The following is a 60,378-nucleotide window of genomic DNA, read 5'->3' as shown; positions in this document are numbered from 1 at the left end:
AATAATTATGAAAATAATTTTATAGATTAATTGTGAAAAAGATTTTAGCATCTTTAAAATTTAAGTTATTATTCAAATTCTTTTTAATTTGATATATTCTCACATGTAGATTTTATTTTAATTTCATATTCTTTAATCTATAACCTTTTGGGATATTATGATTTTTTTTTCTTTTTGTTTAATTTTTAGAAGGTTTCTATATATCATTGTTTTTAAAATTATAGTTTAACTTCTAAAATTGCTTTTCATGCTATTTGAACGGTTAGATGCAAGTCATATATCTTATTGATTTATATTTTTCAACAAGTGAATCATTGATTTGTTTATAATAATTTATGCTATCTTGTTTATACTTTATAAAATTTACATTAAAGTTATCTGGTCGGTTTTGTTCACATATACATTATTGATCACATATACAGAGAGTTAGTGCGGTGAATAGATATTATCTAGGAAGTTAAGTCTAAGAAGATTGAGCTTTAAATAAAATCTTTTGTGTTCCCTCAAATCTTTCATTAAAACTTATTCAATGAGAGTATTATTCATAATATACTTTTTGAAGTAGGATAACTGTATATATAGACTTCATCCACATAAAATGTTTTTTAACTTTTTGATTGATGTGAGATAATTATATATAACCCACATACAAATGAAATATTTTTAAAATTTTCACATGCGGGGTAATTATATATACAGCCCACATCCCATATTATTTCTTAACTTTTTAACGTGAAATGTCTATATATAACTTATTTTTACATGATTTTTTTTTAACTTTTCAATGTAAAATATTATAATCTCAATTAATTTTTTTTTAAATTTTCTTGGAATTCTTGGCTGGATCAACTCCAAGACTGGATTAAATAATCTAATATATTTATACGCTAATCTAATATATTTATAAACTTTGGTTTTACAAAAGAAGTTTGCTTGGTCAAAACTGCTAGCTAGCTTATTGGAGATGTGATGTGCAATATTGCACCGTTGAAAAATATCCCGTGAGATACATTTCCCCCCTTCCTCGTTTTTCTAGTGCGTTTCGCCGAGGTCACCTAAAACGAGGGCTGCTCAAGCCAACGAAAAGCAACTAAAATGCTTTGCTTGACAATGAAATGTTCTTTTGGAATTAATAGAGGGAAAGCACTGTAAATTGCAAACACTTTCCTTTCCTCTCCTTTTTTGTTTTTTGCTTGAAGATATGATGTTTTTTATTGTTATAATTTTTTGTTATTTTTATTTTTTAATATTAGAATGATTGAGAATTTAACTTTGTGATTTATTTTTTATTATTTTATCTTTCTATAAAGTTAGCATGGTTTGCAAGTTTGTTAAAATAATTAGAGTTGTACTTGTTTATGAGTTTGATCATGTTTTTTTCTTCTAATTTAGTTTATTGAACTTAATATTTTTATAGTGTATTTTTTCTTATATAGTTAAAAAAAATAGTTTTAGAGAAAAACCATGTTATTAAACTTTATAAAGTGAAAAAAATTAAAGGGTGTAGAGAAACCATTGTTCACCTACACCTATTGGCAATATGGATTACAACAGTAATCGACAATGTTTTTCTTTTTTTTTCTTTTTTATTATGATTTTTTTTCAATTTTGTTTTGTCGGTTTCATCTTTTAAAATTAAAATAATTGAAAATCTAACTTCATAATTTTATCCTTATACGAGGTTATCATAGTTTGCGAGTTTGTCAAGATAACCCTTGTTGCCTTGGTTTATGGGTTTAATGGGTTGCCTTTTTTCTTCTTTTTTCCTAAATTAAATTCAACTTTTTTATAGTCTATTTTTTTCTCATATAGTTAAAAATAATTTCAGAGAAAAATCATGTTATTAAACTTCCTCACAAAACACTATAGATTGTTACAATGTTTCCTCACATTGGCTTTTTTTCCTCTTTTGTATTGCTTGAACAGATGGTTTTTTTTCCTTTTCCTTTTGTTTTTTTTTGTAATGATTTTTTTCAAAATTATTTTTGTCGATTTTATTTTTTAATATTGGGATGATTAAACATTTAGATTTGTAATTTGTTTCTTTTTATTTTGTCTTTCTATGATGTTATCGTAATTTGCGGGTTTGTCAAGGTAGGTTGCCCCGGTTTATGGGTCTGGTGGGGTATTTGTTTTTAATTGAACTTGAATTTTTTATAGTGTATTTTTTTCTCATATTATTAAAAAAAGCATTTTAGAGAAAAATCATATTATTGAATTTTATAAAGTAACAACAATTAAATGGTGTAAGGCAATTAATGTTCACTTACACACATTGCACTGTTGATTACAATAGTAATTTACATTGTTTTGCCTTTTGTTTTGTTTTTGATTTTTTTTAATGATTTTTTTAATTTGTTTTTGTCGATTTTATCTTTTAGTACTGAGATGGTTGAGAATTTAATTTCATAATTTATTTCTGTTTATTTTGTCTTTCTATAAAGTTAGCATGATTTGTGGATTTGTTATGGTAAATTCAGGTTGTCCTGATTTACAGGTTTGGTAGGGTGTTTTTTTTAATTATTTTTTTTCAACATTAGATATTATGTTAATTGATAATTCAGGTTCGTAACTGGTTTTATTTTATTTTGTATGAGGTTATCACAGTTTTAAAAAAAATCTCAGTATTGGATTGATGTTTTATTTCATAATCGTTTATTTTTGTTATTATATAGTTAAAAAAAATAGTTAAAAAAATTATAATTCTAATGGAGTCCATAACCCGGTTTACAGGTTTGACGTGCTAGCTCGTGTTATCTAATTTATAGGTTTAACGAGTTTATCCATCAACCAAATATGTTTTTTTTTGTTTTTGGTATTTTAATTTTTTTTTCAATTTCATCATTCAATATTAGATAGGTTGTAAATTGACTATATGATTGATTTTTATTTGTTTTTTATAGGGATAATTGTCTTGAATAAATATCTATTTTTAGATTAATGTTTAATTTTGTAAGCATTTAAATAAAATCAAAATAAACTATTATTTGTTTAAGTAAAATGTTGATATGAAATAACATCATTACTGAAAGAAAAAACAGAGTCATGGGTTACTATCATATCATATCATATCATTTATTGTTTGTTTTCTTTGATTGGATCTCAATTTATATTGAATATGTCTGGGAGTGGGGGTGCTAACTTTTGCTTTTCAGTGCTTTTAAAAAGTACACCGGTCTCTAAAAGCATTAAATTAATTATTTTTTAATTTATTTTTAATAATTTTGATTTGTGAATATTTAAAATAAAAAATATATTTCATATATTTATAAACGAAAAGAGCTATTAAAAACCACCTTATATTATAATATCAAACACGCAATTAATATAATATCAAACTATTTTACTTGATTTTTTTTGGAATACAAATTAAGAAGAGAGATTCAAGTCAATATTTTTCTGAAGAGGGGAACATGAATACCCTGATTATATTACATCATTTTCCTACGTCTTTGAAAACTAGAGTTGTTTGGTGGATGTAATATATAGCTAGTTTAAGAAAGAGTGATAAAAAAAAAAACTAGAGTTTGGTTGGGGCTTGAAGTCGTGGCCTAGCGATGGTAGGAGTTTGTTTATTTTCTCCGTATCTGGGTTTGAATCTCATTGTGTATGCCTGTTATCTTCATGGTGCCTTACATGTTTACTGGGTTTGCAGGATGTTCAGTGAGCCATAAAATTAATCATGATACATGCAAGCTGGCCCAAACACGCACATAAAAAAAAAAAAATAGACCAGGCATTGTCGATCGAATACTCCCTCCATTTTGTGATGGGTTTGGTCCGTCATATTATCATTGACTTATTCAATGAAAGATACCCTGATTGGTCCTTTATATATATATATATATATATATATATATATATATATATATATAAAATAAGGTTGATTGCAAATTAATAATAATAAAATTAATATATTTTATCTTTTAATTTCATACCCTCATTATTGCTAATAATGGCAAATATAGTCCTTTACGTTAATCCAAAATCTTTATTATAATTTACATGACGTATATGGAATTTGTCAGTGAATAAGTTTTTTTTAGTTAGTATTTATAATTAATATAATATCAGCTCAAGTTTGAGACTTTGAATAGGTGGTCAAAGACAGCTCAAGTCCCCTTTACTCCTATGTTTTTTTTTTAATTTGTAGTGATGACTATTTTAAAAAACATTTTTTTTATAAATATATTAAAATAATATTTTATAAATTTATTTTTATATCTACATATTAAAACAATTTTAATAAAACAAACTTTTTTTAAAAACTCTAATACGACCATGAACTTTAACCTTTTAAATCCTGTTTGTTTTTGCGTTTTAAAAATGATTTTGAAAAAAAATTAATTTTTTTTTATTTTTTCTACTTGAAATTAATTTTTTTTGGTTTTTTCATATCATTTTGATGTGTTAACATCAAAAATAATTTTTAAAAAATAAAAAAATATTATTTTAATATATTTTCAAACAAAAAATATCTTTAAAAATTAACTTCATCACAGTCCTAAAATCGCTATTAGAAAGATGCTTTTAGACTTTAAAACGTAGTTCAAGATTTCGGCTTCCTTTTTGGCAGCCTGTTCTAGCATTTTTAGTGATTTAGGTGATTAATCCACAAGTTAATTCAATGGATTATGCAAATCACTTTTTTAAGTCGGTTCCTAACATCTCTAATTTTTTTTTAAAAAAGTAGTCAATTGTTTGGCCACGCACCTAGCTCTGCCCTGGAATAATTAATTTTCGAGACAGGGTGTGGGGCCCGGAGATCTAAAAATATATTCTGAAATACTGGTCAATTATGTATGGCACCGAAGGCATTCCAACGTACCAAAATATTCGAGCAGCCCAACTACCTTTGAAAAATTAAAAAAGTTAATCCCTTAATTTTATTTTTTTTAAAAATAATCAAAATATTATTATTTCATTTTTTTTCAAAAATAGATTGATGGACTTTTTTGATCCAATTTCACTGGGTCAATCTACATCATAAATCAACCAATATTTTTAACTGAATAATTTAAATTTTTATTTATTTTTATTTTTTTATAAAACTCGGATAGATTTAGACTCGAAAACAATTTTTTTAGCCGATGAATGTTTTATAATAATAGTTTATACACATATTTACTTGAATATTTGAATTTTGGATGACCTTGAAAACCTTTGAAGAGAATGGTTAATTGAAAGAGTTGATACAAATTTCAAAATTTCTCAATTGAATCAAATATTACTATAAATCACACAATTTTGGGCATAAAAAACATGAACATGTATTGTAGCGTTCTTGTTGATGGTGCACTTAGGCTTAAATGCACCCTACACTTTTTTCCTTTTTGTGTAAGCACATTTCAACATACGTAGTCCCCAAAGGGTGTAGCATAGTGGTAAAGAGCTTGAGATCTGCACAGCAGGTCTCGAGTTCGAGTCAGGACGTGCACCTCTTATAAGAACCTGGGACAGCCGGGGTTTTACTCACTCATCTAGGCCCACAAAGTGCGCTTTCTGAGAGGTAGAGTTTCCTCAAATCCAAAAAAAAAAAAAAATTTCAACATACGTAGTTTAAAGGCGTTCCGAATAATGTTTTATTAAATTGTTATTTTTTATTTAATTTTTTATATTTTTAATTTTTTTGATGTGTGAATGTCAAAAATAATTTTAAAAAATAAAAAAATATAATTTTAATATATTTCTAAATTAAAAATATTTTAAAAAATAATCACTGTTAGTTATATTTCAATCTTGAGGAATTAGAGTGTGAGTTAATGCACACAGTATTTTTTATAATTAAATAATATATTTTAAAAATTTGTTGGCAAGTGCAAAATTTATGCAGCATGAAATTTTAGCCAATGATTAACATTGCAAACATAAACCATTTTTTATTCAATTTAGACATCTCTTTCAAGACCAATGCCAATTTCTCGTTAATATATCACTAGCATTCACCCTGACTCAAGCAATAATAATGTCAGACACTGTAATCAAGTATCGATATTTTCACCAGTAATTAAGATCTATAAATATTTTAGATTATCAGGTAAATGAACAAGTTCTCAACTCAATATTTTTCCCACAACTATTTACTCTACATATTTTTTCTCGCATATATTTATTGACTTGACTTGAGTATTAAAGAGTTTCTCGGCTTGTTTTTTAAGGAAACTTTCATCATTGTTGAAGCCCAGCAATCAAGCCCACATACGTTTCAATTCCGTACCCAGCTCCACAAACCATGGAAGCCCACATTATGTGGGAAGTTTCTCCCCTCTTCATCACTTGTAATGACACAACCTTTGCGGCACCTATGTATATGCAATGTTTTAATGGGTACATCAGGATCAACGGTGAAGAAAGTTTCCTAAAAAAGAAACAAGAAGCAGAGGTTTTGTTTTCTCGGAAAGTGCTTGCTTGCAGGAAAAACTAACGAATGCCAAAAACTATGGTGAGAAGATAATTTTGACGAGCACAAGGATAATTATCGGATTTTTTTTTAAAAAAATTATATGTAAACTGCATATCCTCCCTGTTTCTTTTTTTCTTTTCTTTTAGAAGGCCCGCTGAACATTTTAGCTCTTGACTTGTTGGTTCTTGGCTTGCAGTTTTTTTTCTCCCTTGATACCATCAAAACCTCTGCTGCTGGCGCTCGAATGGACTGCACTTCAAGAGCCAGCACCGCTTCCATCTCCTTTGACGGAGCCAGTGAGGTCCCCATCTTCTTGCTCTTGGTCTAGCATTTTGAAGAATTAATCACTCCATTAAATTAAAAAAAATATATGTATTACATGAAAAATTACTGAATAAAAAAAAACATATAATAGGTGTAAAATTATATCCAGCCATCTACATGCATGAAGTATATAGCTGGACACTATGACTACATTTTTGTCATGTAACAAATCATTCTATGAAAATAATCTTGTTTAGGAAATTGTCTAGTAAAATCAATTATATATATTTGCAAGATAATATAAAATATAAACAAATTATTAAATAAATGATAAGTATAAATATAAAGTATTTACTTGTAGAATTGTAGAATTTCAAATCAAATCATTGCTAAGGTTGATGTCCCTGCAAATTTAAACGGCTTCTTGTTCCTTGATTACCCCCTTTATCTACAAGTTGTCTTCCCTTTTCCAAGTTCTAAACTTTCACCTCCTACATTGCTTTCATCCTTCAAAATTCCATAGCTGCGACTGACTTCTTTCCACTCTGCCTCGTAAGACAAGTATATCGTTTCAGCTCAACACGAAGGTTCCTTGTGGGCTAACAAATAAACATTATTCAAATTTTAGTACAATAAAATCAAGCAAGGCAGTAGAAATTAATGAAGTTCGAAGAAGAAAATGATTGGGAGGGGGGGGGGGATAACTGCGAACCTCAGCATTGGAATCGAAGGCAAGACGAAAGAGGGCAACAGAAACGAATGTTTGCCGACTGATTCAGCCAACATTGGAATCGAAGGCAAGACGAAAGAAGGCAACAGAAACGAGATGTTTGCCGACTGATTCAGCCAACATTGGAATCGAAGGCAAACGAATTAAGGCAATAGGGACGAAATGTTTGCCGACTGATTCAGCCAACTTGATCTGACCAAGCCAACAAGAAGCAGTTTCGAGCTTATCAAACCTGCATTTGCTACAATACTTTGCACTATGATAAGGGGTGCCTGCTGCAACTTTGTTCTCAATCATAGAATGTGAAGCCACCGGAGTCCTAGGCTCCAAAAGACTCGGCCGAACCTTTTCTCGGGCTTCCGTACTTTTCTTCTTGAATCTTTCTGGTTTCTTGGCAACTTGATCGGTTGTGAAATTTATGCTAGGATTTCCTCTTCTTGTTATAGATTTGGGTTGTTTGTTAATTGGATTTTCGGTTGCTGTTTTGACATGAATGTTTGTGCTTCGAATGGTACCAAACACTCGCTTCTGCCTGGAAAAAAAGAAAGAAGGAAAACGAAGAAAACTGCAATGAAACTCAAGATATTTGAAGGTGGAGATAGAAGTGATTCGGTTCATAATAAGCATTGATTTACTTGGGAATTGGAGGCTCCTTTTCGGCCGCAGTTCTTGTCGATGCATCAGTAATTTTGCGGGTAGTCTTGGGTTTCAAAGCCAGTGTTTTCGCCGCGAGCATCCCAAGAAGCATGCCTGGGATTCAATGGAAAAAAGAATTATTTACAGCAAATTGTTTTTTGCAAAATAATAAAAAAGTTACAATTACCTGGAAATGGGATTGGATGATGATCCATTGCACGCGCATGGAATAATAAAGTGAGATATATATATATATATATATCTGATTTTTTTTTAATTTTTCTTTGCCTATGTTTGCCAAAGCCAGAGGATTAAGCACGGTTTTCCTTTCAAATTATTCAATAATTTGAAAGGAAAACTGTGCATAATTTGATGCTTAAATTACAGAAACGGGCGGCAACAGTTCAGGATCATGATCATGGCAGTTGGATTAAGGAAGTCGTTTACATGGGCTAGGGTTTTGTTTCCCAAATAAGGCCTAGCATGGTATAGTTTGGGGGCAATGAAGCTTTTAGCCATCCTATATAATAAATACTCTTGACAATTTTTATGGTTACTCGAAGATATAATTAATTATATTATATTTAGGTTACAAACTATTAAATATTATTATTTATTATAGCATAAAAATTTGTTTCTATCAAAACAAAAATAAATAATATCCATTTTATACCAAGTAAATCATTATGAGTTCTTAATTAGATTAGCTCAATAAAAATAAAATTTAATTTAAAATTTTAAAATTAGCGAAAATACTGTAGATGTTACTGTGGATTATATCACATTTTCTGTAGACTTCAACAGTAAATAAGATCTCTTCATTGATTTTTCATTTATTTTCTTTTTAATCCTTTTTTTACATTTTCTTTTCGAGTGGAGAAGAAAACTCAGCCATTGCCTCAAGAACCATGACCTCTTATTAATCCAGCCCTCAACATCCCCCATCCTCTTCCTTTCCCTTACCTCTCTCTCTGCACAAGGAAACAGGAGAATGAGGGGAAGGAACTTGCAAAAAAATTAGTTTCTCGAGAGAGAAGACAACACAACAACCAGCGGCAGCTATTGATGAGAAGGAATTGATGGTGAATCCGTTCTTGGTTCGGGCTCTGCAGAACAACATCACCATCGCACCAGTTAGTGCTTGCTTCCTTTTTTCCAGTTTTTTTGATGTGGTTTTTAAGTTTGTTCAATTTTTTTGTTTCTATTTTATTTTCACCATGTTCTCCAACAAATTTTTATTTTATTTTTTATTATATAATTAAATAAAAATTATTTTATAAAAATAAAATTATTAAACACAATTAATTCTATAAACTAGATTACGAGACAACGGTATTATTTAATATGTTATTATCTTAATGTTTTAAAAATAATTTTTATCTTAAAGTTTTTTTATAAGTTAATCCATAAACCTATAAAATCAATCTATTGATAGTAACATTAAATCAGCTATGATATAGTTTAATTGAAAACTGACACCAAATAAAAAACAATCTAGGACACAAGAAATATAGTTTAATTGACTTTATTAGCGGGCTAACAAACCTAAAAGGCCCAGCTCTTAGGGCCATGGTATTGCTGCTCTTTGTTGTCCACGTACACATACAGTGGGCGTTGTCTTAATCGTGGATGGTGGAATTACCGACGCAAGAAATAAAAAATTAAAAAGAACGTCAGAATACAATTTTAATTTTCAAAGCCGATGGAATGGATCTCAGGGAAGTCCTACAGCTTCTTCCATTACGTAGCTTGCAAAATCCATTACGCCATGCATTTTCATCTTCCTCCACCATTCTCTCTCGCCTGGTAGTGGCGTCCTGCTGTGATCATTTTGCCTTGGTCGTCTTCGACTTGCCTTGCTCACCTCATTAGACCTAGCTTTAAAGAATTACTGCAGGAAAGTACAAGGTTGGTAAGCACATATTTATATTGACAAGGACTTTGCAGTTAAATTCCATAAAGAGGATTTGATGTGTCCATTGATTCCACCATACGTGTCAACTCATATGCTTCTATTATCTTGCTCAGTTTTTCCCTTTTAATTTCTTTTTTTTGGTCAACTTTTTGCCAACTCTTGCCACTTGCACTAGCTACCTGCTTTTATCTTAGTCTCCAAACATTTGTCAGTCATATCCCCGGCCCATGTAGCACATTCCTCTAGTAGTAGCGAAGGGAATTTTAACTTTGTCCAAGTGCAAAGGGGAAAGAAAGACTCAATCCTGCTAACTAGAAGATAGCAATGGACAATATGGGTTCATCACTAGAGAGTGATCCTTCAAGAAGGCCCATGAGAAGGAGGTCTCATACTAGAAAGACTAACACCCAAGATCGTGTCATCAACATGGCTGAAGCAAGAAGAGAGATTGCTCATGCTTTGCACCTTCATAGATCATCATCAGCCTCATCCCCGTCCTCATCCTCATCCGGTGCTTCAAGAAGGGATCCTACCATTTTGTTAGGTAATAATTACAGTAACTATGGCATCAATAATAAGTCTTGTTTTGCTAGAAATTCTCAGTACCTTTGCTATTCATTGACGGATACTTTGCCAACCCCTGAGCCTGTCTGGTCTACTACTACTACAACAACAGCTCTGACAACACCACCCCCAATGGAAAGTACAGAATTTGAGTGGGGAGAAAATCAAGCTGCTTCGTATAGTTGGTGGCTAGGGTTCTTAAAGACCTTGGATGGTAATAGTAATACCCCATGTCTTAATGATGAAGCAGAAATGATCAGTAATCCTAGAGTGTTTCGTGACTTTCGTCAGTGTGAGATTAATGTTTCAGGGCTTGAAGAATCAAGTCATGACCAGCTTGCCTCAATATCTACAGATGAATGGTTGACGTTTCCAAACAATGAAGATCAAGACGAGAGGCAAGTCCCTTAAGTAAGTTTTTGGGAGAGATGAACTTTGGCTAGCTAGTTTAAGCTGATTAAATTAAACCTATATATGTTAGAAAGTAAAGGCATGCTCTAATCTGCGAGTTCTGGAATAAGGATGTTTATAGCTAGAGTCGTTCGTTTCTTGGGCTGTTAAACCTTGAAAGAAGTCGTCCAGTGTAAAATTTTCTCAATCAAAGCATGCCTGGTGCTATAATCTTGATGCCTGAGTGGGTCTTTTTATGGAATTAGACACATTTGCACCATGCCATGCCCACGCGAATGCGTTGCTACACCAAAGATAGAATTCTAAGTGCGTCTTTATGTGGAATATATTGACACATTTGCACTATGCATATGAATGTGTCTCCACATGAAAACATTGGTGAGGTCAGAATGCCCGCTGTACTTCAACGATGTTTGGTATAATACCATTGATTAAAAAAACTTGTATGTTTCAAAATCCAATAATGTAATAAGCTGCGAACAAATCATTATAGCAACTAACAAAATAGTGATTAATGACTAAATTCGGATAATGTCGCTTAAAAAATTGCAAGAAATGAGTTACTTTTAGATATCTTTCTCCAATCCTTAGCGTATATTTTTTTATTGGTTAAGAGACGTCATTTAATTAAAGCATGGTTAATTATATGTTTGGTGAATAGTGTTTTTATAAAAATATTTTAGATATTTTACAGGTTATTCAAACTATTTTTAAACTTATAAAAACAATTAATTTGCAGAGAGTCAAATCTTTAATTAAAAACTTACACTAGATAAAGAGTTAGAGTTAAGAAGTTTAATAATATTACCAAATAATTAGTGACTTAATTTGTATAATGTCGCTACAAAATAGTAAGAAATGAGTGACTTTTAGATATCTTTCCTCAAACCTTAGGTATAATAGTGATTAATGTATATTGTTTTTATTGGTTAAGAGAATCCTTAACGTATATTTTTCTTTATTGGTTAAGAGACGTCATTTAACCAAAGCATGGTTAAGTATATCTTTGGTGAATATAATTTTTATAAAAATATTTTTTAAATTGAAAATTAATTAAAATAAAGTTTTTTATATATTTTTTAAAACTTTTAATATCAATATATTAAAATTATCAAAATGACACGGGTACTAATGGTGTTAACTGTCAACTTGTATGAGTTGATTATTCTTCATGGGTTTAGGACAGGAATGCTGGGCCAAAGCCTGGTTTTGAACAACATGGCTATTTGTGTTCCTGGATTCAGTATATGATTGTTGGACCAAAGCTTCAGATAACTAGCACATTTATCCATACTATGCTAACAGTTATTTATTAAAATATTTTTTTATTTAAAAATATATTAAAATAATATTTTTTATTTTTAAAAAATTATATTTAATATCAGGGTATCAAAATAATATAAAAATAAAAAAAATAATTTGAAAAAAAAAACAAAATAAGTTTTAAACATTTTTAAAATAAAAAAACAAATAGGTTAAATAACAGTATGTACTTGGCTCATGAAAAAACTAGACTTGTAAAAAGGTTTCAACTTCAAGCAATTCAAAATGGGATACTAGCTCAAAAGTAAGCTTTGTCTGAATCTAAATTTAGATGGTAGCATTGGTGCTTTGAATAATACTAAGATTTGTTACAGATAAAATTATAGATGTTTTTACCCAAATAAAATTAATTCTGAAAGGATAAGTTTCGACTCACAGAGATATCATCATTGGCTGCTGGTCCCTGGTATCCCGGGCAGATCGAAGTAGATTATCTACAAATAAGTTGTTGACGGAATTCTTTCAACAAACCGACCTTAGCTCAGTTGGTAGAGCGGAGGACTGTAGTTGTTGCTGTGATCCTTAGGTCGCTGGTTCGAATCCGGCAGGTCGGATTTAGTTTTGATTGCAGTCCTTTCTTTTTCCAAGATCATACTATTTTATTTTCACGATCATCAATAATATGAGCGTGGAGTCGTGGATTGATATTGATGGTTCACCAAATTAGCTAATGTTAGATAAAGACTCCAAACCTTTTTATATTAATGTTTTTTTTTATGGAATTTAGGAATTTTGGGCTGCTTGTAAAGTAGATAATTACAATTAATCAATATATATCATCTAAATTTTAAGTTGTAGATAAATCTTTTGAGTGAAGAAAGTAGCACTAGATCGCCTGTATATAAAAGTCTTTACTCTTTAATTATCAATTATTTGGGATATTTTATTGAATTAATTTTATATATTTTTATTAGCATGTTTTACCCATTTTGTGATTTTTAATAATAAAAAAGTAGGCATAGGCATAGAAATTTGTTTTTATTATTTATACAGTTTCACTCAGCCTATAAATAAGCATGTAATAGAATTAATGAAATGTTATGAAAGGCTTCTATTAATCAATTAATAATATCTTTTCTTATAAAAAAGTCTTAGTTTTTTATTTTTTAATAAGCACGTCATGAATCCTATAATTCATGCTTTACTTTGGTGGAATCCATGATAATTTTCAAATTTAATTATGCTTCCATTGTGGACCAACACCTCAATTAAATATTGGTGTCTGCTTGGGTGAGAGAGAAAAATTACAAAAATATTTATAGAATTTATTTTTATTTTATTCTTGGTTGCGATTTTTTTTCTTCAGAAATTTCTTCTCCCCCTCCAATTGACAGTCGCATCGTAGTATCCGCTTTTGTCTCGAGCAATTCAGGTAGGATAATTGGGTGGCAGGAGGGCAGTTTGGGAATTTTAAATCACGCGCCCCCGGAAAGCGACTGGGAAGCTTCCTGGAGCCGCTTCCACCAGAAAAGGACGACAAGAAAACAGTCAAGAAATGTGTCCAGCCTGGCATCTTTTGAGCAGCCACCATCAACATCAATGCAATTGACAAAAATATCCCTACAACTCATTGCTCTTTGTGATTTATCATGTTTGTATATTGTGCTCAATCCCCATATTGCTTAAAAATTCACAAGTTATTCTCTTTAATTTCAGAGATCATAATTCAATTATTTGAAAATCTTCGACTATTTTTTTTAAGTTAAAAAATTAAAGTATATTCAAATTAATTTATACGTTAATCAAAATTATATATTTTTTGTGAGATTTTAAGGATTTACCTATCATATGCAATGATGTTTTCTCAAATTTTTAACTTAAATAATGGGTAGCTAAGTTGTATACTAACAAGAAAATATAGGTTCACAAGATTTGAGGTCTTTCAACAAGAGAGACTAACTTATTAGCTCCTCAAAAATACAAGTATCAATTCATGATTTTTTTTTTTGTTAGAGGTGTTTGAAAATATAGTAATGATTATTTTTTAAGTGTTTTTTGTTAAAAAATATATCAAAATAACTTTTTTAATTAATTTTTATATTAGTACATCAAAATAATCTTAACACAAAAAAATTAATTTGAAACAATTTTTTTTATTTTTTTTTAAAAACACTTTAAAAATACAAAAATAAATAAGCCTTTAATATTTTAATGTCTTCCGGTGATGATAGAGATTTTGAGAAAAAAAATAAATAGCTATATGAATGTTATTTGGGAATGTCTAAGAGTACTTATAAATCATTTCTATTGTATTTATTATTTATCAATTAAAAAATTTATATATTGAGTTTGGGTATTCATCTATTACCTAGTACTATTTATTATTTAATAAAAAATAATATATATATATATATTTGAGATATTAAATGATAAAAATATAAATAGTATCTATGTGTGTATTATGTTAATATTAATATATGTATATATATTATATTAGATTAAAAAAATATAAATATCTCACGCACATACACATATATAATGTATATATCTCAAATCAATTTAAAATGATTTTCAAGCGAGTTTGTTAATATCCATAAGCTTGATGTCTCGCGATGATAATAGAGATTCCAAGAAAGAAAATGAAGAGCTATATAAATGTTATTTGGGGATGTCAAAGAGTACTTATAAATTATTTCTATTTTATTTTTTATTTATCAATTAAAAACTTTATAGATTGACTTTGGGTGTTCATCTATTACCTAGTACTATTTTTTATTTTATAAAAAATAAAAATAATAATATATATATTTATATATATTTGAGATATTAAATGATAAAAATATAAATAGTATATATGTGTGCATCATGTTAATATTAATATATGTATATATTATATTAAATTAAAAAAAAATATACATACCCCAACCTACATATATACATATCGATTTCGAGCAAGTTTGTTAATATCCATAAGCTCAATTAAAAAATATTAAAGGAGAAAATCAAAACATAAACCATTATATATATTTTAGGTTTGACCAAAACTTATATTATTTAAACTCATATCAAAATCTATGTTATAACATCGAGCAAAGTAACTCAAAATGACTAAAAATGAAAGAAGAAGGGACGTGAACCAAAATATTTATTCCAAAGAGAGCAAATATTTATTTATACCTTGATGAAGGTTACTGTTGCTGCTGCAAAAATAATAATATGCTTTTGTTTATGGATTCAGAGCCTCAAAACAACACAAGTTGTATATGGGATCTTCACCAAAGTCTCAGATCTCTTTTTTTAATTTTCAACCCACTTAATATTGTTTTATTCTGATTTATTTATTTATTATATCGAATAAAGTAATTATTTATATTAAAAAAAAACTATCCATCTAAATTGCCAATCCTAACTAATGTTTCAGATCTGACAATTTGCTGTGCAAAATCCTTGGATTATCGATAAAACAAAACTAATTGCTACTGCTCCCACTCATTGATAATGCAATCAAAGTAGATGCGCACCTTCTAATTAATTAATTTTAAAAATATAGATTTGCAAACACTGATACACAAGTGAAACGCAATTTATGAAATTAATTATTTAATATTGTTGTGCTTTTAAAGCATATTTTCTTATATGCTTTTGATCTAAAAAAGTTTTTTATTTTTCATATATTTTTCTTTGAAATCAAAGAGTGTTTGATTTTTTTTAAAAAAACCGCTTTATTTTTTATACAAAGAGCCTATTTGGCTCCTGCTGTATCTATTATAATTATCATTAAAAGTATAATTTAAATTAATCATTTTTTTTTGAGAAATTATACAGTTTCTTTGGATCAATTACTTATGAAATGAATTTGTTATTTTTAAAACTCACGTATCATTGAAATTGTAAGTAGAAGATAAAAGTTATGAGCACTCATGTGAGAATCTGATTTAGTTAGATAGAGATCTTCCATCAATAAATCACTTAAATAATCTAGAAATTTATTTATAAATCAATGAAACAAAGTTAAGTTCACTAGAAGATCTAATCATGTTATAGTAATAAAATAACTTTTAAAAAATAATTTTTGATTTAACTTTTATATCAAGTTTGAATTTTCTTAAGAGATTCTTGAAATTTAGTTTTATAGAAATTAGAGCTCCGAAACACCTTCAAATTAAATCCGAAAATGTTGTTTGATTGTTTGAACTAATTTTATTATTTTCCTTTATTTTTTTTGGATTTTATGTTATTTTTTTTGTTTTTTTTTAGTTTTTTTAATTCAGAAATTATAATTTTCTTTCCCCGTTAAGGTCGTCTAAAGTCTATTTAATGACTTGCAAACATTCTAGGAAGACATAACTTATTTGACTTATTTTTCATAAATAAAACTATAACTTAGTATTTTTGGTGTGATAACCCAACCAAATACTCTATTTTTATTTTCTCTTGTTTTTTTATTTGTGCTTATGTCTACATCATATATTTTTTTTTTAAATTAAAAATTATTTTAATAAAAACTATGCATATATACACACAAGTAAATATATAATTAAGAAGTTATAAGTCACTCACTATAAATAAAATGAAATTATTAATAAATTTTTAGTCTGTTATAATTTTTATTGGTTATTTTGTATCACTAAAGCATAACAATATGTTTTTTTTTCTTCTAGTAACCTGGTGGCTATATATCTCAATTCCAACCATCTCAACTGGATTCAGACCTTGAATATTATGATCGCATGAGGCTTATTAATATATTTATTTAGTACATGTGTGATATTATAGTAACTTTTATTTTTTTAAAATATATTTTATATTGCTAGTATTGATGTTTTTGTAAGATATTCTTAATACATTTATATAAAAAATTTATTTTTAATTAAAAAATATTTTTAAAAAGTATATTATACCACAAATAACAAAAACACACTCCACCAAGAACAAGGTAAAAGTATAATAATATAATTTAACTAAATATTATTTAAATATTATTCAAATACTGCCTTATGACCAGTTATTCCACAAAACATAACAACACGACAAAACATTTATGGTGCCAACATTTCAACTTGTAGAACCTGTAAGAAACTTATATTAAAGTTTATTGTGCATAACTTTATTAAAAAATTAATTTATTTTTAAAGTTTACTCGAGGCCTTCTTCGACAAATGTGCATTGAAATACGCTTCTCCCTCCCTCCCTCCCTCCCTCTTTTCTTTTCTTTGAGGTTTGGATCGAGCATTAACATTAAAATTATAAATTCATGAGAAATTTTTCAACTGTAAAAGAGTATTATTTCATATATATATAACGTGTGCTTTCTTTTACGGTGAGAGGGGCAGGGGCGGAACTAGAAGGAGGCGGGCAGGGGCCCGGGCCCTGCAAAATATTTATTTTTTGTATTTTTAGTGTTTAAATATAGGATAATATAATATATTTTTATTTTAAATAGATAAGTTTTCTAATAATAAATTATATCGGCCCTCCCTCTTATATAATTTCAGTTCTGCCCCTGGAGAGGGGCACTACTTTTTGACACTTCTCGGACTCTTTGATTTTAGGAGAATTCCACGAGTCTTGGAATTGGGAAGAAATGTTAGCAGAAATCAACCTCTCTGTCTTTTTCATGCAACTGGGAAGAAATGTTAGCAGAAATTAACCTCTCTGTCTTTTTCAGGCAATTGGGAGGAAAGCCGCACGGCATGAAAAGGGGTAAAGGGATGATATTAAAATGTCATATTCATTCTTTTCGAAATCTAAGATCAAGCTTCCCTTTTTCTTTTCTTTGTGTTTGTCGTCATGTAACTTTTGTGGTCATAATTTAAAAATACATATTAAAAAAAAACTATAAATTATTATTTTTTAATCAAGGTTTTAAGATAAAAATTTTGTGAAAGTCATGTAAAACTATATAATGTATTAATTAAATAAATATTTTTAAAATTATAATTATAATAAAACATAGTTTAAATTACGTCTCACCATATTTTAAAACGCACTCCAAAATTAAAAAGAATCACATAAATAACCAAATCTATCATACTAGGACGAGTCATTTCTTAGAACAAGATGCATACAAAAACAATGGAACAAACAAGAAAATATATGTTCTATGTTGATTTTAGCATGCAACTTGAAATGACATGACAAAACTTTTCTAGGGTAGATTAGTCATTCTGAGAAGATTGAGGATCAAGAGTTTGTATCTATCTGGTGAAGATTCTATTCATATACCGAACACATAGTATTGTCCCCAGAAGAGCACTGAGTTTGTAATTATTGATAGCTTTATATATTTGGATCAAAATATTATTCCGGCAATCAATACATCTTATTCTTTGGAGCTAACATTGACCATTGGATCTCTCATGTCATCAAAAATAGCCAATCACAACCACTGGTGTCTCATCAATAATCATGGTGCCTCCCCCACACAACTCTCCGAAATTTTGTTATAAATAAGTGCCATTAGCCATATCATGCAGCAAACATTCAAGTTTTAGTTTACTAATATATTCCCTTAAAAAAACATCAGAATGTCTGCCAATGACGCCGTCGTATTGGCCATGCCGGTATCCGATTTGAATGCAGAAATGCAGAACAAGGCTATTGTTGATGCACTATACAAGGGATTATCAAATGGTGGGATCGAGACGGTGGCCAGATTCATTGCAAGTGACCTAGAGTGGTGGTTCCATGGACCTCCAAAATGCCAACACATGATGAGAATGCTAACAGGGGAGTCGAGCCAGACCAAGTTCAGGTTCGAGCCGAGAAGCATAGAGGCCATTGGTGATTGTGTGATCATAGAGGGCTGGGAGGGTGCACAAGTGTACTGGGTCCATGTATGGACCTTGAAAGATGGTGTGATCACACATTTTAGAGAGTACTTCAATACATGGCTCACAGTGACAGATACTAGCCCACATGGTTGGAAAATTAGGCATGAGAACCACACCTTGTGGCAGAGCCACCCTAGAGACCTTTTTAACCGCTCATTGCCTGGCCTTGTCCTGGGCATTTAGGGGCTTGTGTACTTCTGTATCATATGGGACATTGCCTTGAAAGAGAAATGGACCTTGTTAAGAATCTAAGTAAAAAATGTAAATCCTGTAGTGTATCAACTAGTTTAAGTCATGCTATTGTGTTTTTCTGCTGCGTAACTTTTGAAGAAATTACATGATGTTGAACTCTTAAGCTTGGACCCAAAAAACTAGACGCCCATAATCCGGTTAACTGGGTTGTTGCACCATATGCAAAATATGTCGATGATATACTTAGAGTCGTCGAAGACTTCATTTCTGGCAGGAGACCATAAAGTGGCCCATTGATATTCATGACACTGCTCCACCATTCAGCACCGGTGTGGTGTCTATCAAAGTATCTAATTGAGAGTGGCTAGAGAGAAAGGGGAAAGTGTTTTTTTTTTTTTTTAAATAGCTTTATCCTAGTTAATGGATTTCTCCTACGAACTACAATCATTGCTGCAAGAGACCCCAGTTAATTAAAGAATTTGGATGTCTATATATTTTGAAAACCGATGAACCAACAACCATATTGCAGTTAAATATTGAGCTTTTTACAATAATTTTTTTGTCACTTAACTCAGATAGGTGACTTATGCTTTATTACGGGTCAATTTAATTTTTTTTGTAACATTAAAAAATAATATTCAATCATGGCTAACGTATTTTAAAAAATAAAAATTTTATTTAACTCAAGACACGTATTATTGGATCAATAAGATAATTTCATTTAATTCTATAATAAAAAAATTAACAAGAGTAAATAAGCTGAATTTAAAAGAATAGCAGAATTGCAAGAGTTAATTTTTCCAATTGGATTAGGATTGAATTAAATTACTTAATTTAATTTTTTTTGAGTGTGGTAATAACCTAATAGGATTAGGATTAGGATTTAATTAAAATATTTCATTAAATAATCTTTAGAAAATATTTTTTTTTAAGTAAAGATAGTTTTTAAGCCAAAAAGTTTTAATTAAATGATCCTAAAATAGTTTAGGATATTAATAATAATTATAATATGATTAATTTTCTTAATAAATATATATTAAATAAAATTTATTAAGTTAAAGAAATTATCAAATTGAATTTAAATTTAATATTTTAAATTGTACATAAAACCAATACTTATAAGTGGACTTATATATAAAACGGTAAATTTGAGAATTAATAAAAGTAATAAAACTCTGAACTTGTTTGAATGGATTGCCTTGTTCTTCCCTGGCCACGATGAGAATTTAAACGGGTTAATTTTTCCATCGCGTCTAAAAGCCCAGAGCTACATTATGCTTTGTAAGGTGGTGAGCACATTCTTGTTCCTCTGCAGAACTTAGTTCTAATCCGAGGTTAATGTACAGAAGCGAGTGTCCCCAGGAGTAGGGTAGGTAAAATAATAATAATAAAAAAAACTGAACCGTGAAAAAATTGATTAAACAAATTAAAATTTTTAAAAAACTGGTGAGTTTGGTTTTGGTTTTATAAGTCTAAAACTGAAAAAACAAACCGAGCCAAACCAAAAAAAACCGAGCTAAACCGATTTGAACCAGTTTTTATTCTAAAAACTAAACCGAAACCGATCAGTTTGAACCAGTTTTGATTTTTTTAATTTGATTATATATATATATAAATCAAACTAAATCGAAAATGATCACCCTGTCCACAGCAGTGTCTCAAGACCAATTTAGACAACCGAAGACAAGGTTATACAAGAGTAACTTCTAAGCCACCTTACTTAAGATGCCTTTCTCCTTGTCTTGTTAAATAGTTTCCATCGATAAGAAAAAAGAACATTCATCAAAGTTGTCTAAGAAGTCGACTTCACATCCAGGCTAACAATGGTTGCATGGTCACCAACGTCAAACCAGTGTCACTATAGGCTGGTTCATGATTTGGGCTCTTAAAGCAGGAGGTATTTCTGGTGGTTTGAGATTCATGATGGTTCAAAATCTAATTAATATGCTCGGGGATATATTTTTTTTGAAAATTAAATTATAAATTAATCAAATATTCATTCAAATAACTCCATGTTTCTTTTTGACGAGTAACTTTTAATATCTATAAAAAGATTTTTTTAAGGGATTTGAGTACTCTTGGATAATAAAATTAAAAAAAAAACAATAAATATAATAAAAAAATTATTAAATTTCAAGAACAAAGTTAATATCCCATGAATGTTATGCAAAAAAGTGATGTTTATGCAGAGAATAAAAGTTGTTCCTTTTTAACTTGGATAATTCATAGCATATTTATAGGCTAAGTTAATCTCCAAACTCTACAAGAAATCAAATCAAATTCGGGCTAATGGTGCACAATTCTCTTTGTAAACATCATTTCTCGTTGATTTGTCCCATCATCACCAATCAACATTACATATTTAATGAAGGTGGGTTCAAGATTATAGACGAGTGTGGTGAGCCAATTTGACCAGTCACCAAAGGAAACGAGGGGACCTCCACCATTCTTTCTCTGAGAAATTGCTATCAGAATAATTGGCACTCATTACCCTCTGGCCCATATCTTAATTCGCCAAGGCCATCGGTTTTTGATATAGAAGGAGACCTGTGTACCCAAAATTTAGCATCGTCCTGTAAAAAAACAAATCATCATAACTCAAAAATTAAGGTAACAATTAGCCAAGGCCATCACTTTTGGTATAAAAAGAGACCCATGCAACCAAAACTTAGCATCTTACTTTGATTAATTTGTTAAATAAGATTTTAAAATATAATTTATACAAGTTTTTAATATTTTTTTAAGTGCAAACTCATATTAATAAGGCTCTCAGATTTTTTTGTCGAAACACTAAACACTTATATATATTTAGCCTCTCAAACTATTATTCATATACCCAAGCCTCTTATTATTTCCATATAGATCAAACTAGTCACGTTATATATAGGAATCACTCCAACTACGTACCTCAATAATTTTGGGATCTATTATACCAACCAATTAAAAGAGTTTGGTCCACATGAACCCAGCTGATTACTGCATGGAAACTAAAAAAAAAAAAAAGACACATGAGATATTGAACCATTAAAATGTATTGTAAATGTGTGTGTTTTTTTAACAGATTTACAGCTTAATTAATGCCAATGATCCAAAATGTAGACAGACCTTTCATCAACTTTGAACTGTAATTTGGCATTTTCGATCAATGAGATATTGAACCATGAAACCAATATCAAGAGTATAACAAGACATGTGATGGAGTGATATGGACCTTCCTCCAACTTATTATGTCAAGAACTTCCGATGGATTCAGTGGCTGAGAAATGGAGGGTGAAGCAAAAGGATTAGCCTCATAAATGCATGCCTACGACTCGAGGGATCTGCCATGCATTGACTCAAAAACCAAACAAAGGATGGGAAAGAATCCATGTAGGGTTTAAGTTCATTGAACACTCGAAACAATCTTGGACGTGCATGTCTGTGCAGTTGTAGGAGAATGTCCAAGCCCCACATGAAGGAAGGCACACGAGGTGGTCTTGGCTGGATCCATCTGGTATCCTTAAATGCCATGGTACGTAGATCATTGTCTTAATTGATTATTTAGTTTTAAATTTTTTATTTTATAAACTAAATAGGAAGAAAATTGGTGTGGTTTCTGGTTAGGTTTGAGATAGAGATTCGCATGGCTAGCTAAGGCTCCACTACGATTTTTGTCTCCAATTTCAATAAATGAGGGCTAGATTTTTCTAGTAAAAAAAATGTTGTTGTTGTCGCTGCTAATAATAATAATAATAATAATAATAATAATAATAGTCCCTCTATAGCTAGATTTGAATTAAATCTCGTGTATTCTCTCTCATTTGAGTCTTTCTTTTAAAGTTTTTGTATGGTGATATTTTTGCTATAAATTATAATAAAATATCAATTTAGATTCTCGGTGTGATAGCCCGCGACGGATCAACATCTCAAACTACTCGAAGGATCACTAGCCAAGTAGCTAGTAGGAGCTAAATTGAAGGATTTTCCATGTATTATAATTTAATCTCAAACTACTCACACGTGGAAAGCGACTAGCAAGCTACCTTGAGCCAGTTCCTCCAGAAAAGGATGCGAGGAGGAGTCAAACAGTCAAAGAATGCTTCCAGCCTAGCAACTTTTGAGGAGCCACCATCAACATCTCTCCAATTGACACAAATCTCCTCACATCACTTCTCTTAATCCCATTTCTAATCAATGATTAGAGATTTGTTTTTGTGATTCTTAAGGTTTTGTTGTGTGACAGAAATTAATTCTGTAATGTTTAAGTCAAAAGACTGAATGTTATTGGCTTTATGCAGGCCATCTTCTTGAAATAGTTTACATTCAAATATTTCTACAAACTTGTAAATCCCTTTATTTTGGAAGTTAGGATCGATGAGGCCTCCATTGCCAAATGCAAATTGAGCTATAGTAAATATCAATTATCAATTACTAGCATGGACTTTCTCTTCTTTGATCCTCGGAGAATTCCATGTATTCATGGAACTCTATATATTGAATGGTTGGCTGCATCAACAACATTGCCATTTGCTAGAGCTCCATTTCATCACTCGATGGAATTATTTGTCTAATTTCGACGAAAAAAAGGCATATAAAAAGGGATCGTATGAGAACATGTGTGCAATTTATTCTCTTCGAAACTATTTTTGTTTTAGTTTTGTAAGAATATATATATGATACTGGACATAGAAACAAGAAATACTACTTGCAAAATACGATAAATTCTATGCCACCTTATTGTGGTCTCCAATAATCCTGTGCCCACCTTGGCACCATATGCCTTCGTGTTGTAATCAGCTTTGTGCCATTTGCTTTCTTTATCAATCCTTTTCTCAGTATTAGATAGCTCCAAATTCCTGATCAAGGTTTTTCTGGGAATTATGACTAATCTACATAGAAAAGTTTTGTCACCTCATTTGCAGTTCCATGCAGAAAATTAGGGTAGAATATTTCTTGTTTGTGCCCTTGTTTTCTTGGATTAATCTTGTCATTTGAGTTTGATATTTGGCTGTTTTTTATGTGTATTTTACGAAAGAATCTATGATGTTCAAACTTTAACTATTATTGAAAATCACAACTTGAATATCAAAGAATTTTTTCGCAAAATACATGAAAAATAACCAAATTCCAAACTCAAAAGAGTCATTTCTTAGCTCAAGATTAATCCAAGAAAACAAGGGCACAAACAAGAAATATTCTACCCTAATTTTCTGCATGGAACTGCAAATGAGGCGACAAAACTTTCCTACGTAGATTAGTCATTCCCAGAAAAACCTTGATCAGGAATTTGGAGCTATCTAATTCTGAGAAAAGGATTGATAAAGAAAGCAAATGGCACAAAGCTGATTACAACACTAAGGCATAAGGTGCCAAGGTGGCCACAAGGCCAGTAGTACTGGCAATGACTAGCAGACAACTCATCGTTTGTCCACAGAACGGCATTAAATTGTAATTATTGAAAATTAGCGATCATAAAATTCATTGGCATTAAATACATCTAATTCTTTTGAGCTAACATTCAACAATGGATCTCTCATGTCATAAAAAGAAGCCAATGTCCACCACTAGTTCTTAGAAATCATGGTCCTTCCCACAGTGCATAGCTCCCCAGAATTTTTCTATAAATAGGTTCCACTTAGCCACATACCACGCACCAAAACACTCAAGTTTAGTTCTAAGTTCATTAATTACCTGCCTTGCTTCTTAGTTTACTAAATTCAAATCCAGGATACAACACCATGTCTGCCAATGCCATTGAATCCCCTATGCCGGAATCCTTTTTGAAAGTAGAAATGCAAAACAAGGGCATTGTTGATGCACTGTATAAGGGATTATCAAATGGTCACATGGGGACAGTGGCCAAACTCATAGCAAGTGATCTAGAATGGTGGTTCCATGGACCTCCACGATGCCAACACATGATGAGAATACTCACCGGGGAGTCTAGCCACACCAAGTTCAAGTTCGAGCCAAGAAGCATTGAGGTCGTCGGTGATTGTGTGATTGCGGAGGGCTGGGAAGGTGCACAAGTTTACTGGGTGCATGTATGGACGTTGAAAGATGGTGTGATCACACAATTTAGAGAGTACTTCAATACATGGCTCACCGTGAAGGATATAAGCCCACATGGTTGGGAAATTAGGCATGAGAACCACACCTTGTGGCAGAGCCACCCAAGAGACCTTTTCAGCCGCTCATTGCCTGGCCTTATTCTCGGTATTTAGGGGCTAGTACTTCTGTAACAACTGTGACATTATTGCACGAAAGGGAAATAGACCTACAAGTAATAATACAAGAAAACTGAAAATCACGTGTAGTGTACCTATTAGCTTAAGCTGATCAGTTTTTTCGTCTTAATTAAAATTCTCTTCTGAAAAATATCTGAACCCGTACCATATATATTATGGAATCAAGCATGGTACCTAGTTTCTTACTGGAAGAATTTTCCAGTAAACTGGGACGTTGTTGAGCTCTTCAAAAGTTGTCTGATCATGATGTGGAAATTAAATAAGATGACCTGGTACAGTAGTACCTGGAGTGGTCCAACACCATGCAAATTAAGGAGTTAATTTCAGGCATTAGACCATGCAATGACTTGCGATATATAGGCCATTCTATATATGCTCGTCCTTTTCTGTCCAGTCATACTACAATGACACCCTACCTAGGCACAGATTTTCAGCATTAATTAACATATTCAAGCTCAATCCTGGTCATTTCTGCTTATAAAGTGGACCCTTTGTTATCCATAATTGAATCCAATCGAAGACCAGAAGATATTAATCAAGTCAATTTACCTGCATGCATGGTAAAAATTCGTTTCTGTGTTGATGTATCAATGCCAATTCCCAACTGTAGAAGGTAACCTCTAAAAGCATGTGAATGGTAGAGAGTAGTGGCCATTTATGCTCAAGGGTATAGAAGTTTAAGCTGAGGCTAACGCAGACTGGCATGAGTTGCAGAAGGTCCTTCTTATCATGAGGAGCACTGAATCCAGTTAATGTTATGTGCAGCTCGTAAAACGTCTTGCACGATCATACGAGAATCTAATGCCTAGTTCAAGATGGTATCAGGAACGTAAGACAAATTAAAGAAGAAGAAAAAACTACTCGAATTTTGTTGACGTTAAAAGATTTCAAGGAAAACAATCATAATCTTAGGAATGCTGCCATGCCAGCTACTGGTCTGTTGTTATGTAGAATTTTAGTTGATGCTACATCCGAAGAGCTCACGAAATAAGCTATAAGTTAGGTGGCTTTAGCGCAAGCCATACATGAAGCAGCCTTCCAACAGAACAACACAAATCATGCTTTGAAAATAAGTTAAGCAGAAAATAACAGCTGAAGCAACTGTATATAAGCAATCCCAAGATTCATGACTGCAGGATTTATGCAACAGATTGCGATCTTAAAATGTAAGCAGCCTTTGAGGGTCGTGATTAGTTTTTCCACCCCTGAATAGAGGATTATTCGAAAATAAATCTCTTGATCATTTAGCCAGGATATATAATTTTTTGCGAGAGAGAGGTCCTCAAATGGAAGCAAAAGAAATAATGACATCCTATATGTTTTGGAAACCAATGAACCAGCACAATTACTGCAGTTCATTGAGCTTTCAGCAGTAGGTTTCGTCAAGCACCTAAAGACAATGCCCAAAAGTTAGCAAAGAGAGCAATCAAACTGCATGCAAGATCTAAAACTTGCAGTGATGGATTTCGGTTGCTAGCTAAGAAAAAATACAACGGATTCATAGAGGTAGACACAATACAACATGTTAGGTAGCATCAATATGCTTTAAAAATGAATCTTTGGAAATTAGGCACACTGTTGCGCATAAATCTCTTGATCAAAAGCGAAAGCACATGGTTGTTCTCTGCAGAAGTGCTAAAGGTGATTATTTTCCCTCAATATATTTTGAACAGTAACTTCCCTTTGTATCAAGGCCAAAGCTGGCGGGTTCATAAAATCGTCAGTATCTTTCATGGAAAAATCCTCCTCCACCTTGGATAACTGCCTGCCAGGACTATAATGATCTCTTGACAGTCTGCTTGGACTCGGAGAGCGCTTAGCCCCAAGCCCCAACAGTCTATGACTGTAATGAAATGAAGTTGGGCTAGACATGAACTGAACTACTCCATCTTCACGGGGCAAGGAAGGGAGTGTGGGGTGGTTAATCTCATTTGTTTGTTTCCTGCAAAACTTATCCTCGACAATATCATAGAAGTCAGCTGTGCGAACTTCTTGGGCCAGGGAGCACCAACAACAAAAAAGCCACTGTGCGCAGTCTGCAATGGCTGGTTTTCCAATAAATATGTTACTTTCAGGCAAATTGAATCTCTTTCTCATTTGGATCCTCCAGAAGCCACCATAGAGTAGACCAAACAAGCAGAGCGCAATACCAGTTAATCCAAGAGCCACCCTGACAGTCTCATTGTCAATGTTGATGGCAGCCAAGTTGAAAATCCAAAATGGAGCTGTGCAGAAGAGGAGAAAAGTGGCAATGTGAACATACATATTTCCAAATCCAAGTCTTTCCATATTCCACCCAAAAACACAAAAACTGCAGAAAAGAGAAAGGTAAGCTGTGCGGATGTTGTCCCGAAAGTCAAACAACCCCCCTCTCCACTCGGGTGCATACTCAACTATTCTCTGTTCATCTCTTGATACAAATGAGAATCTTTTCTCCAGTGACATGCGGTGGTTAAGATGGCTAGCACTATTTGTGAGAGTTCGATTCTGGGCTTCCTCATCAAATTCAGAGTCATACTCCTTACCAAGGGGGCTGATGATGGAGTACAAACCTGCCATTGCTGGAGCAGCAATGGCAACAGAAAGGCAGATACCAACACCTATAGCAGGTCGTTCAGATCTGTTATATTCCAAATTAAGACTACATAAAGCATACTGAGCAAAGCAATTCAAATGGAGTAACATAACCACTACCATCATGTGAGCCCATTCATGAGGTTTATATGTGCCATTTTTGCAGTATATTTTTCTGAGTTTGGTTATGTCCTTCGACCTCCACCTACATAGAAGTACAAGGTGGTAGAATCGCTTTGGGTGTTGGTACAAACACATAAGAGTAAACAGAGCATTGAGGATTTGATTATTGACTTCAAACCATGCATCTCTCTGTGATTTCTTTGGTAGGGCAGCGTCCAACATTCCTGTCATTACAAGAAAAAGGATCGCTCCTGAGACTGCGACACAACTTATCCATAAAAAAAGCACCATGTTAAAGGGATTCTTGATCCAATTTCTGCAGATGCTCCATAAAGATTCCCAATCAATTTTCTGCGTTGTGAATCTGTTAAAATGTTCTCGATAACCTTGGCTAGTGGAAGAAGGTACAGAGCGTGAAATTTCATCTCTTTCCTCTGCCATCTGCTTGAATTTAGTCGATGGAGAAGATAAACCACCATTGGAACTAAATTTCAGCATGTTTAGCCTCCCCGGAATAGCTTTTAATGCATTTTGTTTCCCCAAGCTCAGTTTGTCATCACTCAGAAGTCCCTTGCGCGAAGTTGAAACATCAAGGGCAGCATACTTATCAGTACTAGCCTTAGGATCATTTTCAGTCTGATTTGCCGGCAGCTCTTCCTCAAATTCTGCCAGGCCTCCTCCACTGCTATTTAAAACCATTTTACCAGAAAGCTAGACTCTTCTTGAATTTCTCAGGATCTGATATCTTTGAATCCACAAGCCTACAAATGGATGTTGTTTACACCACTATGCCAAACGCCACAGACCAGAATGCTAAACCAGGCTAAACCTCATCATCTTCACAATTTTCATCACAAAAGAAATTCAAAACCCATATCATGTTGGCGCTGCAAGAGTACCATCAAAACCTATTCAAAACTACACAACAAAGGGCCAATCAGATTCCAAACCAGGTCAATAACAATAAATATCTTGTCTAATATCACAGTAATACTATATCACCTCTACTCAAGAAGCAGAATTATAACCTTCTAATCAAATCAAAAGAAAATGAAAGCCTTAAGAGACTATAGGTTGTCCAAAAATTTCAGCTTCTAAAATCACTACAATGACACATTGAGTTGAATTGCTTACCAATAAAGAACTCACTGAACAAATGAACACAGGGAGCTTATTTTTAACATCAGTGATTACAAAACAAGACTTTTCTAATCCAATACCTGTAATCATTATCAAAACCCATGGAGAGAGAGTTAACTGATTTAGCAATAAGTTTCTATGTTAGTTTCAAAACACCCTAAAAGCCATAAACTTGAACAGTCATCATATTATGAATTTCTTTCAAATCCCACCAAAAAGCTAGAACCCATAAGCTTTCTCATGACAACTAATAATGTGAAAGAAAACAACACACGAACACTAAAATTAGTGACTAATCATCAAACACATTAAAACAAGTCCCTGACAAACACAAAAATTGAAGTCCAAAAAACTTTAAAGACAATTCAGTGTGATAAGAAACGTTTAAGGACAAACCCAGAAAGGAAACTAAAGAATGAAATGATTTTATAGAAAAAAAAAAAAAAACATAGCAATGCTAAAGCTAAACAGTACCTGAAGGTTGCTCATGGAAGGTGATCCTCCCAAGTGTTTCCTTGCTGCCCAAACATTAACGAAAAAGAAGGGCCAAAGAAAGAAAAAAGAAAACGACCAAAGCTTTACCAAGTCTGGCCTGACAACAATCCCAAGAACACAACAGTGCAAGGGTCTAGCAGATGTCAGAATATAAGTAACATTATTATTTTGCTGTCTTTGTTCTTTTTCTTCTCTTTCAAAATTTAGGTTGTCAGCAACTCATGAAGATTCAAAAATTTACAGCCCAATTCCGTATTGCTTTTCTTTTTGAAAGTGGTCAAAAGGTTGGAGGTGACATAAAGGTTGCTGCCCTCAAATGCTTCTCTGTTTTTGTATGTGTGCATTTAGGGAGAAGTAAATATTCTTTAGTCCCCAAACTATTCTGTGATTCTCAACTAGGTCATCAACAAAACAAACTTTTTGTCTCCTATCATACATTATCAAATAACCCACATTATTCAGGTATATGATGACAAAAGTATAATTTTTAAGTTAAATAGGTCCCTCTTGTTTATGATTGTAAAGGAAATTTTTTTTTAAGAGAAGAGTTGAGTTAATTGGGAATAATAGTTATGTACAAAATAAATTTTCAAAAATAAAATTGTGTTTAAACTGTATTATTTTGTAAATATTTTTTAAATTATGTTATTTTTCCAGAACTTTTAACAAATTATCATTTTTTAAAAAAATTCTTATTATGAAGTCTCATGGTAAAACCCAAATAAAAAATAAAAAATGATTGGGATTTAATATTAATAAATAATAGGATATATTTAATTTTTATATTCATATTTTGAAGTTGATATTGAAAAATTTTTAAATTTCTCGAGCTTAAAACATAGGTCAAGACATATTATTTGAGGGTTAGCCTCAGGTGATGCGTCCAAGCTCACAAAAAGGTGCTGGAGTTGCCCAACACCCGGGCTCGGGTCGCAGCCTGAGCTCAACTCTCTTTCCAGACTTAAATGTTTTACCCGAGCTCTTAAAAAGTATTTGGAAAGGTGCTAAAAAATTTTGAGCGCTCGTAACCATTATAGACTTGGTGTGAAAATAAAAGAAATCTTGATCCAGTCAAATTAAAATAAGAAAACTTATTATGTTACGTGAATCATTAGACCAAGAAAAATCTACATATTTTTTCAGCAAAAATATCGTGCTGTATTCAAAATTACATCGTTGAATGATCATGTATGGACTTTAGACCGATCTGATGCTGAAATTTCTTATAGGGACTTACAGACGAGGTTCCGTTTTTTGGGCTGAGAAAATTTTTCAAGTTGAACTCATGGTTGCTTATGGGCTCGTGTCTGTGGAACCCAGCTTAGGCTTAGGTTCTCAAGCCTCACTGGTTACTGTAGCCCCCCTTGGTAAACAAAGAAGGTCGATCCATCTGTCGTTAGAACTTAGAAGGCTGCTGCCATTGACAGTCGCAACTCTCCAATTTTGGTTCTGCTGGCGTTGGCTGAGTGAGGATCGTCATTCTCTACGTTAAGACAAGAGCTGTTTTTGGAGAAAGTCAAATACTTGCATTATAGTGCCTCAGGCCCCTCAAAAGAATAATTTTCCCAAACCAGCAAAAGCACAATTGCTTGAATTAACCTCTGTCTAGAGTTTAGAGGGCACCAGTCGTCATCAAATCCTGAACTTAGAGCTGCATGTAATGACATGTGAGCAGGAGCTAGGTGATCTGATCGATGATGTTGCCTGTCTTTGAGAAAACAAACTGTGAGCAGCCACAAACCTAACAGCTATACTCACAAGAGGAGATTTACAGAGATGATGGGGAAAATGTCCAGAGATGTTTTTCAAGCAAGAAATGCCACAGTTGTAAGCTTTATCTATCCAGTTACATGCCACAGCTTAAAGATAAAGATGCTTATCGCTATAATTCAGTAATGCGAGAGGATGAAATGCAAGTGACTCTTTTCTTCTTGGATGCAGGAAATACAAGTGACATGTTTTTTAGGCAAGAAACATGGGTGACAATTTAAAGGGAATAATGATATTGGTGTAATAGCCCACCTGTTTCTTCTTCTTTTCTTTTTTGTTTACGATAATATTTTGGGATGCATTTAACTAAAAAGATGGTGGAGGGGAGAATAAAATTAATTTCTTAATTGTACAGGTAAAAAACACCACCACAAATTGTATATCAATATAGTTCTCAGACCAGATTTAAATTACTAGATTGAGGTTCAACCTGCAAATTATCAAATCATTGGGTCAACGTGATTTATTATTTTCTATTCAGAATAAAATTGTTTCAGTTTTTTTTTTAAAAAAAAATTTCTTGATTTTGACCTAGCTGAGTTTGGAAAATCAACTAAGTTATGGATCATCTTCCCGAGTTGTCTAGGGTTGTTAAATCCATGTTAAAAACAACTCAAATTAAAATCCGACTAAGGTCAAGTTTCAAATCATGGATTTGCCTATTCATTCTGCCGATTTGACCGGGTTTAATAGTTATGCATGCACTTCTGCTATACCTTTTGTGTAGGAAGAAGCATCTTCTCCCCTCGAAATTGAAACTCTACCTGCACCAACAATGCCTTGAAATTGAAACTCCACCTGCACCAACAATGACATATTACAAGAACACAGTCCTTCGTTAGGTTACTCTAATTTATAGCTTAGTTTTCTAAATCTTGTAAAACACTACTATACAGGAGCATTTTTGGAAGAATTTAAGATGACATCAAACTATTATTTGTCGGTAAACAAAAAATTAAATGTATTCAAGGGGTTTTTTCTGGAAAGTATTAATAAACTAGATCCATGATTCGAGTTGTAAACTCGAACACTCAAGGACAGGTCAAGAAATCTGTTGAACAGGCGGATTCGCATCTCTTACAGCCAACACAGTCTTCTGTTCTTGGAGCAGAAGCAATTTGCTTAGCTTTACACCCGTCCCAAGGAATCATTTCTAATACATCCGTGGGGCAGGCCTGGAAAGCAATCTTCAAATTTAAGCACAAACACTTAGAGTATAGGCCATTAAAAAAAAACACTCGCCATAATTCACAATAATCTCATAAAAGAGTGATGAAAGTCACAAAACCTTGAAGCAGTTTGGAATAAACCATTATTGCAAGCAAAATAGAGCAAAAGAAAGAACTCACGAGCTTACACTACCACGAAACATAACAAGGGTAAATAATCTAGTGACAATTTGCCTTTTTTACGAGAACCGGGAACATCATAAGCAACTGTAACTCCAATAATTGATCTTGCTCGAGCTGGTTTTTCATGCAAACATACGAGGACACGTTTGAGATCCCCAGGCCGGACCATATAACTATGGGTGCTTGCCATGCTACTTAAACTAACACAAGGAAGGGTCTTACCACAACTTTCCCAGAGTTAAGGTCCAATTGACTGCTCGTGAACCACTTGATAATTCAGATTCTAGTCAAGATTTTAAGAGAGATTTTTAAGTAAAATTCATGAAAAATTATAGCGTGTTAATTAACCAAACATATACTCGACCTGATGCTTATGCCCTTCTACTTGATGAGGATTAAAGAATGAGGTAATTTACACATGAATTGAATAAGGTATCAAGACAAACCTTCATTAATATCTATCAATTTTTCACACAAAATGCAAGCTTATTTATTCCAGTATAATTGCAAAGCAATGGACCTGAAAAAAAAAATACATATAAATATGTACGCTATAGCTAGTGCTATGCTCTTAATATATACAGCTCTGAGAGCAATATTTTGAATTATGGAAAAGAAGAATCACTGGAATTTTCAGGTCAAATCATCCTCTAGTTCTTTGGACTTCAGGGCATTCTTGACTTTCAACAGAAGTGTGACCTTCCAAGAATCCTACATAACATAACATTCCAGGTCAGTGCTAACTCTGTAATGTTTACAAAATGTAATGTTGAGATCAGTGCAGTCTTTGCCAAATTATGGTTGCAACTGATTCAGTAAACTTCAGATTCCAAAAGAAAGAAACTGCAAGAATTAAACTTCAACGCCAAAAAAAGATGTACCAGCTTGGAAATGCTATCAAATTCCTTGATAATGGAAGTGAGCTTCGGAACATCCTCCTCATCAATGGCAGTAGCTAAATCCTGAAAAGTTATAATAAAAACCAATGAGCATGATGAAAGCACTTGCAAAATGACACATCAAGGTCACCATTTCACCAGCAACCTATTGCCTAATCTTCATTCCATTCAACCAATTTCTATACCATATTAGCAGTATGCTATTACGTCTATGAACTCAAAATGCTGAAAAAATAAACTTAATACCGCACAAAGTAACTCAATTACATATAATGCATGAAAAATAGCAAGCCTGATAATTGAGAAGCATCCACTTACGGATAAAAATTTGTATTCCCGAGTTCTAGAAAATGTTGGATCCAAATTCTGCACAGCCAATTGATATTTTATTTATTCAGAAAAGTAAAAAACATGTTGATACAGATACACATGCAAAATTAGATATCCATTGTCTATAGCAACTGAACCTCATATTGCTCCAGTGCATTGGTTATGGCAACAACATCGCCTCTGCAGAGTTGGCAAATCCCAGCATTGAGAAGATGTCCTCGTACTCCATATTTTAACAAGTTATTGTTGAGCGACTGTCGTGCTACATCTTCATATATCTGAATTGCTTTCTGATATCTGAAGAACAAAGTGAAACAGAATTAATTCCTCCACAAGATAGAAATCATGCCGTCCCCACTATCAACAAGATTGTGATTAAAGAACAGAAAACAAAGTAAAACTAACTAAAGACTCCGAACTGCAGGAGTGTAATGGTATATTATCAAGAAAATTTAATAGCTTTATTATTTAACTGAATTCACTTACTGTTCAAGTTGAGCAGAAATTTCTGCAACTTTCAGCTTGCACTTGTTAGCAAGGGAGTTTGATTCTTGAAATTCAAAATAATCCGCAGCCTTTTCAAAGTACATAATAGCCTTGTCACTGTTTTGCTCGAGCTCATACAACTCACCAATTTCCTGAATCAGGAAAAAAAAATGTCTAAAGATATCAGTTATCCATATCAACTGCATAACTTACACTTTAATGCTATCTAGACACTACAAATACATGTCGGATGCATATGGGCAACAATAATTTTTTAATCGTCAAGATTAATACCGAAATCCCTAAATTATCAAAATAAATTAGCCCATAATCACTAAATAAACAAGGAAAATGACTCCTAAAAATTATTCATTTCTACAAATCATAGTACCTTGCAATACTTTGCAGCATTGCTATACCTTCCCATATCAACATAAATATCCACTGCTTGCAAATAGCACGAGATAGCCCCTATAAGAACAACAACAGCATAAATTATTGACTTATTAAATTACAAAATAATGGGATTTTAATGTCATAATCAATTAAAAAATCAAATCTTAACAAACACCTTTAGTTGATGTTTTCTTGTAGCAGCTTGCAGCATCTACATAAGCAGTAGCAGCTTCATGCCTGCTATCCAACTGTAAAAGCAATTACTAACCTGATTATCATCACAAACACTAATTACAATTAAGGAACAGTGATTAAATTACATCATAATCATACCTTTAAATGACAATTAGCCAACTTGATGAAAACAGACCCAGCTTTATCCCCTGTAAAAAATAAAATAAAAACTATTATTATAAAATGGATTAAAAAGGAAATAAAAAGAAGAGGAAGGAAGTGGGATTTATACAAGATTTGGCGAGTTTAAATTGATTGGCGGATTGGGTAAGCAAATCAGCAGCATCTTCGTATTTAGAGCCCAGTAAACCCCAGCCGTTGATTTTCTTATCTGCTTTTTTCTCGAATTCTTCTCCTCTTCTAATGTGATCCCCCATTTCCTTGATCTTTGGTTTAGCAGTTTTCTATCTCTGCTTTTAATTTTCTCCTTTTCCCTTCTCTTTGTGTTGAGAAAGGAAAACAGCGAGAGGATGATGGATGGTTTGGTTGGTGAAATAGCGCGTGAAGGATTAGTCAATCTTGCTTCAAACTTCACAATGAAGGCGATGCCTTCTGTTTCGAGGTATGACTTACCCCTCAAGTATCGAGGTCCTGTTAAAATAAGTTCCGTAATATCAATTTGTTGACTGTATCTTTAAGCCATAATTATTAAACCCGGACCGGTCGGGCGGGTCGACCCGTTCCGCTGGACCGATCCGGGTTAGATGATATACCGGAAAATTAAAAACACCGGCCACGACCCGGGCGAGACCCGGCGAGACCCGGCACACACACACACACACACACATATATAAACTTTGCTAAAGAACAATGTATTCTGCCCTAATTTCAGTCGAGTAGAAGAAGAAAGCCAAAGCCGTTCAGTGGTGAATCGGTAGATCAGAGTTCTTCTACAAGCGGAGAATTAACGGAATTTTCAAGCCAAGGTAAGAACCATGTATTCTTTTAATTTTAAATGCTGTCTAGTTCAGGTCATTTAAATCTTTCTTGCCTTTTCTGATCGCTTTGAAGCTTTAGCTCTCGATTCGCTCGCCATAACAAGCTGAACGTCATGGTCGGACACACACACCCTTACCTTAAGGAAAGGCACGGTTAGCCGGTCAAGAGACAAGACTTTATTAGAAAAATGACCCTCACAGACTCTTGTTTAAGAGTGTATTTGATATTGTAGTAACTGTTATAATTATAATTTTAAAAAAATTATTTTATAAAAAATATTTTTAGTTGAGATTAGTTTGAAAAAATAGATGTTTGGTTAAAACTATAGTTGAAATTGAGGTTAAAAAAAAAGTAGTTTAATGTATTTGGTTAAAAATGTTTTTGAAATTGAGGTTATAAAATAATTTTAAAAAATATATATTAATATTGATGGTTTTAAATTTAAATATTGTAGAATTAATTACTCCTATTATATCATGAAATAAATAATACTTTATATAAAGTGTTTTTTTATTATTCCATTAAACTATTTATAATTTTATCATGTATAAATTTCATCCGACAAGAACTACAGTTTTCATTACTTGCAACAAATTCATAAATATAATGTGGTGGTTGACGCGCACCAACATATTCGGTAGTTTTTTATTGTTCCATTAAAAAAATAAAAAATTATAAAAAATAATTAATTAAAAAAACATACAATTCTAAATATCACAAAAACCTATTCACAATTACCATCTAATTTCAAAACATAAATCTAAGTGTTAGGTCCACACATATAATCCAAAATCGATTATTTTATATATATATATATATATATATATATATATAATAAAACTAATTAATTATTAATATCTTTTTATTTTAGAAATTATTTATTTATTCTCTATGTATTTTCTTGGAAATGAATTAAAAATTAAAAAATATTTTTTTTATAAATAATACACAAAATAAATTATTTTTTTAAATAAATTTTATATGAAAAATATATCTCTTTTCTAAGGCTATCATAATTTTTTCTAAAATAGTAATAAGATATTGTCATTATCATACTTATTTAATATAAAAATACCATAAGAAAACAATGACATCAACTAATTTGAATCTCTGCATTCAAAAGCTTCTCTTTTTTTTATTCTCATTCTCTACTTTCCACGTTTTCTAAGCAGTCACGGTAAAAGCAAGACATGAGCGTGTTTGACAGTGTGATTGTGAATATTTTTCAAATAATTTTTCGTGCTAAAATACATGCTAATGATGTTTTTTCATTTTTTAAAAATTATTTTTAACATTAGCACATCAAAATGATCTAAAATATACAAACCATATTAAATTTTAATAATAATAAAAATTTTAAATTTTTTAAGAACACCGCCACCGCTGCGTTCCCAAACATATCAGTATTGCTTTAGACATTCCTGTGTTTGGAACACTTATTTATGTGGAATCCATGCATCAAAAAGACACAGCTAAACATGAACGCAACAGAGTCTCAGTGAACAAACACTCACTTAATCTAAAGCTAAATAATAAACTTTTACGCTGCCCAGTAGATAGGAAAACTGTGAATTAATGGAACAACTTAGTTTGTTGTGCGTCTACTCATTCAAAGCAATATACCCTGAGAATCAATAATCAGACTGTGTAGAATCAGACTGCGTTCAAGTTCCTATACCTGTCGCTTTAGTTGATCTCGAGTTACTTCTGCTGCAAAGGCATGCATTTGTCTTCTGCTGCAAAGGCATGCAAAAAGATGAACTTGATCAAACTGTCCTCAATTTTCAATGCCATTTGTGAAGTCAATTTAAATTGGTCTGTTAATCTCCAAACTTAGCGCGTGAAACACCGATTTGTTGTGAGGTTTTAATGTTCTGATTGATTCTATAAAATCACAGTAATTCAATGTTCTGGGAATAAAATGATTGATAGTGATTTGTGTTTTGGTTATGATGAAACAGCAGTAATGTGTAGATATATTCAAATTTTGTTATGTCTGTTATTGCCTTAGATTATAAGAATTGATTTGTGAATTAAATAGTATTAAGGACTTAAATTCTTAATCATTACGTTCGTAGCTGTCTTCAGAGAATACAGCCAAAGCTCCTTGAAGAACAGATGGTTTTTTAGCCGGGTCGATCCACAAGACCCGTAACTTGGTGATTTTATCGGGTCAATTACCGGGTCGGGTTTTATAACTATGCTTTAAGCTATTATTTTTTATAGTTTTTATATTTAATTTGAGATCAATTCGGAAAAAAATTGAATTATTGAATTATCTTATCAATGAACAAATCAATTATTTTTATTAAAATATAATTATTTTTATTAATCTGAATAAATTAAATGAGGTTAATGATAATACTAAATATATTAGGCTGAATTAATATTCTATCTTGATTTTAAAATTTATCATGACTAGTTGATTCACTGTACAAGTTTAAATTAAGCTGGATTTCAATAAAAATAAAAATAGAATTGAATTAGTGACACATAAAAAAACTCATGTTAATCCATGATCCATCATCACCTAAAAAAAACCTGGTCAAAATTAAATAATTTTTTTAAAAATAATATTTTTTTACTAGTCAAAATTAGTAAAAAGTCTTAGTTAATCCATATAACCACGTGACCCGTGACTAGAGACGAGTCTCTAGTTAATTTTCGAGTTGGATTTAAAAACTATATCTTATTTGATTTAGTTAGAAACGTAGTTTAAGTTAAGCTTTATATCCAAGTTTTTTGGTCAATTTATCAAGTTAGACTAATTAGTGTAGGTTTGTTATTTTTTAAATAAATTAAGTAACGTTGCTAGATTAATTAAATTTTCAAGACGAATTATGTCATTAATTAAAATGCTTTTTGTGATATTGTTTTGCAAAGCCTGAATATACAGCAGTAATTGGTTCAAAATTTGATCATTAATCATGAATGTTCAACCTATCTATTAATTCAAAATTTAATCATAGTCTTAACCACTAAGTTTATATAAAAAGTACTTGAATTTGACAAAAAATAATAATTTATAACATAATATATTACGGGTGATAAATGAGAAAACCAAGGAAATTAACCAAGGAAAAAAAAACTGATTAAAAAAATTAAAAGAATTTTGGTTGGGTTTCGGTTCTAGGGATCTGAAACCGAGTGAACCGGACTGCTTGAACAAAAAAACAAACCCAGTATAAATTATAAAAGGCAAAATCTCCCACAGCCCACCGTCCCTCTCCGTCTCTGTTCTCTGTTCTTTCAGTCTCGTGTGCAGCTAGCCAGCCACCGTAAATGCAGTCCACTGAAACCCTAAACGCAGCCACCCTCCCTCCCTTAACAGACACAATAACCCTAAAACAGTGACCTCTCTTCTCTCTTCTCACTGCCCCTCTTATCCTCTCCAGTCTCCAGCACCTCCCCAATTGCAGTTGCAGGCTTGCAGCCTCTCGCTTCACTTGCGTGCAGCCACCGTCCCTAACCGTCAACAGCAGTGCAGCCTCTCTCTTATCTGTATGTTTCTTCTGTAAGGTTGGTTAGTTTCATTAACTCATGGTACATCATGCATCTATTGTTAGCTATTAATTAGCTTTATAATTCATTTAGATGACTAATCAAAGCCCTTAAAAAGATATATATATATATATATATATATATATATATATATATATATATATATATATATAATCAATTCCCAATTGCGTATACTTTCATTGTTCAAGAATCATTGAATCTGCCATGTTAAACAAAACATTTCTGCATAAGAAATTTAGCAGTTGGAGTAGGTTATTTAGCACAGCTAACTAGTTGATATATTATGATGTTGATGCTGACTTGCCCTCAAATCATTGTAATAGCTAAATTAATAGCTCATCTTGATGAATGGTTCTGGTCTTACATTGAATCTGATTTCTTTATTATGTTTTCAGTAGCCAGCAAAATGTTGTTGTTGCTGTTGTTGCTATGCGATTTTCCTATAAGATGTTTACGAAAAAGATCATTGCCTTTCAATCTTTTGTGCTGCTGAGCTTCACTGGTCTTTTGAGTATGTGAAGATCGTTGTCCTCTTGGGCATTTTTTTTTGTGTGTCGGTGTGTGTGAATTATCAGTTATGGGAATTTTCACATTCTTAGGCAAGGAATTCCATCCGAGCTAGGTAGCTGATTTTTTTTAAGAAAAAAAAAGGGAAATTTAATGGATTAATTATAGAGTTGGATGCACAAACTTGTGTGGAAAGTAATTGATGATAGCATGCAGTTCAGGGAACTGTTATACTCATATATAGTTTACAAGAAAGCTTTTGAGCTAGGATATGCTGTTATGCTGTAGTTTCATAGTTTGTAAGAAAAGTCTGAAAAAAAGCAGTGCACATTTCATATGCTTCTATGCTGATTTATTCAAGCAAGGTTTGATTGAATTGATCATAAATCATTGACATATTGGAATTTGAATATCTGAAATGTGCATCCTTTTTCTTTGGATAATTATGTATGCAATATGATTTGATGGTGCCAGTCAGAACTCCATTCTGTTTTTTATTGTGGTAGTTGGTTCTAGATAATTCTTTCATCAAACTAGACAATAGAGTTGGATGGAAGCTTTTGTTTCCATCCTTTTAGGCAGAGAAATTTTCCAGATTTCATTTATTTTTCCTACATCCTGTTATCAATTTGGATGAATTGGATCACTTGTGTATATCTCAGGGTTTTGCCTAAGCTACCAAGTCAGTTTTATAGTCTATTTGGGAAGCTCATAGAAAAAGGGAATGGAAGATATGCTGAAGTAAAAATCTGTAGAATTATTTATGGGCTTGAAAAGCCCTTGGTAAAAACAACTCAGGGCCATTGCAAAAAAAGTCCAAAAGAAACTTTTAAAAGCCCAAAAAATTGTATAAATAACTCAAGCCCATTGTAAAAAGGCTTAAGAGAAGCCTTGAAAAGCCAGACCCAATAAAAAAGCCCAATTAAAGTGTAATAGATTTTACTAAATTGAAAAAAAAAACCGAACTAAATCGAAACTGGTTGGTTTAAACTGGTTTTTGGTTAGATTCCAAACCTTGAATAATTTTGGTTTGGTTGTTTTCTTAGTCCAAAACTGAATTGAAATGAAAATGATCACCCCTACAGTATATCAAATTTATAGTCCAACTTAATTTTTCTATAACCCGGATAGTCTTGGATGACATATGCCATTAACCTGATATTGGTATGTACAAACAAATATAACCCTAAACAAAACCTATTATTACTTGCCCCCTCACTATTTCTGCAACTCTTCTCTCTTCCCTTGTAATAAAAATCCCCTCACTCTAATACCCACAAATCTCCTCTTATCAACAACCCACAAAATGGCCATAAGGACACCTATTTTTCACTTTTTTTGCTTAATACCACCTCGTCCTTATGCCATTTCTCAACCACTACTACATCTGATTATCACCATAGCTACCTGACCACTATTCTGTCCCAATACAATACACAAGCTCATCAATCTTTCTTGATCCCACTTGAAGACCAACAATACAATACACGATTTTCTTTTTTGCTATTGTTAGTTCTGAATACTTTTCTCATGAATAAATATTGTAATCTGATAAATAGAATTTGATATTTACAGCAGGTGATTGATGGCTGATCAGAAGCACAGAATCCTGATGGTTTCAGATTTTTTCTTTCCCAATTTTGGTGGTGTCGAGAGCCATATTTATTATCTATCTCAATGCCTGCTAAAGCTTGGTCACAAGGTAGGTTTACTTGTAAGCTGTTAAAATCATCATCACCTGTGCTTTTCTTGAAAATGTGGTTGCCCGCTTGAGAATGTCATCTGATTGGTGGTAGATGTGGTTGATTGTGTAAGCTATTTGTTTATATTACATGATTTTTCAGGTGGTTGTTATGACTCATGCGTATGGTAATCGCTCTGGGGTGAGATACATGACTGGTGGCCTTAAAGTTTACTATGTACCATGGAGACCATTTCTTATGCAGAACACCTTGCCAACTGTTTACGGGACACTTCCAATTGTAAGGACTATCCTTGTTCGAGAAAAAATATCATTGGTGCATGGACATCAAGCCTTCTCAACTCTTTGTCATGAAGCGTTGATGCATGCACGCACCATGGGTTACAAAGTTGTATTTACTGATCATTCACTCTATGGTTTTGCTGATATCGGAAGCATTCACATGAACAAGGTTTTGCAATTCACTTTAGCAGACGTGAGCCAGGCCATTTGTGTTTCTCATACAAGCAAGGAAAACACAGTGTTACGGTCAGGTCTACCACCAGAAAAGGTTTTCATGATACCAAATGCTGTGGACACTGCTATGTTCAAGCCAGCCCCAGAGCGACTTGGCAATGATGAAATTATTATTGTTGTGATAAGCAGATTGGTTTATCGAAAGGGCGCAGACTTGCTTGTTGAAGTCATTCCAGAAATTTGCCGTTTGTATCCTAAAGTGAGCTTAGTCCATAATTCATGGATTTACTTGTTTTTATGCTCCTATGCATATGCAGCACTTGAATTACTTTATCAGATGGATAGTCATATACAGATGTTGCAAACCACCATAAGTAGGCATCGTTTTATGGGATTTCCTCCACTGTTTAAATTCTTTTTCCAGCATCCACTCCCCCAAATGTGATTACTCGTGTCAGAGTGGCTTTTTATGTATGGGCCAAAGAGAAGTAAGAACATGAAAGTGATACTGGTGAATGAGTTTTCTTGATGAAATTCTTTTACCAGGTATTATACATGTCCCCTTTCATTATATTGAATTTGAAAGGTTGAGATAACTCTTTTGCAGCCTTTTCAAGTTCCCCTTAAGTGAATTGGTACATGACCTCTTGAATGAACACATTTACATGCAAATGCTCTCCTGCCATTTCTTGAAATTCCAGCATGAAGATTATGATCATGAAAGTTTTTATCTTCTTTCATGAAATTTTGTGAATGAATGTATTTACTTGAAAATGCTCTCCTGCCATTTCTTGAAATTCGAACATGAATACTAGGATCATGAAATTTTTTATTTCCTTTCATATACTTTTGACCCTTTGTTTCAATTTGATAGAATCATCAATGAGTGCATTACCACATCCTAATTTTGGCATCTTGCTTTTGCTTTCCATTAATATGTCAAACTTGCACGTGGTATCAGGCTTCACAATACAAATTTCTATCCTATCCTTCTTTTGGCTGGTTGATATTCATTATGGGACTGCATTACTAGGATGGGGCTCTGTGAAGCTTGTATTCAACTAAATCTTTGGCCAACTTTTATTTTTTGAGAAATAATCTTGGACTCTTCATATTCACAGAGCATCAGTGGGTAATAGGATCTGTATTTAGGCAATCAGAATTTTACTTATCTCAATTGCTTCTAGTCAAGTCATTTGGAATATGCATGTATTAAGGTCAGGTTCATTGTTGGAGGAGATGGACCTAAACGGGTAAGGCTGGAAGAGATGAGGGAAAAACACTCTCTTCAAGATCGAGTTGAAATGCTGGGTTCTGTACCACATGCTCATGTACGCTCTGTCTTGATTTCTGGCCATATATTTCTAAACAGGTCAGAGGTTCTCTGGATTCTAATATTAGACCATTCTTGTCATTATTTTAATATAGTAGCTCGACAATCTTCCTTTGGCATGGATGTATTAACCCTGAAGTGGAAATACAAATAGTAACAGAGCATTTGGTGGAGGTCTGCTATATATATCTGTTAGTAACATTATTGCAATTAATCATTGCAAGTAGATTTATCACTGTTTGCTTGGAAAGAGGTGAAAAACCTTCTATTTTTAGCTGTTCTAGATGGATTGTTAGAGATGTTGACTTAAGACTGATCTTCTACCTAGACAGGAGCCCTTCTTTTGCAAAAATTTTCCCTTTGCCTGTTGTTACCGTTTCCTCCTGGCCTTTACATTAAATTGATTTTCACCAATTAATCAAAGGCTTATTCAACAAGAGTCAGAGTTACCACTTCTGTAAATTTGATGAACGGGCACATTTCAATTTGATATGGTTTATGAGCAAGAGGTGCATGCCTAGTTTTCGGAGGCGATTCTTTTATATATGCTGTAAGTAGTTCCATATTTTGTCAAGAAACTTTGCTTTCACAAAAATCAATTATAAATAATGACACAAAACCTGGCAAAAGGATCTAAAAACTATCATAAAGCTTAAGAAAGACTCTGTAAAGGTTGGCAGCCAAAAAATGAGCTCCTGAACACCCGAAAAGATCAGATTGTATTTTGGACATTGCTTCAGGATAAATTTATGTTTTTGTTGGATTTTGTCTAATTTTTTTAACTCTTTGGGCAGTTCTTTGACAGAGGCGTTCTGCATAGCCATATTAGAGGCTGCTAGTTGTGGGTTATTAACAGTCAGCACACGCGTAGGAGGTGTACCTGAGGCATGTATCATGAGAGGTTTCTTCTCTGTCTAGTTAAAATGATATCATATGCTTCTCATCTTATGTGAGCCTTGCTAGAGACGTTGCAGAATTGAAATTCTAGAAATCCCAAATCATACAGAGCTAATTTGTTACTTCTTTTGATGTTTAGGTTCTACCAGAGGACATGATTGTACTTGCAGAACCTGATCCTAGTGATATGGTAAGAGCAACCGGAAAGGCGATATCTCTACTTCCGAATATTGACCCACAACAGATGCATAATCGCGTGAGTGAGCCATTCATGATAACGTTGGTCTTCCTGAGAATTTCATAATAACTATTCACAATGGCTGAATCTTTGTGCTGCAATTGATGCTAGATGAAGAAACTCTATGATTGGCATGATGTTGCAAAACGAACAGAGATTGTTTATGACCGTGCTTTGAAATGTCCCGACCAAAATTTGTTAGAACGACTCTCACGGTATGCAACTGAGATTTTGTCTAATGAGATTAAATAACTGTTTGTAAATCAATGCAATTTAATGTGAAGTTGTAGTGACTGATAACCCGGTAAATAGAGTTGATTGGTGTTTTCTGGTGGCTACACTACTTGTTTATTAGGTACCTCTCTTGTGGTAGTTGGGCAGGCAAGATTTTCTGCTTCGTTATGATAATTGATTTCTTGCTATGGCGTCTGCTACAACTATGGCAGGTACTACCTGTTCCTACATATATAGAGTCACGACCTTATAGACTAATTCAATTCTCCACATGATATTTGACCTTTTATTCTTTTGTTCACCCCTCTTTTTTTTTTTTTGTTTTTTTGTTTTTTTTCTTCAGCCAACAGAGGAGATTGAGGAGGTGCCTGAATTTACTTTACCCCGTCACCAAGATGAGGAAATAATCTCAAATTTCAACCAGGAACAAAATTTGGGGTGACATTGTAGGTTTAAAGTCCTCTTGGCTCATTGAGATGACCATTGGTTTTGGGTTCCATAGCAGAGGATCCCTCGTCCTTCCATATAATTTCTTTCATCCCTGCGTGTGAGATGCATTTTGATATCAGATCACTTTGTTTCATAAATTGATTTAGCTAGTTATTAATTAAATCTTATAAATTTGTTTGCATGTAAGTTGTTCTATTTCCAATTAATTGTAATGTATGCTGAAGAAAATAGAGGTAACTACTAATTTTTCTTTGAACTCGGCATCAAGAGAGCCAAAATTTGCAGGAATGATCAAATTAGAGAGAATGTAAGACTTTTATCAGCTATTTTTTATTTGAAAATATATTAAAATAATATATTTTTTATTATTTTTAAAAAAATTATTTTTAACATGGTAAAATGATATAAAAATATAAAAAATTAATTTAAAATAAGAAATAAGAAATTTAATTTTTTTTTATTTAGTAAGCTCCAAGGAGACTTGCAACTTACAAGTTACAGGCAAGGAGGCATCACTCCACTTCACTGATTGCTCGGGATGCTGATGATTAAAAGGAAGAAAAGAAAATGGAAAAAAAAAAAAGATACATGATGAATAGATTTTGGCCGCAACCACTCAACTTCTGCATCATCAACTTCAACTTGCATACGATGCAAATGTAATTGTAACCTCAGCCAGCTTTCGAGACCTCTGGTCATAATGGAATGGATGCTTTGTAGATGGAGTATGAGCATGGTGATATTGTATACTGTAGTAGTAGTGGTGATTGTATTTTAAAATATTTTTTATTTATAAATATATTAAAATAATATATATTTTTTATTTTTTAAAATTTATTTTTAATATCAGTATATCAAAATGATCTGGAAAAAAAACTTGAAATAAAAAATATTTTTTAAAAATATTTTAAAAATAAAAAAATAAATAGATTTTATCTAAATAAGCGAGAATAACCCTATTTCAACGATGAAGGACTAGGCTTTCTGTCAATAACTCAAACAAAAGTGTATATCATGATTCGTGTATGAACATTCATATAACACGCTAGAAAAAGGAAATAAGCTACAGGATTACTCAATCCCTTTTCAAAATATTTTTTTATTTTAAAAAAATATCAAATTAATATATATTTTTTAGTTTTCATGGTTTTTATATGTTGATGTCAATTTTTTTAAAAATATATTATTTTAATGTATTTTTAATTTAAAAAATATCTTTATACAATTAGAGTAAAACAATACGAACGAGGAGGAAAACTAATCTTAAAAAGACTTGGACCTTGAATGACTTCGAACTTGGAAATTCTTGCTTCTGGTAACACAGAAATTGATGAGATCTATAAGCAAAGCGCAGGCTGCAACTTTCCTATGGAAACACGACATTCTGTACTGTAGTGCTGTAAATATGTTCAAGCATGCTACATGGATTTCAACTTTTTATACAGGATATTGGATCATAATGTGAATCCTGTTTCAAGAATACAGATTTTCTAATTTTGTGAGTCCAAGTCAAACGAACTATACTAAAAGTTAGCTGAATCTTTTGTAACGATCCCGGGTCAAAATAGACTGGATGTTACAAACTTTAGTTCCATCTTCACACAGATTATAACATCCTTCATGAAAACTTTTTATCACAGGAAAAATATTAGTCGGTAGATTCCAATGAAATTACATGAAAAAACCTTTGCCGACATAATAAGATAATTAAAAAATCAAGAAATATATGTCAGTGAGTCCATCAAGAAATTTACACGTTATTTTTTACCATGACAAAAATATTATATCACAAGTTTCTGTCGAAAATCTCATCAATCAATATAGAAATGTTTTGCCGATAAGAAGGTGTGGGAGAATCACAACGCTATTAGCTATAATTGAATTTAAAATGTTCTATTTTTTTTTAAATGTTCAAATTCATGATTTGTTTCTACGTATCGGGTTGCGTGATTTCTAGTATAAGGCGTTTGAAAAATCAAAGAAATATACAAAAGAAAGAGATCTTTCAGGTTGGAAAGACGTAGCTGTGTGGAGGGATTTCAGACCTCCACTCGTCTAAGAGGCTATATGAGAAGCTTATATCCAACATGTGATGTCTGAGCCTTTCATATGGCGGTCGCAGTACGGTGCAGAGAACTATAATAGAGAGATTCATGATTCAATTACCATGCATTTCGGCATATCCATTCCATTCATTTTACATATGAAGAGGATGGTAAAATTCTATTGTATTACATATAACTTTTTAAATTGTTATTTTATATGAAAATATTTAACTAGTAATAACTTTTTTTTGCAAGATGGTTCTTGGATGCGATCCAAGACCAATGAAGCTTTTCGTTGAAACTTATATGCAAAATAAGGACTGTTGGAAAGGGGTGCAACAACTCATAGATAACTAGGCTTTAAAATTCATGGTAAGTTGATTTCAACAATTGTTTTCTTAAGTTATTATTATTATTTTTTAAATTTGTTGACTGCTTTTTTTTTTTATAAAACATATAATACCTGATTGCAAGAGAGATACAAGGATAATCCTTCGATCCATCTAGAACTCGATCTGGATTTGTAGTTGAAAATTGGATCGTCTGGTAAACCTGATAAAAATTGGGTTTACAATATCTCAAATATTACGACTGAGGATATGTGGACGGGTCATAGTGTATTGACCATTGGTTCCTTACAATCAAGTTCAAGCTCTTAATCATCGACTTAATGCTGAGATGGCCCGACTTAGGTTAGAGACAACCGAACTTAAGTGATTATACGAGGATTTGTTGTCAACCCTCACTAATACATATGGTCTACCTCATCGCCCACATGATCTCGGTGACAATTTGCCTCCACCTCCACCACCACCACCACCTCCTCCTCCTCCTCCAACTTTTGTCTACTAGATAAATTATATTCAATGATATTTTTTAAATTAATAATAAAATTTGGTTATTTTATTTTAATTTTATTCTTAAAAAAATATTCAATACAATACTGATAGAATTATAGATGAAATTTGAATCACAGACGCAAAGACTGACGGACCAAGTCTCTCGAAAAGTTCTAGAGAGTTGGAAAAAAATTATATGACTTTTCCACTTACAATTATAGGTGGAATTACCGACAGACTAGGTCCCTTAAAAAATTCTAGAGAGTTAAAAAAAAAATTATAAGACTTGCCATTGATAATATGTAAATCTCCTATGGGTTAATAATTTCATTAGTAATATGACTTCAATCACCGATAGAATCACTAATGATTTATTCTATCGGTAACATGTCATACTCATCGATAGAATTATTGATGAAATGATGCCGATAATTGTTTTTGGCATGATTTTTCTATCTTTAAATTTATTAATAATTATATTGCTGATGGAATGACTAATATAATAAAAATCATCAATAATATGTTTTTTGATGAACAGTTATCATTCATGATTCTATCAATAATTTCTTTTAATAAAATCAATATTTAAATATCGACAGAATATTTTTGTCGGTACTATACCTGTTATGGTTGTGTTTATAGCTAGTAGGACAACAATTCTGCTTGCTTGCCTAATTTGACCATCGTCACCTCACTAACGTGACCCATCAATGGGTAGATACAAGAAAATCTTGATGTGGAAAGCTGAAGATCCTCGAGTGGGGGGGTTTTGGTCGTTAGTTATGGAAACAATATGCATGGTTTCTTTCACCTTCTTTCAACTTTTAGTCTTGTTGATTTTAACCCTAGCTAGCTATCTCCTATATCTATCAAAACAATGTAGCTTCTAACGACTCAATTATTTGAAGACTTAAAATAAAACGATCAGTATAAATGGTCAAGTTTTCCTCTGGGTGGGGTGATATATACTTAGGAGTTCAATCCAAGGCACATATATCTGGATAGAATTAATCTATAGAAGATAGAGTTGGTGTGTGTGTGTGATAGTGAATGTAATTAATTAATCCATTTTTTTTTATTTCCCTCTGATCGTTAAAGTTTATCCATTCTTTCAATAAGGAAAAAAGAAAAACTAATTTTTTTGCTTTCTTTTTTTCCCCCCTCCAAAAATCCATATGAGCTGGCCACTGTCGTCGTCATTGATTTTATATATACGTTTTTCCATGTCTCTTCAATTTTTTTTTTTGTAGTGATTTGTCTCTTTGCTTTATTCATTTGATTTTTTTTGTATGAATGGTTTCTTCATTGATCAAAATCAATTTAAGCAAATTAATTGCTTGTAAGGTTTGTGCAATATGCAAACACTACAATACAAACAAGCAAGAGACTAATCACTAAAAAAAAAATGGAATTCTTTTCTTTTGTATAACAAATAAGACTAAATCTAATTTATAATACTATGATAGACTTTTTTAGTTCGATAGTCCTATAACTGCTCCTCGTTCTCATCTAAATCAATAATATAGCATCATTTTTTTGGAATAAAATATTTTAATAAAATTCAAGGTTTCACATAATTATGGATATAGGGCAATAATTATAAAAAACTGTATTATATAAACTTTCCTTTGAGCTTTTTGCGAGCCTGCAACCCTCCCTAATCCCATATAAAGTTGAAATCGCTAAGCACAAATATTTAACTAGGCATGTCGTCGAGGTATAATTATCACAAGAGCAAATTTATTTGTTGGGTCAGAACAAAACTGTATTCAGGCATATAAAATCAAGACGGTCTTTAATCAACAAGAAAGTGCTTTCTGTTTCACTTAGTGGATCGAGCTAAGTGCAATACAACTAAGGGACTTTCCATCGAAAACCATTTACTTTCTCACAAAAGTTATGGTCATCTCAAGAGATATGATAGAAATATGAGAAAGTTTGAGCGCAATTGATAGAGTATTCAAAGGTGTTAACGTGACATGGTGTGCTCATTATTCATGAATATCGATTACCCCCAAGACTAGATAAACTTAATTATTTCTCAAGATTCGTTTCAAATTGAAATCAGTGATAGAATGGGATTTTAGAATAAAAAAAAGATTTACCCTTCGTTATGTAATTCAAATCTATTGGATCCTCCGACTAAAAAAGAAGAAAAAAGAAGAAGAAATTATGGGCAAAATGGTGAGGTCATATGATTTGAAGACCTAGAACCCATATGAGGACAGAAGACAAAACATTCAAGTCTTGTGGTCTCCGGCTTTCCTGTAGATTCAAAACATGATAAGCTGCTTGTCACTCACTTGACTGACAAGCTAATCCCAGCGCACCAAACAGCCTACTAGCCTAAACACAGTGTAATAGGAGTCTTAGATTTCATGAGACCTAGACATTGCACTAGCATGACGGTGGCGCCAATATATTTAATAAGTGTTCTCGACTTGAAAGTTGTTTGAATAAGTTGGGTGGACGCAAATTTTAGGGCAGACAAGACGTATCGTGTCTCCATTAGCTACAATCCCCCCATTAATTAGATTAATCTAACAATAGATTTTCATGCTTGAAAAGTGACAATTAGGTTTTGTTTTTTTTTGTTTTCTTTTATATTTTGAAGTGTTAGGGTATGTATAAGGTGTGGATTGTAAGTAGTATATCACTCTAATATTTTCTAAATCGGGGAAAAAAAAGAAAAGAAAATACATCTAGCTCATAGAAAAATAAAAATTCACAAACTCCTATTACTCATGTGGCTTCAGGATATATGGAAATTATCATAACAATAGAAGACAAGATCTATTAGCTGTATAACAAGGGATCAAGATCTCAAAGTGTTGATTATGGGATAAAGTGTATCATTAGCATCTTAATCATTAAAATCTGAACTACGATAGTCAACAATCAACAATGGAAGCTCTAGTTTTCAACATGTGAGACAAAAACAAATAAAAATGTGCACACCATATTTGATTATGTAGACCTCACAAGACGTTAACTAAGCTGCTACCCGTGCCCATTAATTATGCCTCCATCCCTCCCTCCACTGTTGGTGATATTGTGCTTGTGTGTGTGTCATGTATAGGTAAATTAATTATATATAATGGAAACTTTACCTACTTCCATCCTTGTCTCCCTCTTTCCTATTTAAAACTCTTTTAACTTAGGGAGAGCACCCACCACTTCGACGGCCACTAGGACTCCTTTATACTTCGTAGTTTGTAAATATATACTTCTTTTTAGGGTGTGATGTCAAGTACATAGATTAGCGATTGACATCTCTAAATAAAAAACAAAAAATTCATCTTGTAAAGGTATTGCAGTATGTATCCTTCTTCTTATGGCTTGACAATTTGATGCAATGAAAATATTTTTTTATGTATATTTGTGTTGGCTTTTTTAGTCATATCTCTATCAGTGTTCGAGTGGAGTGGAATGCCAGGTCAATGGGCTGCATAGCACAAAAGAACAAGGCCATCCAGCCATAAAGTAGAGAATGTGGTTGGTCCAAAATAATAATAACATCACCATAAGATGTCAATCTTCTTAGATTTCATATGACTATTTGCGAATTTTGCCGTAATATTACACTTGATAATCCTTCAGTCTCTCTGGCATTCCTTATTTGGTTCAACATTACAAACTCTATTAAGTTTTTTTTGCAATGCCAATATTGAAGTAATTAGAATTTATAATTAATAGGAGATATTGGATATAATTGGAGTGGTAAATCCTACGTTAAAACTAGTGAGCGAAAGGTGTTTATTTTAAATATATTTGTGGATTTCTGTAGGTTCATGCACAAAACTAATGTATAAAAAGATCCATACAAATTTTAAGGGGCGTAACTCAACTGCTCAAACTCTAAATTTGCTCCATAGAAGTCACTAGTTCGAGTCTCACAAACCTCAGGGCCACTGGAGACTTACATGGTTGTTAATTTCAGTACCTGTGGAATTGGTCGAGGTGCGTTCAAGCTGGCCCAGACACCCATGTTAATTAAAAATAAAATCCATATACAAACGGGTTCTAATTAAATATACACAGATCAGTCTCAATGACAAATATTATTGCATCTGGCTCATTTCAAGCAAGTTCAAAGTAATAAATTCTTTAAGAAATAATAATAATTAAAAAGCAATAATTCCTCAATTTTTTCTTTTATCACCTCTCTTGATGTAGACCCATCTAAAAAATCGCTTTTCACTTTGGCAATGAGAGCGTAACATCATAAAATTATTTAGATCAAAGGAGCACCGAAGAATCAGACAAATATAAATTTGGGTCCTCGTGAAAGTGAACACCAAGAAGCTATTTTCAATTTCAACATGCCTAGTATATTTAGTTACCTTTGTGCTTTATATTTTTTCAATATCTAAACATATTTAATTAATTAATTATCCCTGCTATTTATTTCTTATAGGCTGCTGGAGATACCCACAATCCTCTTGAAGGGAAAATGGATGTCCACTCACAAAAATTAATGCTGTCCATATTTATCTCTTCTGTCTCTTTCGTAATCGCCATACAAATGACAGTTCCTGCAGGTCCCAAATGCCATTTCAATTTTTTTGAGGTATTTTCAGGGGACAACAAAAGGTATTTGTTTAACATGTGAAACTTTGTGTCTCGAACATGATAAATACAATTTGAATTCATGGTTAGGCTAGGAATAATGAATATTAACATGGGTTACATCTATGAATACGATTTAGATAAGAAAAATCTTAAAGATTTAAGATATGATCCGTGGGAAACATATTCCTGTAATATAAAGAAATTTTAATTTTTGTGGATAGTAGATAAAAAAAATTAAAAATCTAAGATATAATAATATATACCCAATTAAATATAAGAATATATGAAACTACTGTAAAATTAAAAATAATTAAATCATTTTAATTATATATTATATCTGCTTTATAATTATAAATAAATTTAGGTATTTGAAAAGTAAATTACGTTGATAATTAGCATGATGACTATGAAAGGAATAATTTCTGATTTTTCTTTTAAAATTTAATTTATCGATGCTTACCTCCCTTTTTTAATTTGGTAGTTGTAACAAAAAAAAAATATTGAATTTGAAGATAACATTATCGCGACATAAAAAAATTTGAAAAAAAAATATTATATTTACATTTTTTTAATTATTTGAATTACTTCTCATATAAATAAAAAAAAATGTTTTCTATTTTCATCTATTTTAAAACAATACTTACAAATTTAACCCAAAAAAATGCTAGCTGTACCCTCACATTTCTTGCTGCTTGTTTTGCGTATCTATATTTGACAAGTAATTTTATGACACTAAGAAAATAACTAATATCATCTTATTAGTTATTTTTTGAAATCAATAAAGAGATAAAATTAAAAAAGAAAAATCCTAAATAAATATATTTTTATCATTTTTTATGAATTATGAATTTTATATTATTTCTCCTCTTTATTTTTGTTTATTTTTTCAAAGTGGGTTTCAGGGAGTAATTAATAAAATACAATTAATATTTGTATTTCCAACTACATATTTATATTGCATACCCATTTGGATTTTAAAGGTTTTTTTTCTTTTAAGTAATTGTATTTTCTAAAGGATGGAATTATACTCATGAAATGCATGCAAACTCATATATTAGCTAGCACTAGATTACTACCTCACGTTATGTTGCAGGTTAAGATTTTTTTTAATCATAAAAAAATTCCAAGCATTGATACCGTATCTTCTAAAGGAAAAAAAATAATTTAATAAAAAATATAAAAACTGAATCATATTTGATGACATATATTTTAATACCGAGATAGTGATATATTGGATAATATTTTTTTTAAAATATTAAGGTGGTAATGTATTGGATCAACTAATCAAACACATAACCTAGATCGTGAAATAGTGATAACCTCATAAAAAAATAAATTAAAAGAAATAATGATGCCCAATTTCAATGCAACCCAATATTCAAAGACTGAATTCAAAATACAAATATTTAATTAAAAAAAGGTAAAAAAAAAACTTGAGAGAGCTTGAGTCAATCTGTTAAACTCAAGTCATGCATCATATTGAATTTAATAACTTTTCTCATCCAGGGTATGTTTGGGAACTGCAAATCACATTCCCTCAAATTTTGAATTTTGATTTTGCTAAAAATTATTTTTTTTTATGTTTTCAGATCGTTTTGATGTGTTGATCTAAAAAATAATTTTTAAAAAATAAAAAAACATTATTTTGATGCATTTCTAAGCGAAAATCACTTTGAACAGCAACCGTTACCACAATCTCAAACAGGTAGTCACAAGAAAACCAGAACCGTGAGACTCTTTTTGTATCAAATTAAAAAAATAAAAAGAACAAATAGGACAGATGAGTGAGATTGAAAAACAAAAAAAGACAAACTTTTTTTTTAAAAATCAAATAACAAAAAGAGACCATTAGATAACAAAGAATAATTTTTTCTTTACTTCAAGGGATTGGATAAGCATAAAAAAAATATCTTTTTAAAATTAACTATTAGGCTAGGCGCGTGGGCCAACCCATGATCTTGGTCTGTCAAAAGAGGTCTGGCCTCATTTTTCTCAATATATCATCCACCTTCTATTTTTTAAGAAAAAAACAATGCAGGTGACGCGCCAGTTATATCTCCAGAATCCAGCGATCAAAGAGTAGTTGAAACCTTCGAGAAAGCTAGATTCAAAAAATTTATTTTTCAAAGAGTAGTTGAATCTAGCGATTAAAATTTATTTTTCAACTTATTTTGATCCAAAACATCTAGAAAACACCTTCGAGACCTTGACGAAAATCTTTTATGGCCTTAAACTAGTCTAAAACCCAAAATCAACCTAGATTCAAAAAACTTTTAGAGCTCAGATCTACTCTTCCAGGCGATATGAAAGCTAAAAAACACCACAAAGAAACTCCTTCATTGAATAGAACTTAGTGACAAATATTGATCTTTTTAGTGGTTGAAATTGGTATCAACCGATATTTTCTCTCTTGACCATGAGATCTGATGACTTTCTTTCTTTTCTCTAAAACCAAGGACTAAAAAATAAGAAAAATAAAGTTTTGGGTCAAAATTAATTTTTTAAAAACTAAAGGGACTGTGAAAGGATTATTTGGAAAGGATGAGGACTAAAGTGATTTTTTTCTATTATTTTAAAACAACCACCTATCTTCCTTGTGTTTTTTCACTTTGCTCATCTATCTTTTAATATTCTCTCTTATTAAAAATTTAGAAGTAACTAGCTATCAATTTGAGAATAAAAGAACTCAATCAAAGAAAAAAAAAGGTCCGGGGATAAAAAAAATCACTACTTCAATCATGCTAATGATTGGAGCTACAATATTCCCCCCCCCCCCCTCAACTTAATTTCTTTTAATTCTATTGTCTATGATTTGTGATATAATTTTTTTTATATATATAGAAATAAGAAAGAAATCTCATTTACTTGTCATGTTTTTTAGACATGAGAAGCATCTATGATTTGTGATGCAAACAGAAAATAAGTCTCATTTACTTGTCATGTTTTTGAGACATGAGAAGCATCTATGACTTTGATGAGGGGAAGTGGACTTGGAAAGAGACTTGGGGCCATATTGGGAGAGGTGGGTCTTATAAAAAGACAATAATTACAATCATAATGTTTTTAATCAGTTTATTTGATATTGTTTGTATTTTTATGCAGAGTTGCTTTAGACTATATAAATATTGTTTGATGAAGGTATATCTTGCTTTTAGTACAAAATGCATAAAGTGACAATAAGTACAACCATCAAGTTTAAATTTATAGCAAAACAGTTTATTACAAGATCCACTCTTTTTATTTTTTATTAAATAAAAATACAATACTCTTAAAAGTATAGTAGTTAATTACTAAACAGTAATTCTACTATAGCTCTTTTTAACTTCATAACATAACATAATATTTGAAGTATAACACAACATACCACTTTAGAAAATTCATGTAATTTCTTCAAACGCTAAAATAAGAATTAATTTATAAAAAAGTAAAAGAATAATAATAAATAAAACCCATGATTCTACCTATTGCCGTCTCCTCGCTTTATAATGAATTTCCCAATTCTCTTTGAGGAGCTTTAAAGAAGAAGGGGTAAGGTAAAATCATTCTAGCCACCTACAAAACATTATTTATCACAATAGTATTTTGTGGGTGTGTGTGTCTTTATTTTAGTTTTTTTTTTAAATTTATCATTTAATATTAGATTGTTTTGAGAATTACATTTTTTTAAAAAATTTTGTTTTTGTTGAGTATTTCATGGATTTAGTTTTTTTTTTTAATTTCAACTTTTAACATTAGATTTATTAAAAATAGAGTTTCATTTTTATCTTATTGCTTTCTATGCATTTAACTCGATCTCATGACCCAAGCTGCAAGTTTAATAAGTTAACCTAAGTTGCTTGGGTTATTTTTCTTCGGCCACTTTTGTAATTGATTTTCTTTTTGATTTTATCTTTCAACATTTATTTGGTTGAAAATTGAGCTTTCTAATTTTTTTTATTTCTTTCTACAGGGTTATCCTAATATCATGACCCAAGTTGCAGGTGTGACAGGTTAACTTAGGTTGACTCTAATTTTTTTTTTGTCCTTTTAAATTGAGTTTTTTTTAATAGGGCTTCATAATGTTTTTTCGATTAACTCTCTATAGGGTTATTCTAATTTTATGACTTGAGTCGCGAGTTTGACATGTTAACCCAGGTTGACTCAGTTTATTTTTTAGGGTCCTTTTTAGTTTTTTCGATTAACTCTCTATAGGGTTATTCTAATTTTATGACTTGAGTCGCGAGTTTGACATGTTAACCCAGGTTGACTCAGTTTATTTTTTAGGGTCCTTTTTAGTTTTTTCTTTCAATCTCACCCTCCAAGAACTCAATCTTTTTATTTTTATTTTATTTTAATTTTATACTTCAGTATTAGGTTGTTTGGGAATTAGGCTTTTAATTTTTTTTCAATTTACTTATTGTGAAGTTATTTCGATCTCATGAATTTAGTTTATTTTTCTCAATTTTAACCTTTAATATTGGATTTGTTGAAAATAGAGCTTTGTAATTTTTTTATGAAGTTATCACAGTCTCATGAAACAAGTCACGAATTTAACAAGTTAGCCTATATTGACTTGGATTGTTTTTTTTTTCCTTTTTTTTTATTTCACCATTAACATTGAATTGGTTGGAAATTGGGCTTCTTAATTTTTTTTATTTTCCATGGGGTTATCTCAATCTCATGACCTAAGTTACTAGTTTGATAGGTTAATCTGAGTAATTTTTTTTATCCTTTATAATTTAGTATTTTTTTTGTCTTTCAACATTAGATTGATTAGGAATTGGCTTTCATAATTTATTTTGATTTGCTTTTTGTGGGGTTATCATGGTCTTATGACCAAGGTCAAACATGTTGTAAGTTAACCCGGGTCGATCTAATATATCATTGTTTCAATATTCGAAAACAAATGTCATTTAATATGTCATCACATCAATATTTTTATAAAAAATATCATCTAATATGCATCATATTTTGAGTTCATGATTATTATTTTTAATTATAAAGCATGTTAGCAACACTTAAATAGTTTTTTATGTTAAAAAAACCAATCTGACTCGCAACGTAGTGCGTGTCAATAATTGTATTATAAAGTTTTTATGTACAACAAATGAGATTTTTTAAAATAAAAGAAGATAGTCATTTAATAATGTGTTGTCTTTTCTATTGTTCAGTTTCTCTATAGAGCTTACTAGTCTTGGAGCCTGCGCTTCGTTATGGGCTCAAGTTATTTTTTTTTATAAAAAAATGATGTTTAGGTATTGAAATGAGGTTAAAAAATGATATAAAAAACTAGTTATGACAAATATGTAACAACACTAATTAGGGTTAAATTAACACAAGATAGCAAATGTTTAATTATTATTGTTCTTGTTGTTGTTGTCATCATCATCATCATTATTAACACACCATTAATATTACTATTACTATTACAATTGTTGTTGTTGTTGTTGTTGTTGTTGTTGTTGTGTTACTATTATTATTATTATTACTATTATCATCAATAATATTATTATTTTCATTACTATTTTTATTTTTATCACCATCACCATTATCATCATCATCATCATTACTATTTTCATAACTATCGTTGTTATTATTATTATTGTTATTATTAGCACCATTATTATTATTATTATTATTATTATTATTAGTGAAAAAAATAAAAATCATGAACTTGATTTGAAGGACATAATTGAAAACTATAAATTGTTTTACAAAAAGCCAAGGAAAACAATAAGAAATAAAAAAGAGGGACCAAACTAAAATCACTATTATTATCATTGAAAAAACCAAAATCATAAACTTGATTTGAATGATAAAATTGAAAGCTATGAAAACTTTGTTAAAAGGGCAAAAATACAAAATTAAAAGCAGAAGAACTAAATAAAAAATAATTATATATACAAATTCAAAACCAATGGTTAAATTGAAAACACATAAAACTTTAATAAAAGGAAAAATGAAAAAAAAATACAAATCAAAACTAAAAGGACTGAATTTGGAATACCAATAATACTAAGAACCATAATGTATTTATCAGGAGTAGGAGAGAGAAATGAATGGAAAAAAAAGGGTCATCAACGATAAACTAGGAATATTTGAACTACACACGTTACCTAGGATGAAAGAGAAGACGGTGGGTAATCAGACTATAAAGAGGAATTCCATTTTTGATCACCAGGAGACATCACATGCATCGCCTAAAAAACATAGTGTCTCCCATTTTTTGACACATGCACAACACAAACCAACAATGTTTTCTAATTATAAATATTATTTTAATGATAAATTACAACACTATCTCATGCAAATCAACATTTAACAAAAACAAAGAAGACAAAAGAATCTAGTGCCCCTGGCCTCAATGCATTAAATTTCTTGGATCCAAGGGTACATTTGTAATTCAACTATATATAAAAAAACTAAAAATACCTATATACCGTTACCTGAAATAATTTATTTATTTTTCTCTTGAGGGTATTTTTTTTATTTTATTATTCAAAAAAAATATTGTATAGACAAAAATATTCACACTAACCAATAATGATGAATGACTAGTGTGAAAAATATCAAAATACCCCTTAATCAAAGATATATAATTTCTTTGCCAAGGCCATAGACATCACTCCACTTTTATTATTATTGTGAATAATGAAGTGAGTATATGGCCATAATGATTCTTCCATGTATTTTAGTAGATTTATTATATGTATATGACAAGAGCAATCAATAATTGATTTCTATGCCAAAACCTCGTGTTATACCTAAAGTTTTTAGATTTTAGACCAAGTCATTCTTTTACAATGTTTAATCACATACCCTTAAGTTTTTATGGTTGAAATTGTTTTTAATAGCCATATAGTTATAATAACCTATGATAATATGGATATTTAATATTCCTTTCAAAATAACAAGATAACTCGATATGCCTAGAGAATAACAATAAAAAATTTAAAGGATAAAAGAACAGATAATCAAAGGAGATGGTGTCTCATCTTATGCATCAAGTTATAACTTCATACATTCTTTTATACACACACACATACACGCACGCGCGCACACACACACACTGATGGACTCATGGATGATAACAGTTATAAACTCTAACATGTACAAATCATAAATTTATACAACAAATTTATATGAGGAAAAAAAACTATAAAACAAGTAAATACTCAAACAAAGTATGTATGCTACAAAAATATGCAAAAAAAAAAGTTATCTTGTTTAAAATAAAGTTCAAATAAAAAAGGGTAGATTTGTTTATTTAACTTGAAGAATCCTCAATAAAATTTGAATCAGAACATGAATACCAACAAACTGCGTGTTATGGTGGTCAAATTTGTTGTGGGAGGTTGAATTATGTTGACATTGGGGGCGAGTGACTGTTTGTTGCAAAAAAAATATATAAGAAAGAAGAAGAAATAG

At 31.6% G+C, this 60,378-nt stretch overlaps 5 protein-coding genes and 1 non-coding gene across 11 annotated transcripts; 4 read left to right on the top strand and 2 right to left on the bottom strand.

Annotated features, from left to right (window-relative positions):
• Window positions 1-12,716: 12,716 nt before the first annotated feature.
• On the top strand, window positions 12,717-12,800 carry TRNAY-GUA (transfer RNA tyrosine (anticodon GUA)). The gene is given in 2 exon segments: window positions 12,717-12,753; window positions 12,765-12,800. It is a non-coding gene; the product is annotated as a tRNA-Tyr (tRNA).
• Window positions 12,801-18,650: 5,850 nt separating this feature from the next.
• LOC133677642 (wound-induced protein 1-like) lies at window positions 18,651-19,374 on the top strand. The gene has a single exon (XM_062099757.1). It carries the CDS (start codon window positions 18,714-18,716, stop codon window positions 19,200-19,202), a length of 489 nt encoding a protein of 162 aa, XP_061955741.1. The 5' UTR covers window positions 18,651-18,713; the 3' UTR covers window positions 19,203-19,374.
• A 5,453-nt stretch (window positions 19,375-24,827) lies between these two features.
• On the top strand, window positions 24,828-25,568 carry LOC133677653 (wound-induced protein 1-like). The gene has a single exon (XM_062099771.1). The coding sequence runs from the start codon at window positions 24,929-24,931 to the stop codon at window positions 25,412-25,414; it is 486 nt and encodes a 161-aa protein (XP_061955755.1). The 5' UTR covers window positions 24,828-24,928; the 3' UTR covers window positions 25,415-25,568.
• A 1,294-nt stretch (window positions 25,569-26,862) lies between these two features.
• On the bottom strand, window positions 26,863-30,071 carry LOC133676949 (uncharacterized). 2 transcript variants are annotated; one of them, XM_062098767.1, is made up of 2 exons: window positions 29,750-30,071; window positions 26,863-29,053 (listed from the first exon to the last, which is right to left on the bottom strand). In XM_062098767.1, exon 2 carries the CDS (start codon window positions 28,832-28,834, stop codon window positions 27,074-27,076), a length of 1,761 nt encoding a protein of 586 aa, XP_061954751.1. In that variant the 5' UTR covers window positions 28,835-29,053; window positions 29,750-30,071; the 3' UTR covers window positions 26,863-27,073. The 2 variants fall into 2 exon arrangements, with proteins under 2 accessions (XP_061954751.1, XP_061954752.1); XM_062098768.1 differs by lacking the exon at window positions 29,750-30,071 and adding an exon at window positions 29,270-29,689.
• A 3,244-nt stretch (window positions 30,072-33,315) lies between these two features.
• LOC133677235 (alpha-soluble NSF attachment protein-like) lies at window positions 33,316-35,843 on the bottom strand. Its single transcript, XM_062099146.1, has 9 exons — window positions 35,470-35,843; window positions 35,337-35,386; window positions 35,179-35,251; window positions 34,999-35,078; window positions 34,608-34,759; window positions 34,259-34,418; window positions 34,110-34,157; window positions 33,774-33,854; window positions 33,316-33,603 (listed from the first exon to the last, which is right to left on the bottom strand). The coding sequence occupies exons 1-9, from the start codon at window positions 35,612-35,614 to the stop codon at window positions 33,526-33,528; spliced, it is 867 nt and encodes a 288-aa protein (XP_061955130.1). The 5' UTR covers window positions 35,615-35,843; the 3' UTR covers window positions 33,316-33,525.
• Window positions 35,844-36,043: 200 nt separating this feature from the next.
• Window positions 36,044-45,771, top strand: LOC133677234 (phosphatidylinositol N-acetylglucosaminyltransferase subunit A). Of its 5 annotated transcripts, none has more exons than XM_062099142.1 (9): window positions 36,044-36,163; window positions 41,781-41,907; window positions 42,050-42,622; window positions 43,581-43,735; window positions 44,491-44,581; window positions 44,733-44,849; window positions 44,943-45,046; window positions 45,187-45,277; window positions 45,409-45,771. In XM_062099142.1, the coding sequence occupies exons 2-9, from the start codon at window positions 41,791-41,793 to the stop codon at window positions 45,505-45,507; spliced, it is 1,347 nt and encodes a 448-aa protein (XP_061955126.1). In that variant the 5' UTR covers window positions 36,044-36,163; window positions 41,781-41,790; the 3' UTR covers window positions 45,508-45,771. The 5 variants fall into 5 exon arrangements, with proteins under 5 accessions (XP_061955126.1, XP_061955128.1, XP_061955129.1 ...); XM_062099144.1 differs by lacking the exon at window positions 36,044-36,163 and adding an exon at window positions 39,387-39,677; XM_062099145.1 differs by lacking the exon at window positions 36,044-36,163 and adding an exon at window positions 39,387-39,695 and having other exon boundaries at window positions 41,784-41,907.
• Window positions 45,772-60,378: the final 14,607 nt, after the last annotated feature.

The sequence above is a fragment of the Populus nigra genome, chromosome 17 (assembly GCF_951802175.1).
Source record: "Populus nigra chromosome 17, ddPopNigr1.1, whole genome shotgun sequence".
Taxonomy (NCBI): Eukaryota; Viridiplantae; Streptophyta; class Magnoliopsida; order Malpighiales; family Salicaceae; genus Populus; species Populus nigra.
This window is presented reverse-complemented; position numbering and strand designations above follow the sequence as displayed.

Excerpts from the sequence above, each read along its gene's own strand:
- LOC133677642 (XM_062099757.1), top strand. The coding sequence starts at position 18,714 with ATGTCTGCCAATGACGCCGTCGTATTGGCCATGCCGGTATCCGATTTG.
- LOC133677653 (XM_062099771.1), top strand. The coding sequence starts at position 24,929 with ATGTCTGCCAATGCCATTGAATCCCCTATGCCGGAATCCTTTTTGAAA.
- LOC133676949 (XM_062098767.1), bottom strand. The coding sequence starts at position 28,834 with ATGGTTTTAAATAGCAGTGGAGGAGGCCTGGCAGAATTTGAGGAAGAG.
- LOC133677235 (XM_062099146.1), bottom strand. The coding sequence starts at position 35,614 with ATGGGGGATCACATTAGAAGAGGAGAAGAATTCGAGAAAAAAGCAGAT. Across the intron at positions 34,419-34,607 it reads ATTTCTGCTCAACTTGAACA|ATATCAGAAAGCAATTCAGA; the intron begins GTAAGTGAATTC and ends TTTGTTCTTCAG. Across the intron at positions 34,158-34,258 it reads ATGCACTGGAGCAATATGAG|AATTTGGATCCAACATTTTC; the intron begins GTTCAGTTGCTA and ends TTGGCTGTGCAG.
- LOC133677234 (XM_062099142.1), top strand. The coding sequence starts at position 41,791 with ATGGCTGATCAGAAGCACAGAATCCTGATGGTTTCAGATTTTTTCTTT. Across the intron at positions 43,736-44,490 it reads GGCCATATATTTCTAAACAG|TTCTTTGACAGAGGCGTTCT; the intron begins GTCAGAGGTTCT and ends CTCTTTGGGCAG. Across the intron at positions 44,850-44,942 it reads CACAACAGATGCATAATCGC|ATGAAGAAACTCTATGATTG; the intron begins GTGAGTGAGCCA and ends AATTGATGCTAG.